The sequence below is a fragment of the Rattus rattus genome, chromosome 2 (genome assembly GCF_011064425.1).
Source record: "Rattus rattus isolate New Zealand chromosome 2, Rrattus_CSIRO_v1, whole genome shotgun sequence".
NCBI lineage: Eukaryota > Metazoa > Chordata > Mammalia > Rodentia > Muridae > Rattus > Rattus rattus.
In genome coordinates, this window is record NC_046155.1 from 3,172,372 (window position 1) to 3,233,720 (window position 61,349).

Here is a 61,349-nt window from a genome sequence, read left to right on the forward strand (position 1 = left end):
TCTTAGAGCAATGACCCCTTGCCTTTCCCTCAGTTCCTGTGCCATTCTTTTCAGACTAGTCAATTAAATTAAGACCGTGAGGTCTGACCTCACCGAACCTACTATATAAATTAGAATGAAAACCAAACGTACTTCCTGTCTTTGTGAGTACACTCTTCCCAGGTGGACCCTCACGATCAAGTGTAAAGTTTGCCTTGTCCAGGTACTTCAGTTGGAATGGTGCTCTCTTTCTTTGTGACCCCAAACTTACTTCTAATAAAACCCAGAAGACGTCAGATCCCCTGGAAATGGAGTTAGAGATGGTCGTGAGACTCAAACCCGGGTCCTCTGGAAGAGCGGTCAGTGCTCTTCACCTCTGTGCCATCTCTCCAGCTCTGTCTGGGCGTTTTCGTCTCAGAGTGGGCTGCGGATAGACAAGGAGAAACCGAATGGTGCTTAGGCTCATGACCGTCTTTGATCTCAGGCCCTGTTCTTCGTGGCTATCTTGTGTTTTTTTACTTTTGTTTTTACTTTGATAAACCTAATCTGCGGGTTCAGTTAGCTTGAAAGGGAGTTCTGGGACTTGTCAGGGTTAGGGATGGCTTTGCATCAGAGGAAGTTCCAGGTAGCCAGTCAGACATCAGCAGGCTTTGAAGGTCCTTAATCATAATAACATAACCCCTCACAATCAATAGCTTGTAAATCAGGACCTGAGAGTACAGGGCTTTGATTACTGGTGAAAGACTGAAATCTGACTCTTGCCTCTAGCAGGTGGATATGTGACTTTCTAACTATTCAAAAGATCATAAGATTATTATCTAGCAGGAGGATTTCTGGTATTAAAAAAAAAAAAAAAAGAGGGTTGGGAATTTAGCTCAGTGGTAGAGCGCTTGCCTAGCAAGCGCAAGGCCCTGGGTTCGGGCCCCAGCTCCAAAAAAAAAAACCAAAAAAAAAAAAAAAAGCTAAGACACATTACTGGCTCCTCCACATATTGAATTAACTCAAATGTCAATTATCTGATCAGGAAAACTCTCCTCAGGTGTGCTGTCTGTTCCAAAACTTAAAAAAATATTTTTTTTATGAATGGTGGTGGGATATATCTTTAATGCCAGCACTGAGGAGGCAGAGGTCGACAGAGCTCTGTGAATTCGAGACCTGCCTGGTCTACATAGTAAGTTTCAGGACAGCCAGGGCTACTCAGAGAAACTGTCTCGAAAAACCAGAACGACAACAATAACAACAACGAAAACGTTTCAAAGGTTCTCCGGGATGGTTAATCTTGGTGGTCAGCAAGAGGGAGCTTCGGATAAACGATTGCCTCCATCAGATCTGTTGGAAGGCTAGAGAGATGGTCCAGCAGTTAAGAATGAGCTCAGCTGTCCTTCCAGAGGCGGACATAGTGCTGGAGAAGCCAAGAGCTCTACATCTTGATCCAAAGGCAATAGAAGGAGACTGTATTCCGCACTGGGCAGAGCTTGATCATAGGAGACCTCAAAGCCCACCCCTACAATGGCACGATTCCTCCAACTGGGCCGTGCCTCCTAATGGTGTCACTCCCTATGAGCCAAGCATTCAAAGGAATCAACGGGATCACCCCATTCAATCCACCACAGATCCCTCCCTCAATGATACATGTGACTTGGAAGTACAAGCCAAATAAACCCTTTGTTCCCCAAGTTGCTTTTGGTTTTGGTGTTTGTCATGACGGAAAGAGCAAACCTGGATACCACCAAACATGTAGGCCCATAGAGTGGTCTTTCTGGACTCTGCACCCTCCACAACGGCTCCTTCGATCACGGCCCGGTCCCACCCTTGAGATCACCTCATGCTACCCTGTAGAAGCACTGCCTGGCTTCTGCACCATGTTCTGTGTCTCATATGAATTCATTCCACAGGGATAGCACGGACTGGGTCCCTGAGGGGAGGCCAAAGCAGAGTTCCAGGAAGCAAATGAGCTGGGTTAAAGGAGGAACGAGGAACAGCGGATACGCTACGGTTATACAGCGGCTGCACTGCCGAGTGGCGTTGAGAGAGGCAGGATGGAGCCAAGACCTGGGTTGATGAAGAGGCAGATGTGGACCAGTAGGTAGGAGACAGAAGGGAACCCAGCAGGATGCCAAGACACACTGCACTGTGGTCCCAAAGAAGCCACCCCCAAGACAAACCAGAGCCCTCTGCTCTCAGGTTCTGCGGGACCTGCACCCTCAGAGGGTCACAGTTAGGTGGGTCTCTCAGCCCAGAGCTCCTTTCGAACTCCTCCGGGGTTTCTATTTTTACACCGAGTTCTCAGTTCCTGAGTGGGAGGCGGTAATAGGAGAGTGGGAGAGGGAGAAGGAAGACTGCATCTCTCTGAAAAGGCTAGGTTTGGATGGAGGTTTTCTCCCCCTCGATCCTCATCAAGAGGATCCAGAAGAACGGCACCCATTGCACTTTTCAAATACGTTTCTTTAGTCGGGGGCGGGGGAGGTTGGTACACATCTGCCAGGTGAACGTGTGGAAGTCAGACGGCAGCATTTGGGAGTCAGGCCTCTTCTCACCGTGTGGATCCCAGGGACCAAAGCCAGGGCATCGGGCTTGGCAGCAAGCACCCTGAGCCATCTTGAAGGTCCCTGTTGCACTTTTTCCTCCTTTTAGTTCCTTTCCTGGTCTGTTTGTCATTTGCTTGTTGTTACTTATTATTACTATGATTATTGGTTCGAGTCCCACCTCTGCCATCTGTCGCCGCTTGCTCTTACCCATACTTTCTAGTCTTTCTGTGCTTCTGCTTCTAATGGGTAAATCGGGGCTGTTCAAGGAAACCTTGTCATGAGGATGTTGGGAGGATTAAATGAGTCAGAACTGTGCCTGGCACATAAGGACTTTATGTGTGTGGGCATGTGGTGTGTGTGTGTGTGTGTGTGTGTGTGTGTGTGTGTGTGTGAGAGAGAGAGAGAGAGAGAGAGAGAGAGAGAGAGAGAGAGAGAAAGCAGAGGGCCCAGGCCCGGGCTGGCCTTGAACTCACCGAAATTTGCCTGCCTCTGCCTCCTAAATGCTAGGGTTAAAGGCCTGCACCATTGTGCCTGCTCTGGTTTTTAAAGACTGGCCAAACTGCTGCTATGTGATGGCCTAAAGCACCTAGGGATGATTAAGACATGACATCATTTCTTCAAATATCCAGCATGCAGTAGGAGTAGCTTGGAGTGAATATTCCAGGATGGACCATCTGCATGACTGTGTTAGCGGGAGGCACAAGCTCTACAGAAGGCATGGGCTGCTCCTTGGAACGACTGTGGGAGACCTCGCAGGACGGAGTTTTGGAGGGTTTTTTGCTCTTGGTTTTGTTTTTGTTTGTTCGTTGTCTTTTCAAGACAGGTTTCCTCCAGACTGTCCTGACTGTGCTGGTGGATGCCACTCTAGAGCTGCCTGCCTCTGCCACCACGCCCAGCTGCAACAAGACGGGGTTTTGAGGGACCGAGAAAAAATGTGAGACCTTTGGGGAAAAGCAGGAAATGTCAAGCAAACGGAACGGAGTGTGGAGACAGGGAAGGGTTCAGTGTGTGTAGGGACAAGTGGGCGGGGCGCTCCGGCTGAGGCTGCAAGCATATGGCCTGAGGGTGGTGATGCTGAGTGAGAGCGTGAGTGACAGGTGAGAAGCCATAGAGCCATTTCCCCGGGAGATCCTGATTTACCCGGATATTTAGAGAAAGTGTTTCGTTATCATCCAGGCTAGAAAAAGAAATGACGGAAGCCTGGGAATTACCGTCAGGAGGAACCTTCCATGTATAATTTGCATATGTACACATGCATGTATGTGTTTGTATATGTGCAGGTACATGCATGTGCACCTGTGTGTATAGGCACAGGAGGGTAAGCCTTCCACTTTTTTAAAAAAAAGATGTATTTGGGTTGGGGATTTAGCTCAGTGGTAGAGCGCTTGCCTAGGAAGCGCAAGGCCCTGGGTTTGGTCCCCAGCTCCGAAAAAAAGAACCAAAAAAAAAAAAAATGTATTTTAAGATTTATTTATTTGGGGTTTTGTTATTGTTTTTTTGTTTTGTTTTGTTTTGTTTTGTTTGTTTTTGTTTTGAGACAAGTTTTCTCTATTTAGCCCTGTCTGTCCTGGAACTTACTCTGCAGACCAAGCTGGCCTTGAACTCACGGAGATCTGCATGCCTCTGCCTTCCAAGGGCTGGGACTAACAGCCCTGCTGAATTTAGTTTTTATTTTTAAATTATGTATAAATGTGTGTGTGAGAGAGAGAATATACATGTAAGGGTGGGTGCCTGTGGAAGCCACAAGAGGTGATTGTGAGCTGGACTTAAACTGTGAGCCCCCCAACAAAGTGGGTGCTGGGAACCCAAAACAGGACATGCTCTTAACCACCAGGCTATCTCTCCAGCCTCCCATTCTGTTTTTTTGTTTTTTGTTTTTGTTTTTTGTTTTGTTTTTTTGTTTTGTTTTGTTTTTTTAGCAGTTTCTCTTTGGCCTGAAGTCACTAGAGTAGACTCATCTGACTGGCCAGCTAGCCTCAAGGGTGCACCTGTCTCTACACCCCGACACCCCTTCCCCACCTCCCCCCTCCCGGTGCTAGCATTACACGTAGACATCACCACACTCAGCTTTTCTATGTGTGTTCTAGGGATCTAACTCAAGTTGCATACTTGCATGGCAAGCACTTTACCTATACTAAGCTATCTCCCCATCCCCCTTTCCTTCCTCCACCATGGAAACACCTGAGCTGAGTCTAATCCACTCCCTCCTCTTGGGGATATGCCAACATAACGTTTGAAGTGATCATCTAGCCCAAGTCCAGGTTCTGGTTCTGAAGTGCAGAACAGGCTGGGACACGGAGACAGACAGTGTACAGACAGTCGGCTTCAGGATGGAGCTGGAGGTGGATAGTCCCTCAGCCTTGTCAGCCTTAAAGTCTCCTGAGCTCACACCCTTCTCTCTCGCCTGGCCTCTTCTGGCTCTATGCTAACTGACTGCCCAGAGACCCTGCAGGTGACACCTGTCACAGTTTTAAGGAAATTTCCTAAATGTCACCACTTTCACCTGCTTTCTGTTGCTTGCTGTAAATTTAAGGCTATATTGGGAATGGAGGAGGTCACTATCGGAAGCCAGCCAGGATGGTGGGCTCCTCAGTGCCAGGATTAGGGTTATACACTTTCCTGGAAATAGCTCTGCACTGAGCATTTTGATAATTACATAAAGCGATGAGCTAGAAAGTTTGCCTCACACAGAGGCAAATACTATACGCGTTTCACTATTGTTTGTTTTGTTTTATTTTGAGACAGGATTGAGGTATCATCCAATCTGGCCGCAAACTCCCAACGCAGCTGAGGGTGACCTTGAATCCCTGATCTTCCTGTCTCCACCTCCTACAAGCTGGCACTACAAGGGTATGCCACCACACCCTACTCCTAGGTTCCATTATTATTGTTTCAAAGGAAATTTGGAGAGAAGGTAGCAGTGCCTCCTTGCCGCCAAGTAAGTGGCACTGTCATCTGAGCATTCGATTCACCTCTTGCCCACAAGTGGTCCAATGGCTTCCTTTTCTTTCTGTAGATGAAGGAAGGCATAGAGTCGGGGCAGGAAACCCATTTGCCTGGTGTGTAAATTCAAGTTCATCTGCCTGATCTGAGATGTAAACTTGGAAATTACAGCACTGGGCCATCGAGGGTTATTCAGTAGACAAGGGGCTCCAAGAGCTAAGACAGGATCTGGGAGATGGAGCTCCAGGTGAGTACTGGAGCCCATGATCCATACCCGTTCCCAGTGCTTGGTATCCTGGGTTTGGCCAAGCCCATACAACAGCTCCCTGGGTCTGACAGGGCCTCCTCACCTCTGCTGCCTCTGCTCTTCATAGAACCGCTTACACTGGGAAGCTCGGCCCTCCATATATCTGGCTTACAACCTGGACTCTATTTTTCTCATTATTACATCTTGTTTTTTTACTGTGTGTTTGTGTCTATGCTGGGGTGGGCGGTGCATGCCAAGTGTGTGGAGGTCAGGAGACAAGTTGAGAAGTCTGTGCTGTTCTTCCACAATGTGGGCCTTGGGATGAAGCACAAAGGATCAGGTGTCATCATTGCCCAAGCCCACGACCTGGACTCTTAAGTACCTTGGGACGGTCTCGAACTGAGGAAGTTCCAAGAGTCCAGAGAGTTTCTGGTCAGAGGAGGTTCACCTCCCTAAGGTCATTGTTATCTGAGCATTTGCAGGAGGCTTATACACAGCTCAGAACCCCAGAAGAATATGGACCCTCAAGGCAGAGTGTCCTCTGAGAGCAGCCTCCATGCCTGGCCATGGGAGATGTGCTCCTATGCTCTGGGAGAGAGCTTCATCCTGAGTGTGACTCGTGTGCAATTCCCAGTGCCCCAGGCCTCCATTGCCCCCTCCATACTACTACCCATCCCTTCTCATCGTCCACTCTGGGGCCCAAGATCCACTCCTCTAGCATTTTTTTCGCTTACCATTTGCTGTGAAACCTATTCTATGCTCCGTGTTGTTACACTGGCAGCATCTGGCCCATGCACTATAGGGACGACAGCAAAATCAGCCCACGAATAGAACTAAGCACAGGGACTCTAGCCAGGAGGGGAAGACGTGTCTGTAATCCCAATACTGAGAAAGTTAGGCAAAAGGACCAGGAGTTCAAGGACAGCCCCAGCTACTGGAGACCTAGTCTCAAGAAAAAAACAAAACAAACAAACAAACAAAACCCTCAAAAATGGGGTTGGGGATTTAGCTCAGTGGTAGAGCGCTTGCCTAGCAAGCGCAAGGCCCTGGGTTCGGGCCCCAGCTCCGAAAAAAAAGAAAAAAAAGAAAAAAAAAAACCCTCAAAAACAAGCAAAGGAAAAAAAGAGCTGAGTGTGGTAGCCTTTAATCCTACACTTGGGAGGCAAAGGCAGGCAGGTCTCGTGAGGCCAACCTGGTCTATATGACTCTGTTTAAAAACAAAACAAGGGGCTGGAGAGATGGCTCAGCGGTTAAGAGGACTACTCTTCCAGAGGTCCTGAGTTCAATTCCCAGCAACCACATGGTGGCTCACAACCATCTGTAATGAGATCTGATGCCCTCTTCTGGTGTGTCTGAAGACAGCTACAGTGTGCTAATATATAATAAATGAATAAATCTAAAACAAAACAGAACAGGACAGGGCAGAGGACTCAGTGAGAACAGGAGACACTGTGCAGAGAGAGGGACTCGCATGCAAGATTCTTGAGGCAGAAAATGGCTTGGCAGGCGTCAAGAGCATCAGAAAGCATGGGCAGTAGGGGCTTGGTAGGTGAGCGGGATGGCAGCGTGATGGGTGAGAAAGGCCAGCAGGCGCCCTCCCAGGACTGTGGACCACGAGGGGAATCTGACTTCTATTTCAAGTGCAGCCCTGTGGCTACACTAGGCTGTTGTTTATATCAGAGCATATCACACCTGCATGGCACCATGCGGTTTCACATGCCCTGAGATACAAGCTAGGAGCAGCACCCCCAAACCCTCTGTCTCAGTCCGTCAATGTGTAAAAGAGACGTGAGTCCGTGCTGAGAAGTAGTGACACATGCCTATAATCCTAGGAGGCGGAAGCAAGAGGATCGTGAGTTCAAGCCCAGCCTCAGCTGGGACCCTGTCTTAATAAAAAAGAATGTGAGGGCCAGTGACACGGTTCAGTAGGTAAAGGTGCTTGCTGCCAAGCCTGATGACCTGAGCCTGAACCTTAGAACTTACAGTAGAAAGAGGGAACTGACTTCCACAAGTCATTCTCTGGCCTCCACATGCATGCTGTAACACTCAAACACATAGATAGACACACATGGGAAATTAACATGCAATTTGTATTTATTTATTACTTCTAAATGTTTGTTCTTATTTTTAAGTTATATGTAAGCCAGGTGTGGTGGTACATGCCTTTAGTCCCAGCACTCAGGGGGTAGAAACACAAGGACCTGTGAGTCTGAAGACAGCTTGGTCTACATAGTGAGTTCCAGACCATCTAGGGCTACATAGTAAGACACACACACACACACACACACACACACACACACACACACACACACACACATCGGGCACAAACATATACAGGTTAGGGGCAAAAAAGGTTTCTTTCAAGACAGAGTTTCTCTGTGCAACCCTGGCTGTCCTGGAACTCACTCTGGAGACCAGGATGGCCTCAAAATCAGAGATCCTCCTGCATCTCCGCGGGGTGCTGGGATTAAAGACCTTCGCCACCTCGACCTAGCTACATTAAATAATTTTAAAAATTGAAAAAGAAAATGGGTTCAGTCTTAGCAAAGCTACAAGCAGCCTTGAAGGTTAGTTAAATGGGAAATGGCACCAAATGTCCATGGCCCAGTCCCTACAAGACAAACTAATGCCATTTCTTCTCTTTTTCAGGTCCAGAAAGTGATGGTGCCCCCTATACGTGAGGGTGAAGTTGCAGCCTCCCTTTGGTCTTCTGAACCAAGCTTGTCTATCTGCTCTCCACACTGCTCTCAGACAACCCAGCCTTTTTGTATTGGCTCTCCGTGAGATTCTCAGCTTCTCCCCCAGACTCCAGATCCCTCCGGAGGCCTAGTCAGTCGCCTTCCCAGCCCCGCTGTTCTGGTTACTGTGTCCAGAACAGGTGCCCTCCCCCGCCCCTTCCCGCAGGGCAGAACACCCAGCCCCTCTTAATACCCGACTTGTCTTCCTGCCAGACTGCGAGGGCAGGGAAGGGACCTGTCCCTTGTTCCCGGAAGATGGAAGATCGCCCACGCCTGGCACTGTGCCGTGAGCCTGGGTGAGGGCGTCATAAATATCTCCTGAATGATTCATTCATTCCTTGGAAGAAAAAGTATGACCCTTAAGAGGTTAAAAAAGAAAGTCAGGTGTGGTGGCGCATGCCTTTAATCCCAGCAACTGGGAGACAGGCTGGTTTATCTCTGTGAGTTCGAGCAAGGCCAGGGCTGATTTTCACGACAGCCAGGGCTATAAAAGGAGATTCTCTCTCTCTCTCTCTCTCTCTCTCTCTCTCTCTCTCTCTCTCTCTCTCTCTCTCTCACACACACACACACACACACACACACACACACACACACACACACACTTTAAAGACACAAGGACCCAAGCTTTAGCTCTTGATATTCACCCTGGGCCTTATCTTAAAAAAAGAAAAAAAAAAATGGAGTGGCCAGTGATGAGGTCATTGCAGAGTTTACCAGAGATGATGTCGGTAAGTGACCTGGACTGATATAGCCTACGATCACAACTCAATCATGGAAGGAAGTATCAGCCATCCAGAGAAGGGAATACTGCTGGCTGTGTTACTCGCTGGTCTGATTTTTTCTCTCTCTCTCTTGAGTCCGTTTTACAGATAAAGAAACTGAGGCCTAGAAGGGGAACAACATAAATGGGGCGGGGTGCGTCTCTGGTCAGTACACGGTTCCCTACTCCACAAGTTCACAAGCCTACGATCCCTGGGTTAGACCCCCCATCCCACCCCGCGGCCTCTCCCACTTCCCCCCAAATGGGCCCTCCGGTGCTTGGGGATCTCCGACCAAGATCTTCGCAGCGCTGCTCCACTCCTCGGAGTACAGAGAGCGCTCAGGGTTGTCACTTTAAATTCAAGAAGGAGCAGGCGAGCGGGCGGGCGAGCGCGAGGGAGCGCGCGGCGGGCTCCTGGGAGCGTGCCCGGACTGCGGCGCTGCTCCATTCGACCGCCGGGCCCCGCGGAGCCCCCGATCCGTGAGGCGCGGCTCCAGCGCGAGACGAGCGCCCCGCTACACTGCAGGGGTGGCGTAGCAGCGGGCGGCCGGGCTCCTGAGCGAGCCAACTGCGGGAGGCCAGCGTGGGAGCAGAGGTAGAACCGGGAGTCGGACCTGCGTCCCCTCCGCGGAACCCGGGGTGAGTAGGCACCCCGGCCCACCCACAGAGCGCGGCAGGCACAAGCGCCCTGGGCATGGGGACCGACGCACTCAGTCCCTCTCCTTGCGCCCGAAACCCGGGGCCCCTCACACTCCGTGCGTCTGCACCCCCGCGCTGCTCTGGCACACCAACGCGGGGCACAGAGCACGCCCGGCGCCCTTCCCGGGCCCAGCCACTCCGCGCACTGCGCATCGCCCGGCGCCAGCTCGCCCGGCCCCCATGTGCACACACGCGTTTCACCCGGCTGTTTACACACCTCTCCTGAGCCCGCACACCGCACACACCCCTCACCTTCACACTCAGCACCTTGGCTGTCCTAACGGCCCCTGACCTGGCCTTAACATCCCGTTGGGGGTCCCTGGTCAGTACCCCCCCCCAACTTCCAGTCCCCAGATATGCAGTGGGGTGTGAGGATCTGCAGAGTAGGGGGGCACGTCGCATCTGTTCTCTAGGAGGCCTGTGGGAAGAACCTAAGGGTTCCTTGAGCTTCACCTGAAGCTGTATATAGACAGGAGCTGAGCATGGGGTCAGTAAATGGCACTGTAGGCGAAGGAGTCCTGACTCTTTCTCTTTAGTGGACATGGTGCTGCTAAGGGACTCCATAGAGAAGAACCCGGGAAGCTTGCACCTGAGCTGCCTAGCCTGGGTGCTGAGTTTGAAGAACCTCAGCAGGGGTCCTTATTAGAAACTGGAAAAGGAAATCTGAGTCTCTGCAAGGGAAGGAGACCCACCTAGGTGTTAACACATCCCACCCAGTAAGGCCAGGACAATTACAGTTATACCCCCACCATGCCCCCACCTCATCCCCACCCCACCCCCATTTCCATCCTCTCTGAGCAATCTGAAATCTTTCTCAAGCAGCGCAGACGAGTGGGAGCTCCCAGCCTGGGGTCCAAACCTGGCTTCATCCTACGAGGTGCTAGCTAGTGACTTGGGGGCAAGTCACTTCACACAAGTCCCTTTTCACACCTTGAAGAGCTGGAATCTCAGCGGCTAGGCCACCCCTCCCTCAGGGGCATTTCCTGAGCACAAGGCAAGTCCCCAGTACTATGTAGGCACATAGTAGGTGCCCAGTGTCAGCTGTCGCCCACCCCCAGCCAGTCTGTATTGTGGTTCCTGAGGGTGTCTGGAGGATGGCACCGGGATGTGGTTATCCAGAAAGTGCTGTGGGGGAGGGATGCACTTGCGCACTTGCAAAGCTTTTTCAAGCCCAAAGGACCCTGAAGAAACTCAGCCTAGAAGACTGGGGCTCCCATACAGCTCCTCCCTATCCTTATTACCTGCTGGTGTCAAGGTAGAGATAAAGGGAGTCACCACCCTGCTGGGCATGTGGGAACGCTGAGCAAGGAGCAGGGGCTAAAGTGTAGAGAAGGCTCAGGGTCCCTGGTTCTACACACAGAATTCCTTGAAAGTCATTCTCTGACAGGCTCAGGAGGGAGCCTCTGCTGTGGTCTGATTCCAGCACAGTCGGATGTTGGTATTTCCCAACCATCCCAGTGACCTGCAAGGCTTGGTCAGCAGTCATCATGGTGGCCCAGAGCCTAGGCCCACAGCCATCATCTTTCGCTGATATGAAGCCCAGAGTTGCGATGTTGGGATGCGTGTGGCCCCCATCTTCCTCATCTATGAAATGGGGATCCAGTAATTTATTCATAAGCAGTGGGCACACAACGGTGTGGAGGCAGCTGGGAAGGTAGGCAGGGGGGTAGCACAACTGTGAAGCAGGGGCTGGTCTCAGTGAACACTGCTCCATGCAGTATAGACCTTGGGGCTGACTGTAGGCTGGGGTGAAGAGGGGTGCTTAAGGAGGAAGATGCACAGGCTTAGTTCCCATGAGGAGCTGGAGCAACCCCAGCTGGCCCCTGCTATGTATCAGAAGTGCCAGCTCTGGCCACTGGCTGCAGTGGCCTTCAAGTGCCTTGTCAGCATCCTAGCCCTAGCCAAAGTGCCGACCTCTGGGCTGCCTATAGGAGCCCGCTGGTGTTTCCTGAGGAAAGATGGAGCCAAGGGTCTCTCAGGTCCTGAACAGAGCCATTAAGAAGGGCACTTGCTGCAGAGGCAGACCTGGGATGTTGTCAGCTCCCTATGTGGTGGCTGGGTCACATTGGGCCAGTTTACTGCCTTCACAGAGCCTCTCTGCCCTCCACCTCACTTTAGGACAAGGATTTGCCCCAGAGTATCTTTAGGGAGATGAGGAGGGAAGTTCTGGGTAGGGGTGTGCACTGTTGGCTTTGGGCAGCCACTTGACCTCTCTGAGCTCATCCCAAGTCTGTTTCTGAATAGGGTGTTTCTAGCAGGCTGCAGGTTATAAGAGTGAACAGTGGGATGAGAGTGGCCAGGTCTGACCCCAGGAGCATGAGACTATATGTCATTGTCAGAATATCTCCTCCCTTTTTCTCTTCCAGTACTGGGGATAGAACCCAGGACCTCACACATACTAGACAAGCACTCTACCACTGACCCACACACCTCACACACACGCCCCCCCTTTTTTTTCCTGAATTTCATTTTTAAATGAAAATTTCTCAGTCAAAAAAAGTTTTCTGAAGCCTGGTACTAGTGGCTCATGCCTTTAATCCCAGCACTCGGGAAGCAGAGGCAGGAAGATCTCTGAGTTCAAGGACAGCCTGGTCTACAGAGTGAGTTGAGTTCCAGGACATCCAGAGCTACATAGTGAGACCCTTTCTTGAAAAACATTTTTAAAGCAACAATAAACTCACCATATTTTGGGGCTCGGGAGATAGTTTGGCTGGTAAAATGTTTGCCAAGTACAAATCAGATTGAGTTCAGTCTCTAGCAGTCACACAAAAGCCAGCACTGGGGAGGCAGAGACAGGCAGTTCCTGGGAGTGACTTGTCAGACAGCCCAGCCTAAGCCTCGAGTCCAGGCCAGTGAGAGACCCCGTCTCAAAAGAAAAACAAAGTAGACAGCTCCCAAGGAAGGAAACCTGAAGTTGACCTCTGACTTCCACACCTACCTATAAACATACACCCACCTCACACAATCGTGTACACACACACATACAACAAAATTCAGGGGCTAGAGAGATGGCTCAGAGGTTTAAGAGCACTGGCTGCTTTTCCAGAGGATCTAGGTTTGAATTGTAGCACTCACATTCACTGTGGCACGCAACGGCCTATAACTGTCGTTCCAGAAGACCTGAGGCCCTCTTTTGGCCTCTGTGGGTACCAGGTACACACACACACACACACACACACACACACACACACACACACACACTGCACATACATACACACAGGCAAAACACCCCCCCCACAAAGCCACAAAATATAATTCATTTAAATTTAAACAAAGAAAATGTGTTTGCAGGTTGACAGAGCTGCTCCCGCGGTTGTTCTGTGCAGACTGGGAGCCAGGGAGCTCTTCCTGTGCTCTGGCTAAAGCCGATAACCACAGCATCTGCCATTTGCCAAGCCCTCCCATTCCACCCTCACAGGGTGGGCATGACCTGGAACTCCTACTCGCTCTGCCTCTGCCTCTTGATTGCTGGGAGTGCAGGTGCCTTCTACCACGCTCAGTTTTACTCAGTGCTGGAGAGTCAAACTTCATGCACGCTAAGCAAGCACTCTTCTGACAGATCTGCATGCTAAGCCCAGTCATAAGCCCCTTTTCATGGACAGTACTACTGAGGCAGAGAGACAGAGACAGATGGAGACAAGGACAGAGAGACAGAGACAGAGAGACAGAGACTAAGAGATTTGTCTAAAGCCATGAGTCGGTGAAGGGGCTAATCTGAACTTCAGAGCTGACAGAGCTGGCTGCAACCATGGGGTTTGGGCTGGTCCCCTAAAGGATCTTGTACATCTTCCTGTTTCTTCCTCCCTTTCCTTAGGAAGCTGTACCATGACTTCAGGCTGTTTGTAGCAGGGCTGGAAGCTCTTTCTGGAGGGTACACCAGGCGGTCACTCATGCCTTCCCGACATCACAGTTCCCGTGGCAGAATAGAGGAAGTAGATATTTAGGACTGTGGGATCTGAGCTGAACCAGCTTGGTCAACCCTCAAACCCCACATATACAGATACAGCAAAAGCCAGAGCTTGAAACCCTCTGGGGTTCTGCGGGTACCATGCCTGCTGTACCACACCTTGCTTAGTTTTCCTTTGTGTTGCCAGCCTGTACCAGATGTGTGACGGAACCCTGCAGGCGTTCTCAGAACCACAGCAAGGCTGAGGCAGTCTAGAATGTGTGTGTCCTCGCACTGTGTTTAGCGTGTCCAAAATCACATCTGTAGGCTGGGCCAGCCCAGACTTGTACAGCAAGCCCTTTGAAACCTACAGTTCTCACTTTCTGGAAACCCTATGCCTATGCTCAGTAAGACACAGTGATTGGGAACTCAAAACCAGACAGCTGGATTGAACGCTTCTTAGCCATGTGGCACATTAGCTCCACAGCACTCTGGTCTACAGAGCAAACATGATTCTAACGCCTTGCTAAGAGGGTTAGATGAGGCCAGCTATGCGCAGACGCTTAGAGCTGTGTTTGGTGCTTAGATGTGCCCGGCGGGGTTAGCTGTTAATATTATCGAAAGCCCAGGACTCACTCAAGCCAAGATAGGTGAAGTCTTTTTGTCTTAGCACTGCCTCCCATCACCATGACAACTCTTCTCTCATCAATGTGGGAGCAACATCAGGAGAACCAGAAACCAGGAGCCGGCTACATACCCTCATCTGCCCTGCCTCACAAGGCTATGTACCCTAGGACCTGCGTGCCCAGGACCAGCCTCTTGATTCCAAAGCCACATGCTCTAGAGAACCTCCCCCCAAATGCCTAAGGCTTCAGTTCTACTCTCTCACTGAACCCTGATCCCAAAGAAAGCCTGCAGAATGCATGGTAGGGTTGGTGACCCAAAGCCCAATGTACCTGAATCAGGTGGACATTTGTGTGTATTTGAATTGATTGTATTTAAAAGTCAACAAGCTGGGCATCTGGGCCCGTGTTTGTAGTCCCAGCTATTCTAAAGGCTAAACGGGAACTCTTTTTTTTTTTTTTTTTTTGGTTCTTTTTTTTCGGAGCTGGGGACCGAACCCAGGGCCTTGCGCTTCCTAGGCAAGCGCTGTACCACTGAGCTAAATCCCCAACCCCCTAAACGGGAACTCTTGAGCTTAGCAGTTTAAGGCCAGCCAGGGCAGCATAACAGACCCTGCCTCAGAATTAACGAGTGGCTCAGTGGTATGCTTGAAGTCCCGGTTTCTGTTCCTAACATCAAATAAAACTGAGTGAAGTGACATATACCTGTAACCCCAGGAGTTGAACAGAAGAGAAGGCAACTACATATGGAATCTGAGGCCAGCCTGGCCCATGAGACTATCTCAACAAGAAGCTAGATAATACATTTTAAACTCTTAGTGGCTGTAATCCTAGCAGTTGTGAGGTAGAGGCAGATAATCCTTGGATACACAGTGAGTCGGAAGCCACCACCTTAGACTACAGAGTGAGACTGCTTTAGAAACAAAACAAACAAACGGGAGGTTGGTGAGATGGATCACCCGTGAAGGTGCTCACTGCCAAGCCTGATGACCTTAATTCAGTCCCTGCAGTCTACACTAGTGGGAGTATAAAACCGATTTCAGCAACTTGTCCTCTGACTTTCACAAGTGCAAACAGACACAATAAAGTTTTTTTTCCAATTATTCGTCCTTTTTTTTTTTTCTTTTCTTTTTTCCGGAGCTGGGGACCGAACCCAGGGCCTTGTGCTTGCTAGGCAAGCGCCCTACCACTGAGCTAAATCCCCAACTCCTATTCGTCCTTTTTAAAAGATCTATTTTATTCTTTTATGTGTATGAATGTGTTTTGCCCGCGTATCTGCCTCATGCATGTCTGGTGCTCTTGGAGGTCAGAAGAGGGTACCAGATCCCTTGGAACTGGAGTTCTAGCCACCAAATAGGTGCTGAGAATAAAGCCAGGTCCTCTGGAAGAGCAGCACGTGTTCTTAACCATTGAGCTGTCTGCCCAGCCCCCATCTGGTTTGTACCCAAGCAACTCTGGGGGAAAAGATTTATTTGGCTTTCAAATATTACAAATTTATTACAATCCAAGAGGAAAGCCAAGGCTGGAACTCAAACTGGGTAAGAACCTGGAGGCAGGAGCTAATGCAGAGGCCATGGAGGATGCTGCTTACTGACTTGCTCCACACGGCTTGCTCAGCCTGCGTTCTTATAGAAGCCAGGACCACCAGCCCAGGGATGGCACCACCCACAATGTGCTGGGCCCTCCCACACCAATCACTAACTAAGAAAATGCTCTGTAGTCAAATCTTATGGAGGCATCTTCTCAAGGTCCCCTTCTCTCAGATGACTATAGCTTGTGTCAAGTTGACATAAATCTAGACAGCACAAGGTGGAAGGTTCAGACATGCCCCCAGCCGCGCAAGCCCTCTACAGGTCTGACCTCTCCCTTTCTTCTCTTGCCTGGGACTTGCAGGCTCAGGGAGGGGTGAGAGATCAGCTCTTAGGAACTGCAAGGGAATCAATCCACCAGCAAGGTAATTTAGCCTTCTTTGCCTTTGAGTGGAATGAGTACAGTGCATTCTAGTCTCCCATCCCAGAACCTCTTCTCCCCACCCACTCACAATACATGATTAACTTCTTAGCAACAACAGTCGTAAAACAATAGTCACCCGAGTCCAGATAATGGCCTGCCTGAGCTCCCGGGTCTTAATCTAGAATAATTTATACCTTCCCTCTCAGGGAAGGGTTGAGAGTAGAACACTGGGGGAATTCAGCCCTCTCGATTCCCCGCCCCCCAACTATATGGGAACCTGAGTTAAGGCACTAAGTGGTCTGTGCTGATGAGCAGTCTCTGTCCCCACCTGGTGCTTGGGATGGCGAAGAGGCAGCGTTGGCAAATGCAACAACGCTGGAGCTTCAGGGAAATACTGGATCATGCTTAACATAAATTGTCTGAAATCGCTGTGCCCATGGGTATCCTGTGCTCCATCTAGCCATCCTAAGTGAGTTTTAGACTTGTTAAAAAGAGACCTCCGGCTGAGCAGTGGTGGTGCACTCCTTTAATCCCAGCACTCAGGAGGCAGAGGCAGGTGAATCTGTGAGTTTGAGGCCAGCCTGGCCTACAGAGGGAGTTTTAGAACAGTCAGGGTTGTTCTGAACCCGTCTTGGAAAGAGAGAGACTTTAGCAGGCTGGAAGATGACTCAGGAGGAAAAGTATCTGCTATACCAGCATGAAGACTTGAATACAGACCCCTAGCACTCGTAAAAAAAGCAGGATGTGGCAAGTGATTGACAAGGGAAGGTTGGAACACAGGAGACTGGGGTCCCCCAATGACAGGAACAAGACAGGAGGATCTCAGGACTCTATCCTGACACCAACCCCTATTTTCATATGGGCTCACAGGGGTTAGTGCACCTGCACACACATTCAAAAGGAGGTTTGAGTATCCAGGTGTAATTATGCACATATGTAAGACCAGTATTTGAGAAGTAAATACAGGAAGATCAGGAGTTCAAAGCCAACCTTGGCTATATAGCAAGTTCAAGGCCAGCCTGAACTATATGAGACCCTTGTTTCAGCCCCTTTCCCAAAAAAGCTTACATCATTTTGTCAGGATTCCATCATGAAGCCCAGACTGTCCTCAACATGGACATGAGGTAATTTTCCTACCTCAACCTCCTGAGTGCTGGGATTTCATGTACATACAACCGCACCTGCGTTTATCCACCGTTTTTAAAATACCATGAACAAGAGCACCTTTGGAGCCAGAGGTGGCAGTGCATGAGTATAACCCCCACACTCAGGCAGCAGAGGCAAGAAGATGGAGAGTCCTGGCAAGCCTGGGTCATTCAGTGATACCTTGTCTCAAGAAGATGGAGAAGGGCGTAGGGGAGGAGGAGGAGAGAGAGAGGTGAAAAGGGGGGAGGAGGGACCAGATACTGTGGCTCAGGCCTTTAATCCCAGCACTGTGGAGGCAGAGGCAAGTGGATCTCTGTGACTTTCAGCCCAGCCTGGTCTACATAATGAGTTCCAGGACAGCCAGGGCTACTTAGAGAAACCCAGTCTAAAAAAAATAATAATAATAAAAAAATTATAAAAAAAATGGATGAGTGGGGGGTGGGGGTAGGAGAGATGTAAAAACTTAGGTTCCGTTTGTAGCACCCACGTGACAGCTAGCAATTATCAGTAACTCTAGTTTCAGGGGATCTGACGCCCTCTTCTGGCCTTCTTGAGTACTGCATGTACATGTGGAACAGACATACAGGCAGGCAAAACACCCAGACACAAATTTTAAAACTTTTTTTTTTCAGAGAGAGAGTGAGTGTGTGTGTCTCACTGTGTATCCCTGGCTGATCTGGAACTTTCTTTGTAGGCAAAATTGGCCTTGAAAACACAGAGATCCTGTCTCCTCCAGAGTGCTGGAATTACAGGCCACCACATCCACCTTAATAATAAATTTCAAAAGAAGAGGAAGAGGTGGGGCGGGGAAGGAGGAATACACTAGAGGAGCAACCATTGTACGCCTGAGCAGCTGAGTGTGAACTCAAGTGACAGGCACACAGATGCCCCTGAGTTAGGAATGTGATGCTCTGAACCCTGCTCACAGCTGATTACTTTCCCTTCCAGTCCCTGTCACTGCAGGGGACATCATGGCCGTGGACGTGACAGAATATCACTTGAGCGGTGAGTCTCCCAGATAAGACCTCCAAGGACGACAGCTTCTGGCAGTTACACCAAGCGTGGGATGGGAGGTGTCAGTGGGACTTGAGTAGCAGCCTTCTTCCTTAGGTCACATAGCCGTGGGACATCCTCCTGGGACCATCGGGGTCTCCTCTTTTCACCGCAATGACTTCTTTCTGTTTCTTGGTTTTGGTTGTGTGTTTCTGTTTGTTTCTCAGACATGGTTCCGTGTAGCCCAAGCTGGCTTCAAAAAATATTTTTCTGCATTGTGTGTGTGTGTGTGTGTGTGTGTGTGTGTGTGTGTGTGTGTGTGTGCGCGCTGTGCATGTGTGCCTATGTGTGGGCATACATGGGGATATACCTGTGCATATGTGTATGTGCATTTGTATGTGTGTGTGCTATGTGTGAATGCATATGTGCACATACATTGGGCTTTGCCTATGCGTGTGTGTATGTGCTGTACATATATGCATATGGGTGGGCATACACAGAAGGTGCACTCATCATCTGCGGGGGTGGACACGTGGTGGCCAAGGTGGATGTCAGGAGTCCTCCCTCCTTGCTCTTCCATTTCATTCAGTGAGGCAGGCGGTGTCTTCAGTGAAACCAGAACATGGCGGTTTGGTTCGTGTCAATAGTCCGCTTGCTCTAGGGACTCTCCAACTCTGCTTTCCAAGGCTGGAATTGCAGGCGTCTGCTGTGCCCACCACACCAGTATTTACATGGGTTCTGGGGACCCAAACTCTCAGCCTCACACTTGCGCACCAAGTGCTTTGACCACGGCATCATCTCTCCAGCCCCACAGCCTCGAACTCTCAGGGTAGCCAAGGGTGAACCTGAACTCACGATTCACCTGCCTCCACGTTCTGACCGCTGAGATTACAGACATGCATCACACCGAGCAACACTTCTCTTAAGGAGATTCCCTGCTTGACACAAGGGGTTTCCCGGGAGACCCTTGACCCACTATTCCCTGAGGATGATCCTGTGGCATGGAATCCACTCACCCGGGGCTCCCCATAGAGTCTGTCAACGTTAGACCACACTAGACTCACTCAGCTCCCTGTCTGGGACTCACCCTTGCCTATCTCCAATGCTTCTATGCAGCCCTAAGTTGGGAGATGGTCAGGACACTCCAGCCCACTCCCATAGCCCCCACTGCCATGTGGAGAATGGTGTCATGACTGAAACATGGCTGCCATCTTTCTTCCAGATCCCCCTGCCACACACACAATGAGAGAGTTGAGCCTTAGTGTGGAAAGTGACAGTAACAAATCAGGATGTGATCCTGGATTTCCTAACCACATAGTCTAGTGTTCCCTACCTCAACAGCTCTCATCCTAGCACAGGGCCCACTGGCCCGGGGCCGAACTTCAGGGTGTGGCAGGGAACACCCTTCTCAGTCCCCAACCAAAGGGCCTCACTTTTTATCTTCAGCCCCTCTGGTCTTCACACAGAGAATGTGGTGTGGCCTTATGACAATGTCACACAGCCCTCGAAGCTTCCAGCCTCTGTCGGTGCCATTCCGCACCTGACTGTTCTCTCTGCTCTGCCTGGCTAAGCCCTTGTGCCTTGGGCGGAAATCTATAGAGAGGGCTGATCCAGCCAGACAATCAGATTCTCCTCTGCCCCTTAGCTTCTGCATATGAAAAATAGCGATGTTACGGCTCTCAGGGCTCACAAGGAGCCAGCACGTGGGAAAAGCTTAAGCAAAGCCTAGCAAGTAGTGATTCGTAAGAGAGCTCTTCTCGGGCTAGGTATGTACGATAGCACAGGGCTTTGACCCCTGTATTCCAGAAACAAACGCAGATGGATCTCTGTGGGTTCTAGGCTAGCCTTGTCTACATAGTGAGTTCCAGGACAGACAGGTCTAGAGAGCTGTTGTTAGAACCCCTCTCCTCCCTCATCTCATTTCTACTCTTAGTTTAGACCTCACTTCCACCGAAGAGCCCACTGTCCTGCCTGCCATTTCATAAAACCAATCAATAAATGAGCAATAAATATGTATTTATTGTCATCGCATGTCACCTGCCTGGGAGTTTTCTTTGCCTTACCCCAGCTCTGCTCTCCGACTCTGCCAATCAACACTGTGTCTTTGGTCCTCAGCATTTACACCCTCACGTGCAGGGTTGCCTGACTCTGCTGTGCCTCTGAATGCGCTCCTAGTCTGCTTGAGACTGTGGACCTCTCTTCTGGACTCTAGAGAGGCCCTTGCTCCTGCCTGGCCTGCTATGGCCTAGCTGGCCAGGTGCTTTCCCACGTCACCCCCAGTGTGTAGACTCCAAGGACATTGCAGAGTCTTGGCAGGCCTGAGCCTGGGCCCCTCTGTAGATGTGTTGCTTGTGGCTTCAGTTGGCTCCCAAATTCCATTCTGTCGCAGGAAAAGTCTATACTTAGTAGGGGATGAATCCTTCCATACAGTCCCTTCCACTCTCTATAACTAAAAATGACTTGAACCCCTGAGCCTCTAGCCCCCATTTACCAAGTGCTGGGATTCCAAGGGTGTACAACCAAAATAAGCCTAGTCTTCCGAGCCCTTGTCCCTCTGCTGTGTGATTTTTTTTTTTTTTTTGACATTGAAATCATGTGGATGTATCATGTTGGAGAGTGATTTTCTTTTTTTCCTTAAAGCTGACAATAGGGGTAATGTCTCCTATAACCCCCATCCTCACGACTGAAGTCGTCATTTGCAAAAGCCAATGACGTTCCTGCCTATGACAGAACAGCCAGCCCCCACCAGCTCCCTTGGTGGGACCTTCAGGATGTTCTCAGATCTCCTCTGTTATAAATAAGCCTGCGTGACTCACACTAGACATAACATGTGTTGGGTTTTTTTCCCTTTCAAATAATACATCCTCTGGGGTGGGACCACTGAATGGGGGTGCTGTTTGTCATCTCCCCTCTCCCAGAGAGGCTGGCAGCATGGTCATATTCCTTGTAGCCAAGGTACCTGCACCCAGATGCTGCCACATCTCAGCTGTGTGGCTGTGTAAGTCTCGGTATCCTCTCCTGACAGCAGAGAGTGCTCCTTGCTGGAGGAATGCCTGACTGCAGGTCCTTTGGACGTCGGGGAGCAGAGGAAGGAGCCCCTCTTGTCCATAGGACTTTGTCCCCTCCCTCCCACTGGACTCAGGTCCTTGGCCACCACTTCCTCTCTGCTAGCCCACAACTCCTAGCCCCTGCTGCCCAGCCTGCCATACTTCCTTTTATTTTATTTTATCTTATGTGCATGCATGTATGTCTGTACTACTTGCACATTTATGGTGCACACAGAGACCAGAAGAGGGTATCAGATCCCCTGAGACTAGAGTTGCAGGTGGTTATGAGCCACCATGTGTGTGCTAAGACTCAAACCAGCCTCCCCCGGAAGAGCAGCCAGTGCCGGTAACTGCAGAGCCTCCTGCCTCCAGCCTCCTGCCTTGTCTCTCACTCTTGCTCACATCTCAGCCTTCCTGTACTCCCAGCATGATTTCCAGCATTCTGTCTGATGTGTCTATGTGCTTGCCTGGCCCCACTCTGACCTCTGTGCTACTTAAGCTCGGGAACGGGACCTGGGGCTCGTTCACTCAGTGGTGGCTCCTCTTGCCCATAAGGTGCTGGTGTGTCTGCACACCCAAGGTTTAGTGATCAGAACGATGCTGTGGGCATTATTTCTTGTTGCTTTATTTTGATGTATCCATTAGATCTCAGTTTCCATTCAGAGGAACCAATCTCTACCTTGCTGCTGCAAGGGAGCTAAGCCAGGTCAAGACCAGGCATGATACTGGTTAGTACCCTGGTTCTATCCGGGGTCTGGCTGCTAGAGGTGCACCTCAAAACTACTTATTTCCAGCTTTGTGGCCTTGAGCAAGTTCTTTAGCTTTCTCAAGCCTCAGTTTCCCCCATTTGAGCTGAGTACAATATAGAACTGGAAATGGTTTGAGAGTCCTGTCTCAGTGTCACCTGCCACATGAATCCTCATGTCTTGGTGGCTTCCTTAGGGCATCAGAGCCATGTTCCTAAGCAGAGTGAGGTCAAATCCTTAAGCACATGTAGCCCTGTTATTGCCCACACACTATACAAGGTGAGGATTCACAGAGAATGGTTGAAGGAGCAAATTACTATGTGTGGGAACAGAGAGGTCCCCATGAAAACAGCAATGCCCAGGGCACTGGAGGAAAAGAGCCTCTGAATTCTCTTCAGGCCAAGCACAGTCTGTGGCCACCTCTTGTGGAACTGGTGCATTGGCTTGAGGTTAGAGATTTACTGAGACACGAACTGCACTTCATAAGCTGGGGGTTGCAGCTCACACTTGTAGTAACAACACTCAGGAGGCTGAGGCAGAAGGATCACAAGTCTGAGGTCAGCCTGAGCTACACAGTGAGACCCTGCCTCAAAACAAAACCAAATTCAGCTACTACACAATTACCTGGGCATGGCAGGAAAGGCCTTTAATCCTAGCATTTGGGGGGGGGGGCGCAGGATGATCAGAAATCCAACCTCAACTATGTGACAAGCTCAAGGACAACCTGGGTGGGAGGCGTGAGACTCACAGTGAACTTCACCTCTTTAAAATGTACATTGCAGGGCTGGAGAGATGGCTCAGGGGTTAAGAGCACTGGCTGCTCTTCCAGAGGTCCTGAGTTCAAATCCCAGCAACCATATGGTAGCTCACAACCATCTGTAATGAGATCTGATGCCTTCTTCTGGTGTGTCTGAAGACAGCTACACTGTACTTATAAGGGGATAGCATTTAAAATGTAAATAAAATTTTTTAAATGTACATTGCAGTGGCTTTAGATTAATGAGCAGTCAATGAATTTTGAGAATATTTTCATCATCCCAAAAAGAACTCAACTTTCTAACTCAACTTACTAAATTGAAACAGTTTTTTATTGTTTTTAACTGTATATGTGTTGTGTGTGTGTGTTGTGTGTATTTCTCTCTGTGTGTATATTTCTGTGTGTATATCTCTCTGTGTGTGTATATGTCTGTGTGTGTATGTCTGTGTTTGTGCCTGCCTGTCTGTATGTGTGTGTATATATATGTGTATATCTCTCTGTGTGTGTGTATGTCTGTGTGTGTGTATGTCTGTGTGTATGTTTATATGTGTGTGTATATGTCTCTGTGTGTGTCAATGTTTTTCCTGTGTGTGTGAATGTCTTTCCTGTGTGTGTGTGTATGTGTGTGTGAATGTTTTTCCTGTGTGTGTGTGTATATGTGTGTGTGTGAATGTTTCTTCTGTGTGTGTATGTATATCTGTATGTGTATGTTTCTGTGTGTGTGTGTGCGTGTGTGTGTGTATATATGTATATATGTGTGTGTATGTGTGTATGTTTCTCTCTGTGTGTGTATATATATGTATATATGTGTGTGTATATGTTTCTGTGTGTGTGTGTGAATGTTTCTTTTTTTTTTTTTTTTTTTTGGTTCTTTTTTTCGGACCTGGGGACTGAACCCAGGGCCTTGTGCTTCCTAGGAAAGCGCTCTACCACTGAGCTAAATCCCCAACCCCGTGAATGTTTCTTCTGTGTGTGTATGTTTCTCTGTGTGTGTGTGTGTGTGCGTGTGTGTGTGTGTATATATGTATATATGTGTGTGTATTGTGTATGTTTCTGTGTGTGTGTGTATATGTGTGTGTATATGTTTCTCTGTGGGTGTGTGTGTATATGTATATGTGTGTGTGTGCGTGCGCGTGTGTGTGTGTATATGTATATGTGTGTGTCTGTGTGTGCATGTGTGTGTGTGTGCGTGTGTGTGTGTGTGTGTGTGCACGTGTGTGTGTATATGTATATGTGTGTGTGTGTGTGTGTGTGTGTGTGCGTGTGTGTGTAGGCCAGCATTTGATGTTAGGTGTCTTCTCCCATCTGTTGCTCTCTACCTTATTTCTTGAGGCAGAGTCTCCTCCTCAGCCTGGCCGGTTGCTAGACTGTCTGGCCTGCACGCCCCAGAGACCTACCTGTCTCTGCTCCGACAGCACTAGGGCTACAAAACGTGAGCCGCCACACCTGGCTTTACGTGGGTGCTGGGGATCTGAACTCAGGTCTTCATGTTAGGACAGCAGCTCCTTTATTGCTTGTGCCATCTCTCCAGCCTCTTAAAAGGGTTCTTATATAGCTGTCCTCGGTATCCTCAGGGACTCCATTCCTGGACCCCAACTAAATACCAAAACCCACAGGTGATCAAGTTGATGATGCAGCGTTTGCGCAGTACCTACCTGGGTCCTTCTGTGTACTTTAAGCCAACTCTATAAGGTAATGTCAATCCTATGTGAATATCTGTCACCCTGCTCATTAAGGAAATAAAGACCAAGGGAAAATGAGTTGGTTTGAAGTGTGACAGACACAGCCTGACTGCATGGTACACAATCCAAGATGAGTTGAGGCCATGTGGGCAGAAGCCATAGCACACAGAGGCTGACTGTAGGCAAAATTATGCAACATGTGGTCTCTGAGACCAACATAGAGCAGCCACCAGGATGTCCTCGGGGTTCGTCTACTTTCTGGTGTTTTGTTTTTGGCCTTGTTATTGCCAAGTAGCATTCCATGGGTGAGTGCGTCACTTTCTGGTTTAACCACTCGCCAGCTGATGGACATTGGGTTACTCTAGGTAAGGCTTAAAGCACAGATGGAGTCATTTCTTATTCTCCTCTCTTTCCCCTTCCCCAAGACTGAAGCCTGAGAGGTAGCTAACCATCGTGTGAGGCCTTTCATCTGCTCTGGCCGGGTGTCTCCCTGTAGAATGGCTTTGTGGAAGAAGAGGCAGACGCAGAGAGCTCAAGAGAGTGTCTAGACTGGATGTGGTATAATCCCATTCACATAATCCTAGCACCTGGAAGGCTGAGATAGGAGAATTGCGTAGGATTTAAGGCTATCCTGGGCTACATAGCAAGACTCTGTCTAAAAAAAGAAAAGAAGAAGAAGAAAGGAGCTCTGAATCTGGAGAACCTCACACCAAGTCTTATAGTAACAAGCATAAAAAATAAAAATTTTAAACTAAAAGTTTCGATTTTTAAAATTTTTATTTACTGCATGTGTATCTGTTCATAATTCAGTTATGATTGCACCTGTGTGTTCATGCATGCCGTGGCACTCATGTAGAAGGCAGAGGACAATGTGTGGAATTGGTTATGTTCTGCCACCACATGGTGCTCTTAGGGATCAAGTTCAAGACACCAGTCTTGGTGGCGAGCTCCTTTACCGGATGAGTCATCTTGCTGGACCCCCCTTCTCCTCCCAATAAAAAAGTGTTTAGTACGTAAGTATCACTAGGTAGGGTGATACACTTGGGAGGTAGAAGGAGAATTAGGAAGGAGCTGAATCATCTCAGCTACACAGCAAGTTTGAGGCCAGCCTGGGCTACATGAAACCCTGTTAAAACAAACTAACAGAAAACATGGGCTTAGGGGGTGTCTCAGGCAGGAAAAGGCTGCCATGTCATTATGAGGACGTGTGTATGATCCCCAGTGTCCGTGTGAAAACAAGGACGGCATGAGTTTGCATGAGTTTGTAATCCCCGCACTGGGGAGGCAGAGACACGAGGATCCCTGGGGCTTGCTGGCCGGCTAGCACGACGAGGTCCCAATGAGAGAACCCGTCTCAAGAACTAGGTGGATAGCTTCTGAAGGAACACTATTTAAGGCTGACTTTTAGCCTCCACGGTAAAAAAGAGCCAATCGACTTTTACCCTGGGTCGAGGGGGCTGTGGTCCGTGACCCACGACTGACAGGCTGTTCTTGTTTTGCAGTCATCAAGAGCCCCCCAGGCTGGGAGGTGGGTGTGTACGCTGCTGGGGCCCTGGCTCTGCTTGGCATAGCAGCTGTGAGTCTCTGGAAGCTCTGGATGTCGGGGAGTTTCCCCAGCCCCTCCCCATTCCCTAACTACGACTACAGGTACCTGCAGCAAAAATATGGAGAGGCCTACGTGGAGGCTAAGCTGAAGGTGAGACCACTCCTGCAGATCCACATCCCCCATCCATTCTGAGGGCCGGCCTCTGGCCTGCCCCCTCTTGATTAATATCCCCCTGTGAATGGGGATCCAGCCTCTCTTAGACCCCTGCAGACAGTCAACTCCTCGACTTCTGCTTCTTGAGTAAATGTTTGATGTTGACTAATCGATCAATCACATTTTTAAATACTATCACTTGGGCTGGTAAGGAGGCTCAGTGAGTGAAGGCACTGGCCACCAAGTCTGACAACCAGAGTTTGAGCCTGGAGACCCACGTGGGGGAAGGGGAGAACTGGCTCCTGAAAGTTGTCCTCTGATCTCACATGCACAGACTATGATGTGAGTGCCTGCACACATTCACGCTAAATCAATAAATATAATCTTTAAAAAGTTATCAAAGGCGTGGAGAGACTGGTGTAGAAGCCCAGGGTTAATTTAAAGAAAAGACAATCTCGCATACTCCAAGGAGTGCCACTCAACATTAATGTTTCCTTATGCTATAGTTTTTTTTAAAGAATTTATTTTATTTTATTTTATTTATATGAGTACTCTGTAGCTGCCTTCAGACACACCAGAAGCAGGCATCAGATTCCACTACAGCTGGTTGTGAGCCACCATGTGGTTGCTGGGAATTGAACTCAGGACCTCTGGAAGAGCAGTCAGCGCGCCTAACCCCTGAGCCATCTCTCCAGCTCTTGTATTTTTTTTTTTTAAGAGAGAGGTTTTTGTTTTTGTTTTGTTTTTTGTTTTTTTTTTAAGACTTATTCATTTATTACATATAAGTACATTGTAGCTGTCTTGAGATACACTAGAATCTGTTACAGATGGATGTGAGCCTCCATGTGGTTGCCAGGAATTGAACTCAGGACCTCTGGAAGAACAGTCAGTGCTCTTAATTGCTGAGCCATCTCTCCAGCCCCTTGTTTTGTTTTTTTACATTTATTTATTTATGGGGGGTTAGGCACATGTATGACCATGCGTGTGTGGAGGCCAGAGCACAGTTTGGATGAAACAGTTCTCTCCTTTCATCCTGTGGTCACTGGGAATCTAACGGAGGTCATCAGACTTGGTGGCAGGAACCCATACTTGCTGAGTCATCTCTCCCACCCTTGTCTTCTGTCATCTTTTGAGGCTGCTCAATCACTTCTGAGTGACTGTACCCTGGGATTCTTACCTCCTCCTCTTTTGGACACATCGACTGTTGTTGTTGTTGTTGTTGAGACCATAGCTCAGGTACCTGAGGCTGACCTTGAACTCCTGATCCTTCTGTTTCTACCTCCCAGTTTTTGGGATTCTGCAGAGAGGATCTCAATCAATCTCTCTCTCTCTTAATTTTTTATTAGATATATTTCTTTACTTACATTTCAAGCATTATTCCCCTTCCCGGTTTCCTGTCCATAAGCCCCCATTCCCTCCCCTCCCCCTCCGAAAGGATCTCTTATAAACACCACCTGTCAGCAAAAAGGCTGATAGCCAATGAGGAGCTGGGACATTGGCAGGAAGAGAGAGGATTCTGGAAAAAGTAAGGGATAAAAGAGAGACACGAAGAGAGTCACAGGGGACGAGAGGAAAAAGAAGATGGGGGACAACTGAGGAAGCTGAAAGAGAAATGCAGGGAGATTCGTGGATCTGGGTGAGACACTGAGGAGATGCTAAGGAAGAAGCGGACCAGGGCTGAAGAGAGGTAACTAACAAATGGTAGGCATAGAATAGTCTGATTGGGTTAAATAAGTTACGAGCTCGTCAGGGAATGAGCCAAAGCTTGTGGCCAACACAATCAATAAGAATTAGTCTCAGAATTGTTGTTGTTGAGAACTAAGTGGCCAGGAGGAAAAACCAGATTTATAGTTTTTACAGGACTATGTACGTGTTCCTCCAGACCCGGCTTTTCCTTCTTATAAGTGTCATTGCAGTTGACATTTTTATGTAAGGAGTTTTGTCACAATAATAAGCAGTCTGAGAAAATGCCTTCTTCCATTCTGGTTAAGGGGAGAAAAGTAAACTAGATGTAGCTGGTGCACGACTGTCATCCCAGCACTCAGGGAGTTAAAGTTGGAGGATCACCAGTTCCAGGCCAGTCTGGAATACTAGCAAATTCCTGTCTGAGAAAGAAAGAAACAAAGTGGCCTGTAGTGCGGGTCCCTCTGTGCTGGTTTTGTGAAACAAACCAGCAACGGGCACCTCCTTGCTGTCTCCTAGAGATAGTGCCTTGGACCCATGTGATGTTTCCCTGTCCCTTTTGTTCACCCTCAGCGAGTCCCTCCTTGGAATGCCCAGCGGACCACCACTCGGGGACCACCCAGCCGCAAAGGCAGCCTCAGTATAGAAGACACCTTTGAGAGCATCAGTGAGCTAGGACCCCTGGAGCTGATGGGCCGGGAACTGGACTTGGCTCCCTATGGTACTCTCCGCAAGTCACAGTCGGCTGACTCTCTGAATTCCATCTCCTCTGTGAGCAACACCTTCGGGCAGGATTTCACCCTGGGCCAGGTGGAGGTGAGCATGGACTATGACGGAGCTTCCCACACCCTCCACGTGGCGGTGCTGCAAGGCAAGGACCTCCTGGAGCGCGAGGAGGCCACCTTCGAGTCCTGCTTCATGCGTGTCAGTCTGCTGCCAGACGAACAGATCGTGGGCATCTCCCGGGTAAGTGGGGCTGGGATAGAGAGGAATACTGTGCCTGCCCCTGAAGCCCTCCTGGGAAGCTGACTTCGGGGCTGGAGGGCAGATCTGCAGTACCAGACAAGATGACAGGGGGCGCTGGAGAGCAGACCAGAACGTGGATCCAGAGTAGAATGGCCATGCATAGAACCTTTGTGTTCCCACTGTGTATAGATTTCAATCTTCCTATCACTCAAAGACAGTGGGTTACTGTCCACCTCCACATCTGTCAGCATGGAGTCTTGGCAAGAAGAAAGATGGCCGGCTCACTTGGCATTTGGCTGATCTGGGAGAGAGCTCAGTGACAGACTTATTCGCTTTGGAATGGATGGAGGAGGGGTGGCCTCAGTGTCAGTACGGTTGCATGAATTTGCTCATAAGAATGTAGGGGCCCACCCCAGAGAGTGAAAAAAAGCATGAGAGGAAAGTGAGTTTCTGGACCCCAAATGAAAGGGCCACCTTTGTAGGAGCTGTGTTCTGTTGTGAGAGAGTGTGTTCAGCCCCTCCACCCCCTGAGAAACTGAAGACAAGCTTTGGAAGATTAAACACTTGATCTCTGATCTCTATTTTCTTCTGGTGACCCTGGTGGCTCACCCTGCTGGAAGCAGGAGACCAAGGAAGGTGGCCCTGGCCCTTGACTGTTAGGGTCGGTATTGGGCCAGGACCCTCAAGACCGAGTTCTCAGCACAAAGATTTATTTGCCCATTTATTTGACAGAGGGCAGGGAACAAGAAGCAAATGCAGAAGATAGAAGGTGAAGGAGAAGGGGAAGAGAACGAGGGAAGGAAGGGTTAGTATTTTTTCCAGAGGATGAGGGACTGCCTCTGGAGAGGAGACAGATGAGATACACACGAACACAATGGTATTTTATAACGGCACAATGGGGAAACCCCGGGTTAGGCTGAGGTGTCTAGTTTTAATTGGCCGTGTTAATTAGGGCAGCCGAAGGGGGCTTTCAATTGCTGGACTTCAATACTTTGATAGCTGGACCTCAGTAGTCACCCTCAGGAGGAGGGAGTGGACAAATAAGGGAATAGACCTTGGTGGCCAGCTTTAGGAATGTAATCTAACAGTGTTTAGCAGGGCAGAGGGTCAGGGGGGAGAAAGGCAAGGCCTGCCAGAGCCATGTTCACCACATTCAAACTGGCCAGAGTCCCTTCATTGATGGTTAGCAGTCAAAAGGAAAGGAGAGGTTGGATTGGACAAGAAGACTACAGAATGCTTCCAAGGTGCCTCACCCTGACAGGCACACCCCACTACCCAGCAACAGGCTGGTAGGAGTCCAAGCCCTCTGAGATGGGCCAGGTCAACCTTCAGTGATCTGTGCCCTGCAAAACCAAGGGTCTTCTGTGCCTAGTCACCTTTACCACACTGAACATAGCCGGCCTCAGTAGTAGATATTCCACGCCCCCCCCCATAACTCTAGAAGAGCCTAGAACTAGCCACTGGCTCTTAGTACATGGGGTGCGAAGGGGGTGATCCAGTTTCCTACTAGAACAGCAGTGGGTGGTTAGGAGTTAGGCTAAAATCTAAGTTCCACCTTGGCCTGGCATATGACCTTGAACAAGTCACTTAAGCAGCTGCCTTCAGATTCCCCATTCGTCAAGTAAGCATCACAATTGTGGAAATGGCCTGGGTGTATACATGCACAGTGCTTAACTCAGCCCTTGGGAGGTGATCTGTGGCAGTTCTCAGGGCCACCAAGAGCTGCTGTCAAGCCTGACACACCTTATGGTGCTCTTGGTCTGAGCCATGTGAAGGTTTTTGGGTGACTCCGGATATGTCCTTTGAGGAGGGACATTGGTGGACAGGATCTTGGTCTGAGGCAGACCACTGTGTGGACAACGTGGCTCCATATTTCTTTTGGGGGAGGGGGGTGCAGTTGCTGGAGAAAGAAGCTCCCAGAGCCTGGCAGAGACCAGTGAGATCGAAGTAGCTAGAAGCTAAGCAGGGTTTGTTCCTAGAATGGCAGGCTTCATGACATCACAGCCTAACAGTCTAACTGTGGAGATGGGGTGTTGCCTCCAGGCCATGCAACCCCCTCATCGTCAGAGAATGTGCCAGGGATGAGAGCCGCTGTCTAAATACCACCGTGCAGTGACTCAGGCGGCCCCCCACAGAAGGGCAAGCAGAGCCTCCCATGCACCTTCCCTGAGGACTGCCCACAGCTTCCTGAGAGGAAGTCAATGGCATCCAAAAGCTGGGGAATGAAGCATGCCCAGCCCTGCCTGTCACTCCATCCATCTGTCATTCTGTCCACTCATCCATCCATCCTGTGACAATCAGGAAGGTTCTGCCAGGCTCCGCAGGGCTCGTTACTGACAATCGTGTAGCTCCTACTGCATGCCTGCCCCCAAGGCTGTGCTGAGTCTGGCAGACGGGAGAGACAGAGAGCAGGTCTGTCACAGCCTCTTGTGAGGATGAGGATTACTAGGACTCCATTATGGAAGCTTCTAATGCCAGGCCGAAACAGGAAGATGGCTAAGTTCAAGACTAGTCTGGACAAAATAGTGAGTTCCAGACCAGCCAGAGCTGCATAGTAGGATCCTGGCTGGAAAAGGGAGGAGGTCTCTGTGAGTCCGAGGCCAGCCTGGTCTACATAATGACCAGGTTACATAGTGAGACCCTGTCTTAGAATAGGAAGAGGGGGAGGTGCGGTGTGGAGGCTTGTGCTTGTAATCCTAGCATTCTGGAGTTGATGGCAGGAAGATCAGGAGTCCATCCTGACCTATGTGAGATCCAGTCTGAAAAGAAAGCAAAGTCAAAAAAACAAACCTTCACGGCTGAGCCGAAAAAGAGGAGCAGAGCTGAGATGGTGGGTGCCAGGAAGGCCCTCCACGACCCCTTCTTTCTATAGATCCAGAGGAATGCCTATTCCATCTTCTTCGATGAGAAGTTCTCTGTCCCCCTGGACCCCACAGCCCTGGAGGAGAAGAGCCTTAGATTTTCTGTGTTTGGCATCGATGAGGATGAGCGGAATGTGAGCACCGGCGTGGTGGAGCTGAAGCTGTCTGTTCTGGACCTCCCGCTGCAGCCCTTCAGTGGCTGGCTCTACTTACAGGACCAGAATAAGGTATCGCCTGCTTTTGCCCACTGGTTCATCCGAGGAGAAAGTACCCTCACCCATTTCCTGGAGAGATGCCACTATCCTGTCCCTCAACCTGGACCCTGACAGCATTAGAATAGAGAAATGGTCCCAAGTCACACCCTAGGGAAGCCACTCACTGCATGTGCTGACAAAAACATTGTAGACACCACTGTTTACAGGTCTTTTTATTTTTTATTTTACACTGCATTTATTTATTTACTGTGTTTTCTGTGTGTATCATGCACAGGCATGCATATACCCAGAGAGAATGCATGTGAAAGTCAGAAGACAACTTGTCTTCTACAAGTTGATTCTCTCCTTCACCATGTGTGTTGTTGGCGTTGAACTCAGGTCACTGGGGTTAATGGCAAATGCCTTTACCCACTGTGCCATCCCCAGCCCTCTTCTCAATTCTTGTTTTTTTCTCTTTTTTAAAATTTTCTATATTATTTAATGTCTGTATGAGTACACAGTAGCTGTCTTCAGACACACCAGAAGAGGGCATCAGATCCCATTACACATGGTTGTGAGCCACCATGTGGTTGCTGGGAATTGAACTCAGGACCTCTGGAAGAGCAGCCAGTGCTCTTAACTGCTGAGCCATCTCTCTCTCCAACCCTCTATTTTATTTTTTAACATTTATTTATTTTCCTTCCTTATTTTATTGGGTTTTTGAGACAGGGTTTCTATGTGTAGCCCTGACTGTCCTGGAACTCTCTATAGACCAGGCTGGACTCGAACTCACAGAGATCTGTGTGCCTTTGCCTTCCGAGTGCTGGGATTAAAGGCGTGCACCACCACCTCCTGGATATCTATTTTTATTCTTTATTTTATTTACTTATTTTACCTTACGAGTGTTTTGCCTGAATGTATGTGTGTGTCCATGTGCACTCCTCACGCCTAAGGGAGTCAGAAGAGGGTGCCCAGTTCCTTGGAACTGGGGTTACAGATGTGTGGGAGCTGCCTTGTGGGTGCTGGGAACTGAACCTGAGCCCTCTGGAAGAGCACCCGGTACTCAGCTGCTGGGCCGTCTCTCCAGGCCCTCATCTCAGTGGCTACTGGAATCATCAGAGGCTCTACTCCTAGAAGCTACTGGCCTGAAAGTGGGCTGTTTCAGACCGAGGCCAAGCTGAGGCTTACTTTTAGCACTGTAACAATGCCAGGGAACATTATTACTTAGGCAAATGCTGTGAGCTTGGATCTCTGCACTAGTCATAGACTGTTTTCCTCAGCCCACAATGAGGGAACAGAACTGCATCTGATTGATGCACTTGACAGGCAGCCTCTGGGCCTCCTTCCAGGACCTGCTCTCCACTCAGAGTAAGGAGGGTCTGTGGATGTCCCTTGTATGGGTGGGTTGTCCTTTTTTCAATCCTGTCAGCCTGATGTCTAGGTTTGAGTTATCCCACAAGCAACGATTTTCCAATGGAAAAGGAACCATCCACCTCCCACCCACCCCTGCCCCAGACCTCTTGAAGCTTGGAGGGCAGAAGACTTCTGAGCCATCCCCCTCTCCACAGGCTGCTGATGCTGTGGGAGAGATCCTGCTGTCCCTCAGTTACCTGCCCACAGCAGAGCGGCTGACTGTGGTTGTGGTGAAAGCCAAGAATCTCATCTGGACCAATGACAAGACCACAGCAGGTGAGGGCCTGTGTACTCAGCTCTTCCATGAGGCTCCGGGGAGCTGTCATGTTATGAGCAGATATGGGGCACAACGCCAGAACCCCCTGTGGCTTTAGCTAAGCTCGGGAACCAGGCACAGTGGAAGGTTAATTCAGCTACAGAAAGAGTAGACCCCTGGAGGGGACAACAGCCCAGAATGTGGAGGGCAGAGTAAAGGGGAAACTGAGGCTCTGGGCTGTGGCACAGGTTAAGAAATGGAGGGTGAGCATCCATTCATCAGAACTTAAGCTCAGAGATGAGGAAGCAGCCCAGAGACGCTGAATCTCTAGATGCCAGGAACCTATTGGACTTGACATCCTAGGGCCTCAGGCAATAGGGTGTTGGTTTTTTAAACAATCTCAATCATTTGATTTCACCAATAAAGTCCCAGGAGCCAGACGCAGGGGAGAAAGCCTGCTGGTTCAGAGAGGCAGAGAACGCACCCAGCCGACCTTCCTCCTCCCCAGCCAGTTCCCACTAGGAATTCCCATCCCTCACTCAACAGACCTCTCAACCAACCTTCTTCAAACTCAGTCCCTTCCTTCGGTGTCCTGTGCATCTTTCTGTCCGTCCTCGAGACTTCCTCTTTCTCTCTCCGTTTTTTTCTGAATGATCCTCTCTCCACTTCCTGTCAACTGGTTGCTTGCTCTCTCCCGAGATCTTAACCTATGGTTGACTTTATTTAATCCTATTGACAATAGCCAGAGAGCTCGTGGATTAAAGGTGTGTGCAGGGCTGAGCCGCACCACAACTAAAAACAGTCGGTTTGTCCCCAGTAACTAACACTGCCCCCGGGGTTCCCCGTATGGTCAAAGATCCTGCAACGGTAGGGAGATTTGGTGTCTCAGAGCGGTGCGCTGTCAGGCTCTGCACTCAGTGACGCAGGTCTGCTGTCTGCACTCGGGTTACTAATAGAATGGGAATCTGTGGTGGGCTTTAGAGATAACAGCAGTCGCCAGGCTCACTGAGCCTCTCGCCTCTTCCTGCCTGTAGACCCCTTCGTCAAAGTGTATCTGCTGCAGGATGGGAGGAAGATGAGCAAGAAGAAGACGGCGGTGAAGAGGGATGACCCCAACCCAGTGTTCAACGAAGCCATGATCTTCTCGGTACCAGCCATTGTGCTTCAGGTGAGGTGGGCTGGATACTCACAGGCCTGGGCCACTGTACCCCTCCAGTGTTGCCTTTTGAGACCTCAAGTCCACCCTCTTCTAATTAATCATTGACTGAGCCTGAGACTAGGTGTCAGCCCTATGGTGAGGGTTGGGGACCCAAGCATTACTTTCTTGATGCCTATGAAAGACAGACAGGGGAGTCCCCACTTTGTAATCCCCATTGGGAGATTCCCCAGGATTAGTGTCAGGGGAGGCTTTCTGCACAAGGGGACAGCTAAGCTGAGCTCTGAAGAAGAGGGCTCCCAGTAGAGGACCTGCACTGCTTGAAGATGAACTAGAAGCATCCCCGAGGCCCAGGCTGTAGGCCTACACCTTCAGAGTTCCTACTGCAAGGGCCCTGCTGAGACCTCATCACTACAACCAGTTGGTGATGCACACCTTTAATCCCAGCACTCAGGAGACAGAGGCAGGCAGATCTCTGAGTTTGAGGGCAGCCTGGTCTATAGAGTGAGTTCCAGGACAGTCAGAGCTATACAGAGAAACCCTGTCTCAAAACAACAACATAAAAGAAAGTCCTTTAGCCCTTGATCTAAAGTCTGCTGTACAGCCCAGGGACTGTGCAGGGCCATCTAGTCAGTCCCCTCTTAGAAGTGCTCTGGGGATTTCTTCTGTTTTTCAGTATTGATGATGAACCAAGGCTTGGTGTATGCTACGCAGGCAGTTTACTGTTGAGCCAACCTATAAGTCCCATAGTTTGAAAGCTACATGTCAACCTCACTTTGGGTGTCCCAAAACTAGGAATCCAGGCAACATCCCAGCATGTCTGGCTGGTCTGGGGATCCTAACCCTGTTCCTTACTGGACAGCCTACCCATTTGATTCCTGCTTTTGCTGTGTTTACCAAAATGCCACTTTCCTCTGGTCTCCAAAAACTGAAGCTGTTGGGGGACCAGGTAAGATCAGTTAAGCCAATGTCTCAAATATGTTCTTACTGAATCCTAACCCTCAGCTGTGATCAAGCTGTGACAAGCCAATGCCAGTAACAGTGAGGGCCGCTCTAAGTGCTCTAATAACAGGCAAGGACCAGCCACATGTTTTCTTCTCTGTTTTTAGGTCCCCTGCCCTCCACCTACATGTTTAACTAGCTTTCTTCCTAGAAAAGCCCTGTGAGGTAGGAAATGCTGTCACATTCTTTTTCTTTTTTTTTTTTTTTTCCGGAGCTGGGGACGGAACCCAGGGCCTTGCGCTTGCTAGGCAAGTGCTCTACCACTGAGCTAAATCCCTAACCCCTTGCTGTCACATTTTAAAGACAAAGAAGTAGGTTGCAAAGGCCCAAGTCCTGGCTGGGGTATAGCCAGAGGCTAAAACACTTGCTTAGCACATACAAGATCCTGGGTTGCCAACACACACACACACACACACACACACACACACACACACACACACACACACACACACCCTCATAAACCAGGCCTGGAGAAGCACTCAGGAGGTGGAAGCAGGGGAACCGGAAGTTCAGGGTCATCCTCCACTCTATAGGGATTTTGAGGTCAGCCTGAACTAGTACCAGCGAGGCAGTGATAGCACAGGCCTTTAGTTCCAGCTCGGGAGAAGAAAGCAGGCTGATCTCTTATGTGTTTGAGACCATCTTGGTCTACATAGTGAACTGCAGACTAACAAGGCTACATAGTGAGACACTATCTCACAGACAAAAGCAAAAGGCTGGAGAGATGGCTCAACAGTGAAGAGCACCGGCTGCTCTTCCAGAGGACCTGGGTTCAGTTCCTGGCACCCACATGGTGGCTCACAACCACCCGTAACTCTAGTTCCAGGGTATCCAGCACCCTCCTCTGGCCTCTCTGGGTACTGCATGCATGTGATGCATATACATACATGCAGGCAAACACTTACACACATTTAAAAACATTTTTTAACCAAAACAAACAAACAAATAGCCTAAGTTCTAAGCTAGATATAGTACCATACACTTGTTATCTTACTACTTCAGATGCCACGGCAGGAAGATCAGGAATCCAAGTATAGCCTCTGCTATATAGCAAGTTCAAAGCCAGCCTGGGCTACATGAGACCCCAGCTCAAGAACATGCAGGGCTGGAGAGATGGCTCAGCGGTTAAGAGCACTGGCTGCTCTTCCAGAGGACCTGAGTTCAATTCCCAGCAACCACATGGTGGCTCACAGCCATCTGTAATGGGATCTGATGCCTTCTTCTGGTGTGTCTAAAGACAGTGAAATACATGAAAGAAATAGATAAATCTTTAGAGAGATGGGGGCGGGGAGAAACATACTTCTCTAGCAACGGACTCAAGTTCAGTTCCCAGCACCCACATCAGATGGTTCACAGTGCTTATAATCTCAACTCCAGAGGATCCAGCACCCTCTTCTGGCCTCTGTGGGTACTCACATGCACATATGTCCCCATTACAGACATACATAATTTAAAATAAAATCCTTTTAAGGTTTTTATTATTTTATGGGCATGGGTATTTTTCTTGCATGTATGTCTGTGCATAGCATGCATGCCAGGTACCCACAAAGAGAGTTCAGATACCCTGGAGTTACTGAGTCAACATGTGGGGGCTGGGACACAAACCAAGGTCTTCTGCAAGAACAGCAAGAGTATTTAACTGCTGAGCCATCTTTTCAAACTCAAAAATAAAATAAATCTTAAAGAAAAAAGTGTCAAGGGACAGAGAAGTGAGAGGTGGGTTTTCAATCCTGCTGGGACTGTCACGTTTTAGCACTTAGCGAGGTCACCTCATAGCTGGCTATCCATCTGTAAGTAACTAGGACAAGTCTTTTCTTCCAAGTCAAATGGGAAGATTCAAAGAGCCGTATGCACCTCACAGGGCCTGGGAACCTGGGGGCCAGGGAGAATCCTTCATCGGCTGCTGGTCCCAATCTTTCATCTCACCTTCTCCCCAGGACCTGTCTCTCCGAGTGACAGTGGCCGAGAGCAGCAGTGATGGCCGTGGGGACAACGTGGGCCATGTCATCATTGGGCCAGGGGCCAGCGGCATGGGCACCACACACTGGAACCAGATGCTGGCCACACTGCGCAGGCCTGTGTCCATGTGGCATCCAGTCCGGCGAAACTAACAGCCAGGGCAGGCCAGGTGGGCAGCCGAGCCTCCAGAGCCTCGCACCATCTCAGTTCTACCCAGCGATGCCCTCTCCATAGTCAGCTGGAGCTGTGAACACCAGGGCTACCCCACCTCCCAGGGGGTCCTCATCAGCCATCTTGGATCCTCTGTCCAGACTGTCATGGAGGAATGGCTCTTCATCTGGGGACCCACCAGACTGGCCAACTGTGTATTGAAGCGTCTTAGGAAGTATGTCCATTGGCCTGCAGAGGGATGTGGGCTTCAGCACTGGCCAACTCCCCTTCTGCCATTCTCCTAGAGGACAGCTGTTAATAAGTCTTGAGGGATAGCTCCTGTAATGACAGGGCTAAGATTAACAAGACGTAGCACTCAGGATGCCAGGAACTCAAGATGCCCCTTTCCCATCCTGGTTGATTGGCTCAGTGCCAAGTAACAACCCGGGCAGATGAACTTGGGAAGGGGCCCTGAGGTCTGGGGTAACAGTGAGGATCTCTCAGGTAAGGAGCTTCACTTTGAGGGTTGGAGAAAAAAAAAAAACTTCCCAGATTTACCATGGGAGCCGTGGGGATCATGGTGAGCAGTCAAGCAATAGAAGACACAAACTAGCCCATCCCAAACACAGACTCTGCCCACTGCAGTGGACACAAGAAGAGGCCAAGAGACCAGACTCAACAGAAGCCAGTAGGCCACATGAAGGCTCCCCTGACCATCCACCCCCGAGGGAACCTGAAGTTCCCAGTGGCCCTGATCCAGATCCTTGTGTGGATCTGAAGCCAATGAGCACAGATTCACCAGTATTGGCTGGTGTCCCTCTAGGCCAGGTTTCTCTTGAAAGTGTCAGGCAGATCTAAATCCAACCCTAGGAATAGTCAGCATCTTAAGTCAAGGTCCCTAAAGACAGGGATATCTAGCCTTAGTCTTGAGCCAGTAGGAACTCTGGGGAAAGTGGTGTTCGTAAGCAAAGGGCTGGGCTGTGCACCACTACCAGAATCACTCTTTGGCTCCCATCTGGTCAGAGTTAGTGAGGGGATCACATCGTAAGCGAGGTGCTGGCTGTCACTTGAGAAAGGCAGTTCTCCCAGAGAAATGGTGGCTTTTGCTCCTTCTCTCTGGCACCTGAAGATTTAAAAGGATAGTGGACATAGAGTAGTGAGAAGAAGATTCTGGTCCTTGGCCCTATTGAATCATGGAGGCCCAGACGGAAGCAGGTCTAATCATACAGTCAATGACGAGGAGGAGAAGGCTGGCTAGAATAGGGACACAGGTCAACAGGACACCAGCCACAACTGGACTCACTGAAGCCAGGCTTCTCACCCTGTGGTCAATATCAAGAGGTGAAAAATGGGCCAGGGATAGTGGTGGCTGTGCCAGGCCTTGTCATCTGGAAGCCCCAGACTCCTTCTAATCCAACGGCTTTGCAGGGCAGACCACACCCCCCACCTCCATCCCTTGTTCCTTCCTTCTATACTGCATGAGACGTTGACAGTGGCCCAGATGGCTGGAATGATTCCTGAAACAAAATAAAACTGGGGCAGGAAGGAGGCTTACAGGGAGCCCGCTCAGCCTCGAGTCATTTTACTATCTTCACTGGAACATCCCTAAACCTTGGGCCCCAGACAGTACCGTGTGCCATCCTTCCTCCATTGCTGGCATGGGGACTATTTTCCATTTACATGGGAAGCTCTGAAGAGGGATCCCAGTACCAGGCCTGGTCGGGAAGGAAGGGGATGGGGAAATCAAGGAAGGCTTCCTGGTGGTGACACTGAGAAGTATTCCCAGTAACAGCACATCACGAGAGTCAGGAAGGGACAAACACTGGGCAGAGTTCTTTGCCTTACTAGCACACTGGGAGGGGATGGGGATAGGGGCAGGGTGGGGAGGAGAACATAGTCCAAAGAGAGGGAAAGAGGTCATCAAGAACTGGTGCTCAGGCTGCAGCCCGGAAGCACTTAAAGGCAGGCAACTATGGCACTGCCCTTGTAGAGATGTAGAAACCAGAGCTAGTAACATGTCTAAGATCACAACAACAAAAAAGTCACAGATTTATGATCAACCTCAGGCTATGTGGCTGGAGAGCCCATGCTCTTGACACCTAGAACACACAGTCTTTTTCCAATTCTTCAAAGTCCCTGAAGGCCAACTGAGAACCTTCTGGATCCCAGTGTACTTCTTTCTCTCCTTTTATTTCCCTGGGAGCTCATGAGCAAGCTAAGAATTCTCAGTGTCCCAGGAAGGGGCAAATGGTGCAGATCTGATCATATTCATTGTGTGCATGTATGGAATTCTCAAGAATAAATTTGTTCCCAAGACCGGGTTTCTCTGTGTAGCCCTGGCTGTGCCTGTCACTGCCTCCTGAGAACTAGGATGTGTACTACCACTGCCCAGCTTAAGAACAAAGAAAACTTGGGGTTGGGGATTTAGCTCAGTGGTAGAGCACTTGCCTAGCACGCGCAAGGCCCTGGGTTCGGTCCCCAGCTCTGAAAAAAAAAAAAAGAAAAAAGAAAAAAAAAAAGAACAAAGAAAACTTTAAATTCCCAGCATCCCCAGGAGGTCACAGGTCAGAGACCACAGACTAGTTAGTGCCCCATGTCTGGAGAACCATATCCTGGCAGAGATTTGAGGGGCTGAGGGAGGTGGGCTTTGATGGTACCAGTATCCCAGATGAGGCAGAAGGTCTTTGTCTGCTGGCAGGAGGGAACAGGAAAGGGCTCCAATGGGGAGCTAATGTCCTGTAAGGGAAGTGAACAAGCATAGTTGCAGGCAGAAAGGGCTGAGCAAGGCAGAGCACCCAGCAATCTCTAGGTTTGGGGTTCAGTAGACAGCACTCAAAACATGAGGTGTTCTCTGGGCAGTGATGGTGCACACCTTTAATCTCAGCCAGCACTTGGGAGGCACAGACAGGCAGATCTCTGTAAGTTGAGGTCAGCCTGGTCTACACGGTGAATTCCAGGACAGCCAAACCCTGTCTTGAAAACCAACTAAACAAACAAAAAGGCGAGGGGTGCTCAGAGCTGGAGACATGGCTCAGAGGTCAAGAGCATCTGCTGCTCTAGCTGAGGACCCGGGTTTGGTTTCAAGCAGCCACACGGTAACTCCCCAGTCTGGAATTCCAGTTCCGGAGGATCTGGTGTCCTCTAGCATGCGCCTGTGATTCACTTACATACATGCATGCAAAACACTAATACACGTAACACATAAAGTACCAATCAAATCGTTTTCTAAAACAACAGAGGCACTATTGGAGAGAAAGCAGGGTGACTAGAGGATTACCCTCAACCCCATCATCTTTCATGATTCCCTTCACCTGTCTCTACCCACTTCTGACCCCTTTCCTAAGCTCCCATCTTTTCTCACCCTTTCCTCTTTCCTATTCCTCTGGCCCAGGTCTATGGGCCTGCCTTCAGAGTCCCAGGCCCCTCTCTCTACAAACGCACCCAAAAGGAAAGGTGTGGAGGTCAATAACTGACCCAGCACTGCCAGAGGCAGGCCTGCCCACAGGAAGAGGTCAATAACTGACCCAGCACTGCCAGAGGCAGGCCTGCCCACGGGAAGAGGAGGGTGCGCCCACCGATGATGGCATTTCTTACCCTGTCCTGCCTGAGCCCACCTATCTGTGCCTGCAGATACCCAGAGTGACAAGTTACTTACGAGAGTAAATGAGTGTCGAGACGGCCTCAGTGCTTCCTCCCTGTTCAGTGCACCCGCCAGGAAAGCCTAAGAGTAAGTAGCAAGGCAAGGAGGAGAAGCCAAAGAGGAGGTCCGTGCAGCAGGGCAGCTGCTTGGGTGGGGGCGTCTTCCGGGTCCTGTCCAGCAGGCCTGGGCCTGCTGTGTGGGAAGTCATTGTACCCTAAGAGCCTCAGTTTCTACAACTGAAAATGGAGCATGTTGGACAAGTTCATGTTGGACATAACAGGTTCCTCGCCCCTCTGACTTTATGTTTTCATGTTTTAAAGATTTTTTTTTTATTTTGTATGTAGCTATTGCTAGAGTGTATGTGCACCGTGTGTCTGTCCCGTGTCCCCAGAAGACAGAAGAGGGCATAAAATACCCTGGAGCTGGAGTTACTGCTCGTGTGTTATCATCTGGTGCTGGGAACTGAACACAGGTCCTCTGTAAGAGCAACAAGTGCTCTTAGCCACTGAGCTGTCTCTCCACCTGCCTGGCTCCTTTTTAAGAGCCACACAGGTCTGGAGCTGGCTTCAAATTCACTGTGTAAACCAAGCAGGGCGGCACACACCTTTAATCCCAGCATTTGGTAGGCAGAGGCGGGCAGATCTCGGAGTTGGAGTCCAGCCTGGTCTACAGAGTGAGTTCCAGGACAGCCAGGGCTACAGAGAAACCTTGTCTTAAAAAGACAAAAAGAGGTGTTGGGGATTTAGCACAGTGGTAGAGCGCTTGCCTAGCAAGCGCAAGGCCCTGGGTTCAGTCCCCAGCTCCAAAAAAAGAAAAAAAAAAAAAAAAAAAAGACAAAAAGAAGAAAAACAAAAAACCAAAGAAACAACTTTGTAGAGAAGGTTTCTCCTGCCTCTGCTTCCCACATGCTGTGATTAGAGACATTTGTCACCACCCTGGCAGAATTTTTGAAGGTTCTGTATGAACAAACTCTGAAACTCAGTGACTGGATTTGAGGCTTAGCTCCTCCAACTGCCAGCTGGGCCTCACCCAGCCATCTCTCCTCTTTGAGCCTCTTGTTTCTTCAATTCTCAGAGGTGCGTAGGAATCATATGTCCTTCAAAAGACAGAATAAAACGCCACGCGCCAAGTGTCTGGCACACAGTAGGTGCCGGGTTTACGTGAGGCAAGGCTTTGAGTGGCATATCGCGGCTGAGCCCAACGGCTTCCGAAATCTGATGGTTGGAACTGAAGAGCGAAGGCGTGAAGTGCCCACACAAAGGCTTGGGGGAATGCACCCCAGATCGGGTGCGCCCTGCCAGCCTCCCCAAAGGCAGGACCAGTAACCCGAGCAAGCACCCAGTACCCTCCACGGCGAGAAACCCCAGGGGAAAGCCCAAGTAATGACCTGCAGAGAGCAGGGTGGCCACACAGTGGCAGTAAAGAATCATAACAAGCCTAGCTGCAGGAGAAGGTAGAGCGGGGCAGAAAGTTAGCTTTGTCCTTGGAGAAGGAGAGGGTGGTGCAGAGCACGCCCCGCCTCTTGTCGTCACGTGTTATGTGCTCACTTTCATCTCGTCTGTTTGCTCACCCATGTGCTATTTATTTATTTATTTTTGAGTCAGGGTCTCACTATGTAACCCTGGCCTGGAACTTGCTATGTAGACTAGGCGGGCCTTGAACTCACAGAGAATCACTGCCCACTGAGTGTTGGAGTTACAGGCGTGTGCCACCACAACGCTCAGCCATTTGGCCAGTTTTGTTTTCAAACCCCTTTTTCCTTCCTTCCCTTCTTCCTTCCTTCCTGCCCCCTCTGCTTCCTCTGCCCTTCCTCCCTCCTTTCTTCATTTATCCTTTTCTTTCTCTTCCTGTGTTTGTCCAGCCAGCCTGTCAATTAGACATAATATCCGGAACCACAGCTGGCGCCAGTCTGAGATAGTCTGGGGTACAGGAATGGGTCAGCTGTGGCCCCTGCCCTCGAGGTGGTCATGGCTCTGCTGGAGACCTGCAGCACAAATAACAACATTCCAGACGGATGCTGGCTCCACCTCCCTTGCCATTCTGAGGCCTGCAGGGCAGTCACATGCTATGCGGGGTTCATGAAGGAATCTCGGTTTGGGATTGATGGGGCCTGGAGGGGGCTGAGTCACAGGCCGGAAGTCAGCAGCAGCCACAATAAACAGAAAAACAGCAAACAGCACCCCAGTGAGGCCAACTGTGTGGCCACCCCAACCCACTCCAAAAATAAACTTCAGAAAAACAGTGTAGTCCAGAGTCCAGCAATGTCAGATTTGGGGAAATTCCTGGCTGCCAGGACAGATGGCCATGGGTCAGTGACTGACTGATATGCCTCTCACAGGAGCCTGAACATGGACTGGACATGGTTAGACCAAGTCCTGGCTCCGGGTCTTATTGGCCCAGCCCAAGCAGCTGCCTCCCTCTGGGGTTCAATCCCCAAGTCTCCAAATCAAGAAGCAGCAGCCTACCTTACATGTGAGAGCTGAGAGCAATAATGTATAAGAAGTGAGATTTGAGGACAGTCTTAGGGTCCCTCTTAAGAAGTCACCCGCTCTCTCTAGGCTTCAGTTTCCTTCTTTGTAAAATGGAGCTAGCAAATTCTGCCTCCTGGTGGACAGTCCCCGAATAGCAACTATCACCCTAACAGTATGTGCTGTTATTATTATGAGGTAAACAAAGAAACTGTAAAGTGTGACTGTTGTCAAGTGTGTCATTAGAGTGATTATCCCTATAGCAACCAAAGCCACCTCTGCCTGACTCTCAGCTCCCTCCACCCTTGGTCTAGCTCCACCTGCCTCCCAGGCTGGCCTGATGACAGCAGCAGAGATGACTAGGCTGACAGCTGACTAGAGTGTTGGGGGGGTAGGGCCCCTCCTCACCACTCCTTTTATTGGGCATCCTGCTCAGCTACACACCCAGCTTCATGCCAAGTCCTGCCCAGCCCTGTGGCAGTTTCGGGGAAGGGGCATCCAAAAGGTGGAGCTGGGGAGGTTCCTTCCGTGCAGCTGACCTCTGGCCCTGAGGGAAACTGGAAACTGCCTCCATGGGATACAGTGAGGATCAAATTGGGCTGAAGGTCATTTTCACCTGCCTAACTTTGAATAGAATGTGGGAGGAAGTTGTGACAAGTGTGGAGGTGGGAGGTGAAATCCAAAGACTTCTGACCATGTTCCACTTAGCTTCCATGTTAACACCCAGTCCCAGGTCTGGGGAGACAGGCGAGACCTTTCTCCCCTCTTTTTTAGACAGAATATCTAGCCCAGGCTGGCTTTAAACTCACTGTACAGCAAAACTGACATGGAACTTCAGATCCTCCTGCCTGCACCTCGCCAGTTTTGGAAACAGAAGCATGTATCTCCACGTCCAGTTTCTGTGGTGCAGGGAAGGAACCTAGGCTTTCCTGCCTGCTAGGTAAGCATTGTAGCAACACAGCTACATTTCCAGCCCACTTATGCTCACTGAGAGTTAAAAAGAAAAATCTGATCACAAAGAAGGATGCTAAGACTTAGAGAACAGTAGGATTTTTTTATTCCTGAAATCCGAAGTGCTCCACCATCCAGATACTAGCTCCTCAGCCAAGTCCCGCCCCCTGTCCTGTGGCTAAGTAAGGGGCGTGGCTACCTCGCTCCAGCCTCTTTCACGTTCCTTTTGAAACACCTCTGTTGCTTTTTCCTCAAGACTCTGCTCTCTTGTCCGAAGGTCCTCTACCCCAGATGAAGAGCCCCCTTTCCTTTTTCCTGTCCCCTGAGCGGGTAGAGGTTTTGATTAGAACAGTACAGGATCCCCAGACTCTAAGAAACTAAGGACCATCTGCATTGATTAAACATTATACCAAAAAAACTGGAGAGATGGCTCAGAGGTTAAGAACATTGGCTGCTCTTCTAGAGGACCCAGGTTCACCCACATGGTAGCCTATAATGTCTGTAACTCCAGTTCCAGGTCTTCCGTGTGCAGTGGACAGCAGGGTGCGCAGACATACATGCAGATAAAACGCCCACACACACACACAAAAAAATAAATATTATACTATATACTATAAGATCATCATACTATATATAATATAAACCATTCATGACATCAGCCATGTGCCAGAGCCAGTTTGAGCTCTACAGATAGGTTCCACAGTTTTTCCCTAGATCACTGGCTGCCTAGGTGAGACGCGTGGTAATTCACCTTCATTGAAGCTTCCTGGTGCTGGCTGAAGAGGTCCGGCAGTGACCCACAAGGGCATGCCCGGGCCACTTCCTTCTCATCTGGTCTACAACATCTGGAGAAGGTCCGCAAATAGCAGAAACTCATATTCATTCATTCATTCATTCATTCATTCATTCATTCATTCATTCATAAAAATCACCTCCCACCCATGGCAGAGAGTCCAAGTGCTTCCTCCTTCCCTGTCCCCAGCCTCTCTCCAGGTACTTGTCTACTTCTCTCCCACGAGCCCTGGGTGCCCTCTGGAGGCGTAGGTCTCCGCCCACCCCTGCGGCCTCAGTAACTGCACGCAGTAGGTGCTGCAAAAGTCTTTCTTGAGTTGCTAGACAGGACTCCAGGAGACCGGACCCCAGGAGCGTCCACCCCTGGCCTGGCGCCGCAGCCCCATCTTGTCCCCGGCTTCTCACCTGAGCTGGGTGTCCCCCGCCCCCCGGGCCGCCTCCTGCCCTGGCCGCCCGGCTCCCACTTCCTCCCGCCGCCCCGCCCCTTCCACATTCCTGTCCCGCCGGGCCAGCCCCGCGCCCGCCGCTGCCAGCCCGCCGCGTACCGCCTGCTGCTCCGCGCACCGCCGTCCGCCAGCCCGGGATGAACGCGTCCCAGACTGAGGGAGAGGAGGAGCCGCACAGCGGGCGCCCGATCAAGGTGGTCCTAGTGGGCGACGGGGGCTGCGGGAAGACGTCACTCATGATGGTCTTCGCTAACGGGGCCTTCCCAGAGGTGAGTGCCCTCACCCTTGGCTCTGTGCTGGGACACCCCTATGTGCGGGTCTGCTGAGAGCCGCCTCGAAAGTACCCAGCTCTAGCCTCCTAGCAGGGCCTGGCGTCGAAGGCAGAGTTTTTTAGATTTAACCAGTAGGAGCGAAGTGGGACTATTGGCACTTAGGGGGAGGGGTGTCACAGGGACTGAATTAGGCCACCTGGGGAAATAGCAAATCCTAAAAGAGCAGTCGTTGTCACTACTTGGCGAAGAGTGTGAGGACTTTGGAGCTAGACTGGCAGCAGTAAAATCAAGCCTTTGCCTCTTACAGCCGTGTGCCTTTGGGCAAGTCTCTTACCCTCTCTGTGCCTGTTTCCTTAACTGCATGACAGGACTGACAGCCCCTACCAGAGCTTATAGAAGAGTGCGTGGATAGAGTCTGCGGGCTAGAAGGATCCACTGAAAGTTGATAAGTGATGGTCGTTGGGAGACACCACTTCTTCTCCAACCATAGCCACTATGGTGCAAATCCACCTTAGAGAGGAAAACCGACCCTTCTCTGAAAAGCCCCATTCTCCTTATGCCTGACTTCGACTCTAAGCCTCAGTTTCTTAGAGCAACTTGATAGGGGAAAAGGAGTTGGGACAGTGAGGCTGGAGGCCGGTGGACAGCTCAGTGCAGTACCTTGTGCATCCGGGCTCTCTAGGCTTGTCACTGTGAGGACAGACTGTCCAGACAGCTCAGTCGAGCCCATGAACAGGACAGTGGCTGAGCCCTCTTTCTGTGCCTCCACGAGGAGTGGGGGTCCTGGGTGTCTGTGTGTTTGCCTTCAGCTGCTCGTCTTCCTCTCCTGTCCCTACATCCTTCCAGCCTCTGGGATCCTGCAGAGGTGGGTAGTCTGATGGAAGAGGACAAAGACGCTGATCTGGCAAATAGGGCCCAGTCTTGCTTGCTACCCTAGACCAGTGAGCTGCTGGTTTTTATGATTTTTTTTAATATGTTTTTACTTTAGTGGTTTCTGTTTTGTTTTTGAGACAGGATATTACTGTGGAGGCTTTGAATGCTCATTCCTTCTGTCCCTCAGTCTGAGGATTGCTGAGATTACATGTATGTGCCACCATACTCATCTCAGAGCCTTTGGTTTTGTGGTTTGCAAAGCTGACATCACCTCCTTTGACCAGTTACACAGTTGTTGGGGTTTTTGGGGGGTGTTTTTTTTTAAGTATAGAAGATGTTTTCCAGGTACTGCCCATGGGAACCCAACCATCGTGGGAACCAGGGGATCAGAGAAGGGCACCTAAAGGCGGAGATGTGGGGGAGGTCTGGATCCCTGTCCTGAGTCAGACATTCTAGATGGTGGCATTGACAGCAAGGGCCACACCAATTTCATAGGACACCTTTAAGTCCATGAACTGGGTACGGCTTTGTTTGTTAGTCTGTCTTGGGATTTTTTGTGGTTTTTCGAGAGAGGGTTTCTGCCCTAGAACTTGCTCTATAGACCAGGCTGGCCAACGCCTCCCAAATGCTGGAATTAAAAGTGAGTGCCACCACTTGAGAGGCTCATGAACTAATGTTTTACAGTACACACTGGAGTGACAAAAGACCAGAGTGGTCACCAGGAGAGCGGACCAACCTTGTCCTTAGTCTTCCTTTGTCTAGGAAGTCCCTGGCATGAGAGAGGGCTCTTTTTATTATATTTTAGTTAGTTAACAAGTTAGTTTTCTTTTGAGACAAAGTCTCTGTATGTAGTCTATATTCTTCTCAAATCAATGATCCTCCTGCCTCTGCTTCCATAGTGCTGGGACTATGGGTATGAAACACCACTATTAGAGACAGGGTTTCTCTGTGTGTGTAGCCCTAGCTGTCCTGGAATTCACTCTGTAGACCAGACGAGGCTCAAACGCAGAGATGCCTGCCTCTGCCCGGGATGGCAGGTGTGTGCTGCCCGGCTGGTTTGTTGAAACAAGGTCTTGGTCTCAAGTGGTTCAGGCTGTCCTCAGGTTCAATATGTAGCCAAGGATGTCTTCTAACCTCCTTGCCTCCACCTCCCAAGTGTTGTGATTGCAGGCAGAGTCTTTTGAGGAGAACGTGGGGATAGCTCTGATCTGGTGTTCAAGTCACCTTGCCCCCTCCCTGGGGCACTCCATGACATCGGAAGCCACCTCTGCTGTCTGTCAGCCTCAGTCTCTTCTGCCTCAGCCTGGAGGCTTAGGCTCCTGTCTTCCAGGGTTTCTGCCTGCATTAAAGCTCAGAGGAGAGAGTGGCTGGAGAAGCCTCTGTAATCTTCACTGACTGTAGTCCAACTTCAAGTTTACAGCCGAAGGGGCAAAATAGAGCTTATGGGGCAAGGAGAGACTTCCCCAAGAAGTCTCAGGTGGCACTGAGAGCACAGCCATCCTTAGTGGCTTACAAGACAGGTACAGGAGGTGAAAGAGAGCACTCGCCTGCAGAACTCTTCAAGTCTGAAGTCCTCAGACTGTTACAGTTTCACAGGTGTCCTACCTGGGGAACCCTGTCCTCATTCTGTAATGCTCACCTATCTGTGAACCCCAGGAGGGCAGGACCACGGCTGAGTCATCTCTGTCCTGGGTCAACCCAAGCCAGGCCTTGTGTCTCTTGCTGAACAAAACAGATAAGATTAGGCATCTCTGCCTGGGGGACGGGGCAAAGAACACCACAAAAGGTATAGATAAAGTCACATTCCAAAGTCAGAGGTTGGGCAGTGACACTTGTCCGCGATGCAGCCAACAAGGCCCCTTCCAGCTCACCGCCCTGTCTGATGTCAGGAGCAGGAATTGGTGACCTCAGAAAAGGCAGGTGGCCGGAGTGGCTCCTGAAGACACAGGATCAGCTCTACTTCTGCCTCGCCCACTTCCCTCAGAGCCTCTTGAAGTTACTAAGGTTGTGGGAGTCAAGAGAAGAGTTTAGAGAGCAGTGGGCTGTGGCCACTTCACGGGCATTTGTGAAACACTAGCCAGTGTCTCCCAAGAGCTTTGTCATAGGCCCTCAACTGGAGTGTGGGTGGCCACACGGGATCTCTAATGCAGAGGTATCTTCAATGACAGTCTTTGCTCTAGGGCAGAGGCCAGAGACTACAGTTGGTGCCTTAATTAGGGTTTTATTGCTGTGGAGAGATCCCTTGACCAGGAAACTCTTCTAAAGGAAAACATTTCACTGTTCACTGGGGCTGGCTTAGCCTCAGAGGTTTAGTCCATTAGGAAGCATGCAGTATAAAGGCAGGCATGGCGCGGAGAAAAGAGCTGAGAGTTCTACTGCTTGATCTGAGGACAGCAGCGGGAGACTGTGCACCACACTGGGTGTAGCTTGATCATAGGAGACCTCAAAACTCAAGCCCACAGTGACACACTTCCTCCAACAAGGCCACACCTCCTAATAGTGGCATTTCCTACAAGCCAAGCATTCAAATAAAAGAGTCTGTGGGGGCCAAACCTATTCAAACCACCACCAGTGGAGATGGGAAGGGAAATTCCCAGAGGGATGGGCAGGGCTGGGGTGGACAGTGTCAAATAGGTGACGAGTGACCATAAATGCTGGACCAGGTCTTCACTTTGCTTCCGAGGTGACACTCTTACTCTTAACCAGTGATAGTACAGGCCCAAGGCCATATGCGGCTGGTAGTTAGAGAACTGGGGTCCTAGGCTGAGCTCATTTGATCTCAACGCCTAGCTGTCCTCATACTACCCAGTAGGAAAAATGCCCAAGGGAAGAGCATGTACAGTGGGGCAGGAAGGCCTGAGCCCTTGTCTGTTCCTTTCTGTGCCCCATGCCGTCTTCTCCATCTTTCTCCAGGTGCCTACTCTTCCTTGTACTGCATGCCTCAGGTGCCCAGGGAGCATGCTGACCTGTCTCTATGATTGCCCTCCCCGCTGGCCAGAGCCTGACTCAGAAGACTGGCAGGCAGTCTGGCCATCAGACAGGCAGGCACGAAGTCCTCCTGAGTCATAGGCAAGTAGGAGCCCTGCCTGGCATGGGAGAGGAAGAGACTAGGGATCTCCATGCTATGACCCTACAAGCCAGCCCTGACCAAGTGATATTAGGGGACCAAAATATAAGAGGTCGAGCCTGGAATGATGGCTCAGGCTTGTCATCCTATCACTCAGAAGGCTGAGGCAGGAAAGCTGCAGTTAAGTTGCAAGCCATTCTGAGCTACAGTTAGAACTTATCTAACAAAGAAAGGGGAGAGAGGGAGAGGGAGATGGCTTAGCAGGTAAAGGCGCTTCCTATCGACCTGACAACCTGAGTTCCAGCCACAGGACTCACATAGTAGGAGACCGCAGACCTGAGGGTTGTTCTCAGGCCTCTACGTGGGTACTCTGGCATGTGTGCCCCCCATAAATGTAATGAACAACAAACAAATGGGGGCTAGGGACAGAGCTCAGGGGCTAGAATGCTCACTTGGCATACATAAGGTCCTGGGTTCGAACTCTATCGTCACATAAACTAGGTGTGGTGGTGCCTGTCTGTGTTTGCAGGAGATGGAACCAGGAGGCTCATAAGTTCGAAATGTTCCCTGGCTACATGAGACCCTGGTTCAAATAATAAACCAATAACAAGACCAGGAGGTCACAGTCGCTCACAGCAAAAGGCTGCAGATGTAGCAGTTTGGCAAACTGCAGTACCTGTGGCTCAGGCCCTGTTCTGCAAAGGTTCCTAGCTTTTGATTTAGCTATCAAACCTGTCACATTCACTCTTCAACCATTGTAGAGAGGGTGTACCTCCAAATCTGGGATACAAGCGGGTAGATATGGGGCTTTGGGAGGAGCAGAAAAGAGAAGAGTCCCAGCTCTTTGTGAGCCAGGGAGGTCCAGTGGACAAGCCTAGGGTGGGATAGGGGACCGTCTTAGTTAGGGTTCCTATTGCTGCTATGAAACACCACGGCCAAAGAGGAGGTTGGGGAGGAGAGGGTTTACACTTCCATAATGCTGTTCATCACCGAAGGAAGCCAAGCAGGGCAGAAATGTGGACGCAGGAGCTGATACAGAAGCCGTGGAGGGGTACAGCTTTACTGGTGCCTTCCCCTGGTTTGTTCAACCTGCCTTCTTAAAGAACCCAGGACCACAAACCCAGGGATGGCACCACCCGAGGAAATGCTCTACAACTGGATCTTACGAAGGCATTAAGGTTCCCCTTCTTTCAGATAACTCTGGTTTATGGTCAAGTTGACATGAGACTAGCCAGCACAGGGGAGGACCAGGAAAGTCAGGCTGAGACAGGGAGTGTGTGGGCGGAATCCAGATTCAGGAGGTTTAGAAGAGCCACACAGGGTGGTCTGGGTCTCCAATTCCAGTATTGGGAAGGTGAAAGCCAAAGAGGATATAAGCTCTAATTGAGACTGGGCTACATAGCAAAAGCCTATGTCAAAAAGAAGCTTCCCCACTGCCAAACAAAATAAGCCAGGCATAGTGGTGGATGCCTTTAATCCCAGCACTCACGAGGCAGAGGCAGGTACATTCCTATATGTTCTAGGCCAATCAGGTCTTTATGGCAAGTTCAAGGCCAGTCAAGGTCACACAGTGAAACCATGTCTCAAAAACTCAAAAAAAGGGGGGTGAGGAGGCTGTCTGGAGAAATGACTCAGTCCTGACGCTCTTGCAGAAGACCCAAGATCCGCATGGCGGATCCAACTGTCGACAAACTCCAGTTCCAGGGGATCTTCTGCCTTCTTCTGACCTCCTGGGCACACGGCGCACATGTAGTGCACATACATTCATGCAGGCAAAACATTAAATCTTTTTTTTTTTTTTTTTTTTTTAAAAAGGAGGCGGGTATGCTAATCTCAGTACTTGAAAGGCAGAGGCAGGTGGATTTACATAGTGAGGTCCAGGACAACCAGGGCTATAGAGAGAGACTGTCTCAAAAGAAATAGATCATCTTTAGAAAAGAACTGTTCTGTGGCTGTGAAGAGACACTACAACCAAAACAACTCCTTTTGTTGTTTTGGGACAGGGTTTCTTTGTGAAGCTCGTTATCCTGAAACAAGTGCTGTGGACCAGGCTGGTCTTGAAGTCACAGAGAAAGGCTTGTGCCACCACCACCACCGGGCTGACGAAGGCAACTCTTATAAAGGAAAGCATCTAATTAGGGACTGGCTTACAGTTCGGAGGTTCAGTCCATTATCACCATGGCAGGGAGCATGGCTGTACATAGGCAGGCGCTGGAGAGTAACTGAGAATTCCACGTCCAGATCTGCAGGCAGCAAGAACAACAGGCCTGGTCAGACTTGCTTGTAATCTCACGACTGAAGAGGCTGAGGAACGAGGACTGCCATCAATTCAAGTGGAGTCTAGGCTGGCAAAACCCCAACTCAAAAAAAGTCAGGAGCGGTGGGATGTTCCACACCTTTAATCCTAACACGGAGGGGCTGGCGAAGGAAGAATCAGGAATCAGAACCAGTCTGGGGTTTATAAGGATCTATGTAAATAGAAGGAAGGGAGTAAAGGAGACCTCAGAAATTGGGAGCCTGAGCTCCCCAAGACAGACTGAGTCCTGTTTAGTACAGGCCCCTCAGTGCCTGGAGCTAGGCCTGGAGAAAAGGCTAACGTTTGCTACATGAATATCTGAATGAACAGGGGAAGAAGTGGTGTAGGCTAATGTCTCCTCAGGAAGAGGGGAGACCTCAGGTGAAAGCTCACAGCAGGTACTGGACAAAGCTAATGCCAGTAGGTGTGTATGGCTTGCTTGTTTTGTACCAGGCTGTGTGCCTAGCGCCTGCCTCCTTAATGTAATATTCTACTGTGCTCAAGGGACTTCAGCTTCCTGGTTATGAAACATGACGGAGGAGGAAGGGACCCTCCTGGCATCAAGCCTTCCCCCAAGACTGGTCACTGAGACACTGGGGGCCTTCTCAGAAACTACAGGGAGGGGTGTCGTGTAGGCATTCCTGAGGGTCTGGCTTGCCCCAGGAGCTGCAAAAGCTTCCTTAACTCTGTCCTCTTTCTTCTTCAGAGCTACAACCCCACGGTGTTTGAGCGCTATAACGCCACTCTGCAAATGAAGGGTAAACCTGTGCGCCTCCAAATCTGGGACACAGCCGGTAGGTGTGGGGCTTTAGGGGAGGCAGGAAAGAGAAGGGGAGCCCCAGTGGCTTCTGAACCAGGAGGCCAGCCAGTCTCTAGAGAACAACACTGGCAGCAGGAGGGCCCCTAGGAAACTCAACCCTTCACCTGCATGTGCCCACTTCCCCTGCCCAGGGTGGCTCAAGAGGTAGGCTGGTCCTGGCCTCCTAACCTTTCTACTCGGAATTTATCTTCTCTAAGACCTCCTGACCTTGGCCTGTGGCCCCCAGCCTCCTGGCACGGCCTATACATGGGTTAGCTCAAAACTAAACTCAGTGAGACCCAGAAGCCCCCTTATATTCAACCTGCTCAGACTCCCCTTTGTTGGTGTCATATCCGCCCTGGCCCTCACTGCACAAGCAAGAGTAAAGCAGGTTCCTAAGCCTGGCGGCTGCACACTCACCCCTTAAATAGGATCTTTCAGCCATGGCTTCTCCAGGCCAAGGCTGCCACAAGCAAGCCAAGTAAGAGCCACCCCAAGGGGACATACACATGAGGTACAAAACTTGACCCTACCCTCTAAAAAGCCCAGGTCTGCTAAGGTGACCTCTCCCTGGTGTTAGAGACACTGAGGGCAGGCAGGAGGACCAGAGGCAGTGACTCCTCTCCTTTGCCTAGGGCAAGATGACTATGACCGCCTTCGGCCCTTGTTCTATCCTGATGCCAATGTCTTGCTCCTCTGCTTCGATGTGACCAATCCAAACAGCTTTGACAACGTCTCTAACCGGGTAGGTGCTGGGGTGATAGAGGGCATAATGTCCATCTCCAGGCCGCTGCTCATCACTCTTTACCCTGTCAGCTGTCAAAACTTGGCAGGCCTGGGGCTGGGCTGATGGGTCAGTGGATAAAAGGGTGTACTGAACTAGCTGGGCACCGGCCTTTAATCCCAACACTAGAGAGGCAGAGGCAGGTGTGTTTCTGAGAGTTCGAGGCTAGCCTGGTTTATATAGTGAGTCCCAGGCCATTCATGGATTCACAATGAGATGAAATGAGAGAGAGAGAGAGAGAGAGAGAGAGAGAGAGAGAGAGAGAGAGAGAGAGAGAGAGAGAGAACAAGCAAACAAGCACCTGTGTGTGGGAGAGCTCACAGGCACCTGTAACTTCAGCTACAGGGATTCTGACACCCTCTTCTGAACTCTACAGGCAAATACATGTGCATATACATTATGGCTCAGTTAAGAGCACCCGTTCCCAGCACCCATGTGGTGGTTCACAACCATGCATAACTCCGGGTCCAGAAGATCAGACATCTTCTTTTGAACTCTATGAGCATCAGACATGTATGTGTGCATTTACATACATGCAGGCAAAATACTCATAACTATATAATAAACTAAATTTTTTAAAAGATTTATTTATTATATGTGAGCACACTGTAGCTGTCTTCAGACACACCAGAAGAGGGCATCATCCCATTACAGATGGTTGTGAGCCACGATGTAGTTGCTGGGAATTGAACTCAGGACCTCTGGAAGAGCAGTCAGCATCTCTCCAGCCCCCATATTTTTTAAGTATATGGCCTGGAGATGACTCAGAGGTTAAGAACACTGGCCGCTCTTCCAGAGGACCCCAGCACCCACACAGTGGTTTATAACTGCCTATAGCCCCTGTTCTAGGGGTTCCGATGTCCTCTTCCGGAGGACCCCAGCACCCACACAGTGGTTTATAACTGCCTAAGCCCCTGTTCTAGGGGCTCCAATGTCCTCTTCTGGCATCCACAGGCACAGTGGTGCACAGACAACCACAACATTAAAAAATAGAAGAAGAAAAAAGTGCCAGGATGGTGGCACATGCCTTTAATGCCAGTACCCAGGAGGCAGAGGCAGGCAATCTATAGGAGTTTGAGGCCAACCTGGTCTACACAGTGAGTTATTCATAATGAATTCAGGGACTCATAGTGAAACCCCTGTCTAAAAACAAAAAATTAAAAGAACAAACAAAACAGCTTGGCAGGCCTTAGATGTGCCTGGGTTAGATAGATACATAGGTAACGTGAGACCCGGAACAAGACAGCAACTTGTCCGGGGTCACATAGAAGGGTCACGCGGGTCTGTGTTGTGACTCTCACTCCAGTGGCTCCTTGCCTGTCCTCAACTATAGGCTGGAACACTGGTTTTTCCCTTCTGACTCTGCTGAGAATGCTGGGTGACTCAGAGACTGTCTCCTAGCCTAGGCCTGCTGGAAGTCATGTGAACTATAAAGTCCAATTCTAGCAGCTCTTGCCAGTCCATTCCGATTCTTCCATTGCTGGTAGTCAGTGGCCTCTCATGCTGCCCTAGAGTCAAGAGGGCTTCCCAAGACGACCCTCAAGGATCACCGAGGCAATCCTCCGAGTTCTTCTCCAGCCATAGCACAGCCCCTCACCCGCTGCTTGCCAAGGCCTTCACACAAGCAATACATGGCCAGGTTCCCTTGGGCAGTGACAGTATTGGGAAGGACAGCAATAAGGATATGGCAACAACAGCATTAAGAACTTGTCATGTTTTCAATAAAAGGGGAAAGAGACCATAGCATTCAAAAAAGGAAAAAAAGAAAAAACAAAAACCTTGCCACGCCTTGCCACGCCTGGCATGGTAACAATCCCAAACTCAAGGAGGAGAAGGACAGGCAGGAGGGTCTCTGTGAGTCTGAAGCCATCCACCTTTGTCAACGAGCCAGGAATACACAGTGAAACCCTGTCCTGAAAGGTAAAAAGAAGGTGGCACTCACATGAGTATTTGTTAACTTATCGTCCTGACCACATAGAGTCAAGGTGCCGTCCTTCTTGGGTCATTGTCTATTAAAGTGGCAAGTCTGGGTTTGTAGCCTAGGCAGTCAGTTACATGCATTCCTCAGAGCGCACCTCTGCAGCAGGCCCTTATGGGCACTGGGAAGGGGAGGGAGAGCAGTGCCTATGATGCAGTGGAAACAGTGGGTAGACTCTGAGTTCTCCCAAGGCAGAGCCCCAGGATCTGCTGATCGATTGCAGGCGGATAAGAGAGAAGCTGGACCAAAGCAAGCAGAAGGCAGTTACTTCTTCCCCAGGGTAAGGAGCAGTTGCGATAGGGTGGAGTTAAACAGGCCTATGGGAGCTGGAATCTGCAGGTCCCCTGTAGGGAGTGTGGGGTGGCCTGGAGAAATCACTGAGGAGCCACCAGTTGGGTAGGGTACAGCCTACCACCTGAGGACCTGAGGAGGCCACCCAGGGAACCAGACCAGACCAGCTAGTGAAGAGGAGAGCCAATGGAGAGCAGGGGCAGAATCTGGAGAACTGGGAGAGCCGGAAGAGCAGGTCCTGAATCCAGTGCAGGCTGCTCTAAGGGAAGCGATCCTGCTGTCTGGGGCCTCCCAGGCTTGGCCCAGCCAGCTGGGGTCTCACAGTTGGGCTCAGTGGAGCCACCCCAAAGCCCCTTCCCAAGGACAGACTTGGTGAACAGTGAGTATGAAGAGACTGCCTGGGCTCCATTTAGTTCCAGGACCCAGAGAATTTTGGCAGCTTTTCCTGAGTGGCCTACCAAACAGTCATGTACTCCTGCAGATGAGAAACCTCCTCTAGATCTCTGGTGCCCCGGATGTGTGGTCAAGGCTAAAATCATTTACCCTAGTATTCTTCTGGGGGCCCTTCCTCCTGTTGAGGCAAACACAAGGTCTTCTATGTGCCCTGGCTGGCTTTGAACTCAGAGATCTGCCTGTCTCTGACTCCTGAGTACCTGCGTTAAGGGGTTAAAGATGTATTATGTCACCACACCCAGAAAGCTTGCTTTTTTTTACCCCTCCGACACAGAATTTTTCTGCCTAACCCTGGCTATTCTGGAATTCACTGTGTAGACCAGGCTAGCAAACTCACAGAGATCCTCCTACTTCTGCCTCCCAAGTTCTGGTATTAAAGCTCTATGCCACCATATCTGGCTTAGCTACTTTTTTTTAAAGATTTATTCATTTATTATATATAAGTACTCTGTAGCTGTCTTCAGACACACCAGAAGAGGGCATCAGATCTCTTTACAGATGGTTGTGAGCCACCATGTGGTTGCTGGGAATTGAACTCAGGACCTCTGGAAGAGCAGTCGGGTGCTCTTAACCGCTGAGCCATCTCTCCAGCCCTGGCTTAGCTACTTTTAAATAAATGCATATCTGGCCCATTTTCAAAGGTAACCAAAGAAGCCTTTACCTTGCTGAAGTCAGAAGGAGAAGCTGGACTCTGACACCCACCCCCCCAATTAGGCTCAAACCCCTCTGTTCCCAATTGTGTGACCAACCATAAGTTATAAAGTCCTCTATGTCTAACTATATAATGAGCTCAACTACAGAATCTGCCAGCAGGGCATGAAAGTACACATGGGGGAAGGGGAGACAGCTCCGAGGTTAAGAGCATTGGCTGTTCTTCTACTGAGTTTGACTCCCAACACCCACATAATAGCTCACAGATGCCTGTAACTCCAATCCCAGAGCGTCAGAAGCCCACTTCTACCTCCAAGGGAACCAGGCACTTGTATATCTTGTACAGATACACATGCTGACAAAAGGCTCATACACATTGATCCTGTTTCAAAAAAGAAAATTATTGCCAGGCACGGTGGCACGAATTTTAATCACAGCACTGGGAAGCAAAGACAGGCAGGTCTGAGTTTGAGGCCATTCCAGTCTACACAGTGAGTTCCAGGATAGCCAGGGATATGTAGAAAGACCCTGTCTCAATCAATCAATCAATCAATCGATAAATAAATAAATAAATAAATAAATAAATAAATAAATAAATAAATAAATAAATAAAATATGAAGGAGGAAGGGAAAGGAAGAGAGATGCTGGTGGTAGTGATGTACAACTTTAATCGCAGCACTCAGGAGGCAGAGGCAGTCAGATCTCGGGGATTTCTAGGCCAGTCTGGTCTACAGAGTGAGTTCCAGGACAGCCAGAGCTACACAAAGAAACTCTGTCTTAGAAGGAAAAAAAAAAAAAAGGAAATTATTTACACATTTCTGTTTCCTTGAGACACTGTCTTAGACCTTTGTAGTTGAGGATGGTCTTGAATTTCTAATCTTCCTGGCTTCACTTCCCAAATGCTGCAATTACAGGTCTGGTTTATTCGGTGCCATAGATCTAATCCAGGGCTTTGTGCATGCTAAGCAAGCACTCTATCAACTGAGCTACATCCCGAATTAGAGCATGGGGAATTTTCAGTGAGAACCTATACTGAGTACACTGATAGAGCAAAGAGTTTCCCACTGAAGGTCAGAACCCCAGTGACTCACACACAACCCTTTTCCTTGCAGTGGTACCCAGAGGTGACCCATTTCTGCAAGGGGGTGCCCATTATCGTTGTGGGCTGCAAGATAGACCTGCGTAAGGACAAGGTGCTGGTGAACACACTTCGGAAGAAAAGACTGGAGCCGGTGACCTACCACAGGGTAGGTAGGAAGCTAGCCGTGGATGAGAGGCATTTGGGGAGGGAACCTCAGGACACCTCTCTGCTGTGCCAGGCATTTAGCACACTCAGGGTCTTGGAGGGCGTCAGCAGTCAGGAAGGGTCAGCACTTGGAAACAGAACCCAGAATACTCAAGGAGTTCTGACAGGACAGATAAGTAATATGTATAGCACAGATGAGACCAAGGTCCATGTTATTTTCGACCCTTCTTTGCAATACATGGATTAGTTACCCACTGAGGGTGCCCTAGAGAAGCCCCGCTTCCTACTATTGTCCTCAAGACTCCTGGCATAGTCAGAAGGGCTGCAGCAAGACCAAGTGTGAGTTTCACCCCACATCCCAAACTCATAGTAACTCCCACTGCTCCTTGGCAGGGCCATGATATGGCAAGGTCTGTGGGAGCAGTGGCCTATCTCGAGTGTTCAGCTCGGCTCCATGACAACGTGGAAGCCGTCTTCCAGGAAGCAGCTGAAGTGGCTCTCAGCAGTCGCAGTCATAACTTCTGGCGGCGGATTACCCAGAATTTTTGCGTGGTCACCTGACTGGTTTGGAACTCACCTTGCCTTCCGATTTACTCAGCTGGAGAAAGACCCAGGAGCAGACCTTCTACTCTGTTGACTGGGATGGACCTAGTCCCCAGGCTGAACTGGTAGAACCACACAGCCACAGATGGGCTCCACTGAGGCCTGGCCCCTGGACAGAGGAATCCTGGATTGAGGAAGAGGGTTCCCAGACCCTTAGCTCTGGAACCATTAACAGACTCCCTGTGCCCAATCCTGGACCTGCATCATGAGTGGGGGTCTGTGTGGTCTGATTTGGCGCCACCTTGTGGCTATTCTCTGAGTTATAATATATCTACAGGACCCAGGGTTCCTGAGACCAACCTGCCCAGGCTAACACGCTGCCCTGCCGTGTCCCTGATCATCCTCTTCATCCCATTGATAAGTGTAACAACTAAAATGGCATCACTTGTTCTTAGTGTCCTGACTCTTGCTTCAAAACATTTTTGCATCCTACTAGGTAGGAAAGAGCCCACCTAGACCCTAGGGTGGAACTGTTAGAACCCAAACCTTACTTTATCACTTCCAAGACCTTGACAAAGTTCTAGGCCTCAGCCTCATCTGTAAAATGGCCAATCAGAAATTATGTCAAGCATGAGCAAAAGTCATGAGGACTGCATATGCAGAGCTGGCATCAACGGTGTGTTCTCTCATTTGTCTACTATGTTAATAGATTTCTCCAGAAACAGAACCAGTGAGACACACACAACACAGAGGGAGATAGTGCAGTGGTGCTTCTCAGGGGCCACCACATAAACCAAACAACCTAAATTCAATTCCAAGAACCCACACAAAGAGCAGGATGTGGGGTTGATGAGGTGGTTCAGATAAAGGTACTTGCCACCACGACTTGAGTTCCTTGGGATCCATATGGTAGGAAAAAATTGACTCCTGCATTGACCTCTGACTTCATGCACATACCTTAGTATAAACCCACCCAAATACACACACAGTAAAACTAAAGTATAATTTAAAAAAAATTTTAGGATAGAGGCTAGTGATCAAGAGTACTGGCTTGTCTTCCAAAGGACCTAGGATTGGTTCCCAGCACCCGCATGGCAGTGCACAGTCACCTGTAATTTCTGTTCTGTGGGAGTCAGTGCCCTCTTCTACCTCAGGCACAAAACGTCAGACAAAACATGCACACCATAAAATATAAAATCAAGCCAGTGGTGGTGGCCCATGCCTTTAATCCCAGCACTCTGGAGGCAGAGGGGAACTCTAAGTTCATGATCAGCTTGGTCTACAAAGTGAGTTCCAGGACAGTCAGGGCTACACAGAGAAATCCTACCTATCTCAGTGAATAAAATGGAAGCTACGTCTCAGCACTCATTGTCAAGATAGGTGGCAGAGACAGGAAATTCTCCTCATCTCTTGGAAGCGCAAAGGCTTACTAGCCTTGAGATATATATATATATGGAAGTTACAGAAACAGACTACCTCCACAAGGGGAAAAGAACTGAGTCCTGAAAGTTGTCCTCTGACATTTACTCCATGTGCAATGTGGAGTACGTACATGTACACACACACACACACTCACACACACGCACACACACGGTTTAAGGAACCTGCTCATGTCAGTGTGATTATGGGGTCTGGCAATACTGATACCTGAATGCAAATGAGTTGGTGTTGACATCCAGCATTTGAATTTGCAGGGCTATGGCCTGGAAACTGGGTTTTGGGATTGCTAAAC

General features: G+C 49.8%; 2 protein-coding genes and 1 long non-coding RNA gene across 3 annotated transcripts; 2 read left to right on the forward strand and 1 right to left on the reverse strand.

The window, feature by feature from the left end:
- Positions 1-28,606: 28,606 nt before the first annotated feature.
- On the forward strand, positions 28,607-38,263 carry Syt12 (synaptotagmin 12). Its single transcript, XM_032891235.1, has 5 exons — positions 28,607-29,075; positions 31,948-32,163; positions 33,699-33,819; positions 34,834-34,967; positions 37,895-38,263. Exons 1-5 carry the CDS (start codon positions 28,800-28,802, stop codon positions 38,066-38,068), a joined length of 921 nt encoding a protein of 306 aa, XP_032747126.1. The 5' UTR covers positions 28,607-28,799; the 3' UTR covers positions 38,069-38,263.
- Positions 38,260-53,768, reverse strand: LOC116890771. The gene is made up of 3 exons (XR_004386785.1): positions 53,758-53,768; positions 51,252-51,257; positions 38,260-39,571 (listed from the first exon to the last, which is right to left on the reverse strand). It is a non-coding gene; the product is annotated as an uncharacterized LOC116890771 (long non-coding RNA).
- Positions 46,422-60,067, forward strand: Rhod (ras homolog family member D). Its single transcript, XM_032891237.1, has 5 exons — positions 46,422-46,632; positions 53,578-53,665; positions 54,306-54,415; positions 58,941-59,075; positions 59,468-60,067. Exons 1-5 carry the CDS (start codon positions 46,501-46,503, stop codon positions 59,633-59,635), a joined length of 633 nt encoding a protein of 210 aa, XP_032747128.1. The 5' UTR covers positions 46,422-46,500; the 3' UTR covers positions 59,636-60,067.
- Positions 60,068-61,349: the final 1,282 nt, after the last annotated feature.

Bases quoted from the DNA above. Each gene is read 5' to 3' on its own strand.
- Rhod (XM_032891237.1), top strand. From the start codon at position 46,501: ATGAACGCGTCCCAGACTGAGGGAGAGGAGGAGCCGCACAGCGGGCGC. The intron at 46,633-53,577 runs GTGAGTGCCCTC...TTTCTTCTTCAG, and splicing joins CTAACGGGGCCTTCCCAGAG to AGCTACAACCCCACGGTGTT. The intron at 54,416-58,940 runs GTAGGTGCTGGG...TTTTCCTTGCAG, and splicing joins TTGACAACGTCTCTAACCGG to TGGTACCCAGAGGTGACCCA.
- Syt12 (XM_032891235.1), top strand. From the start codon at position 28,800: ATGGGCCGGGAACTGGACTTGGCTCCCTATGGTACTCTCCGCAAGTCA. The intron at 29,076-31,947 runs GTAAGTGGGGCT...TTCTTTCTATAG, and splicing joins AGATCGTGGGCATCTCCCGG to ATCCAGAGGAATGCCTATTC. The intron at 34,968-37,894 runs GTGAGGTGGGCT...CCTTCTCCCCAG, and splicing joins TACCAGCCATTGTGCTTCAG to GACCTGTCTCTCCGAGTGAC.